Raw genomic sequence first — 72,089 nt, 5'->3', positions numbered from 1 at the left:
ACTCACTTATGGTTTTATGGTGTTTCTTCAGAAGTTCAAACATGACTTTTTGAAAAAAAAAATCTCAGCCTGGATTCTGTGAACTTGACCTTTCTATACATACCAATTCCAACCTTCTGTTGTTTCATGCGTGGTTCAAGAATGAAGTTTTGTATTTCTTTTTACCAGAGTGTTTGAACTCGAACTTTCTATATATACTAATAGATTCCCTCATTCAAGGATGAACTTTTGAACTTATTTTTGCCTAAGAGTATTTAAACTTGAACTTTCTATACACAAATAGAATCCTTCTGTAGTTTCATCAGGAGTTGAAGGATGACTTTATTTTGAAAAATAAAAAATCTGATCCTGGATCCTATGAAATTGAACTTTCTATAAATAGTAATAGATTCATCAGTAGTTCCAGTGTGAAATTTTGATTACATTTTTTTGGCCAAGGAGTGTTTGAACTTTAAATGTATAAACTCACTTATGGCTTTATGGTGTTTCTTCAGAAGTTCAAACATGACTTTTTGAAGAAAAAAATCTGAACTTGAACTTTCTATACATATTAATAGATTCATCAGTAGTTCCAGTGTGAAATTTTAAATACATTTTTTGGCCAAGGAGTCTTTGAACATTAAATGTAATAAACAGACTTATGACTTTTATGGTGTTTCTTCAGAATTTTCAACATGACGTTTAGAAAAAAAAAAAAAAAAAATGACCCTGGATTCTGTGAACTTGACCTTTCAATGCATACCAATAGACTTGTTCTGTTGTTTCATATGTAGTTGAAAGAATCCAAAATAATCAATGATATTTTGATATTTTTCTTTGAACAAAGACATTTGTTTTATTGTGTTTCACCCCCCTCTCTCTTATCAGTGGGGCTGTTTGGGATTCCTAAAGACAAAGAGATGTTGAGGGCCTGTAGGCCAAATGGTGCCACACCTGTAGTACAGTGGGGGAAGTCTGGTCTGACTGGTCAGTTTGAATGTCTCAGGGTTTCAGTCACATGGTCAAGGGATGTATAAAAGAAGATTACAACTGTTGCTCGAGGGTCTTCTTCCTCTGACGGTCTCTCTTTTTCTCTGGGGGTCTTTTTCTCTGGCTGTCTCTTCTAGGGCCTTCTTTGGCTCTTCTCTTTTTCTCTCTCTTTCTATCTCTCTCTATCTCTCCCTATCTCTCCCTATTTCTCAGGTAACATTCTATACACGCTGGGTACGATTAATGGTATAAGTTTTATCATCTCATTCATCTATTTTGTAACTATTTTAAGTGTAACCATAACCGGATTTTGTCATTAAATTCTTTCAATTATAAATGATTTGCTAACTAGTTTTGGTTTGGTATTGACTTTGAAGTGCTCCCTATTGCAATACAATATAGTCACATTAAAGCAACGCTCTCCCACATATTTTGCTATTGTACTTCTTTTGAACTTATTTTTGCCTAAGAGTATTTAAACTTGAACTTTCTTTTTACTAATAGAATCCTTCTGTAGTTTCATCAGAAGTTGAAGGATGACTTTTTTTGAAAAATAAAAATTCTGACCCTGGATCTTATGAACTTGAACTTTCTATAAATAGTAATAGATTCATCAGTATTTCAAGAATGAAGTTTTGAATTTATTTTTACCAGAGGCTTTGAACTTGAACTTTCTATATAATAGATTCCATTGGTTAAGGATGATCATTTGAACTTATTTTTGCCTAAGACTATTTGAACTTGAGCTTTCTATATACAAATAGAATCCTTCTGTAATTTCATCAGGAGTCGAAGGAGGACTTTTTTTTGAAAAATACAAATTCTGACTCTGGATCCTATGAACTTGAACTTTCTATACATAGTAATAGATTCATCAGTAGTTCAAGTGTGAAATTTTGAATACATTGTTTGGCCAAGGAGTGTTTTGCTTTAACTTTAAATGTATACACTCACTTATGGCTTTATGGTGTTTCTTCAGAAGTTCAAACATGACTTTTGTAGAAAAAAAACTGACCCTGGATTTTGTGAACTTGACCTTTCTATGCATACCAATAGACTCCTCTGTTGTTTCATACATAGTTCAAGAATGAAGTTTTGAATTTATTTTTACCAGAGTCTTTGAACTTGAACTTTTTTATGTCTAATAGTTTTATATACTAATGATTCAAGGATGTTCAAGGATGAACTTTTGAACTTATTTTTGCTTAAGAGTATTTGAATTAGAACTTTCTTTATAAGACTAGAATCCTTCTGTAGTTTCATCAGGAGTTGAAGGATGAGTTTCTTTTAAAAATTCTGACCCTGGATGCTATGAACTTTAACTTTCTAAATATAGTAATAGAACACTTTTCATCAGTAGTTCAAGTGTGAAATTTTGAATACATTTTTGGCCAAGGAGTGTTTTGAACTTTAAATGTATAAACTCACTTATGGTTTTATGGTTTTTCTTCAGAAGATCAAACATGACTTTTTGAAAAATAAAATAAAAAATCTGAGCCTTGATTCTGTGAACTTGAACTTCCCATGCATACTAATGACTCCTGTTGTTTCATACGTTGTTCAAGAATGACATTTTGAACTTATTTTTTTACCAGAGTCTTTGAAGTTGAACTTTCTAATACGCTCTCTATACTAATAGCCTCTGTAGTTCAAGGATGAACTTTTGAACTTATTTTTTGCATAAGAGTATTTGAACTTGAACTTTCTGTATACGTATAGATTCCTATAATGATATAAATAGTTACAAAATAGTAGTACAAATAGATAATTCCATCAGTAGTTGAAGGATGACTTTTTTTTGAAGAAATCTGACCCTGGATTTTATGAACTTGAACTTTCTATACATAAACAATAGACTGCTTATATTTCATCAAGGATGAGGTTTGAACTTATTTTTTTCCAAACAGTCTATGAACTTTCTATGCATTAAAATAGACTAATAATGAACCATTTACTTAATGTTGACTTTTCAACGAAAAAATGGCTTTTTATGAAAAATAAAACTTCTGACCTTGGATCCTATTAACTTGATCTTTACATACATGGCAATAGATTCAACAGCAGTTCAAGTGTCTTTGAACTATAAATGTAAAAACAGACTTATAATTTTAAGGTATTTCTTCAGAAGTTGACTTTTTGAAAAACATTCTTTCCCTGGATTCTGTGAACTCAAACTTTTAAGCATAACAATAGACTCCATTTATTTCATCAGTATTTCAAGAATGAGCTTTGACTTGTTTTTTTTCCCCCCAAAGAGTCTATGTTTTGAGCTTTCATACCAGTAGAATGTTAATGTTTCATTCGTAGTTCAAGGATGACTTCTTGTGAAAAATATATATTTTTTGTATGCAATGCAATGCTGACGTACTATTTTAATTGCACAAGTTTTCCCGTATTCAATGCACTGTTATTGCTAATATCTTGTTATTGCTAATAGCTTCATTGCACGAGATCTATGCAATGCAAAGGCACTGTCTCTGTAAAGCGAGTTTTTTTATGCAATAAGCAATAATTCCTCATTGCACAAGTTTTTTTGTATGCAAATGCAATGCAGAATAACTAATCTTATTGCACACGTTTTTCCGTATTCAATACAATGCAAAAACACTTACTCTCAGTGCTCAGCGATTTAAATCTGTAATGCATTAGAAACCGCAATTTCTTGAATGCACAAAAGATTTGTGTATGCAATGCATGCAAAAGTTTTCTATTCACTAGTCTTTTCGTATACAATGCAATGCAAAAGCACTTATCTCTTTACTGCACCGCGAAAACTTATATGTAAAAAAAGCGCTAAAATATTTATTGCACGAGATCTATGCAATGCAAAGGCACCGTCTCTTCGGTGCAAAACGAGTTTTTTATGCAATGCAAATCAAAAGCAATAATCTCCTCATTGCACAAGATATTTTGCATGCAAATGCAATGCAGAATAACTAATCTTTAGTTAATCTCTCAGTGCTCAGCCATTTAAATATGCAATGCATTAGAAACCACTAATTTCTTAAATGCACAAAAGGTTTTTGTATGCAATGCATGCAAAAGTCTTCTATGCACGAGTTTTTTCGTATCCAATGCAAAAGCACTTATCTCTTTATTGCACCGCGAATTCTTATATGCAAAGCAAAAGCGTTAATATCTTCATTGCACGAGATCTATGCAATGCAAAGGCACCGTCTCTTCGGTGCAATACGAGTTTTTTATGCAATGCAATGCAAAAGCAATAATCTCCTCATTGCACAATTTTTTTTTGCATGCAAATGCAATGCAGAATAACTAATCTTATTGCCAAGTTTTTCTGTATTCAATCCAATGAAAAAACACTTACTCTCAGTGCACAGTGACTTTAATGCAATGCATTAGAAACCACAATTTCTTGAATGCACAAAAATTTGTGTATGCAATGCATGCAAAAGTTTTCTATGCACTAGTCTTTTCGTATGCAATGCAATGCAAAAGCAATAATCTCCTCATTGCACAAGATAGCAGAATAACTAATCTTATTACACACGTTTTTCCGTATTCAATGCAATGCAAAAAAATCACTCTCAGTGCACAGCGATTTAAATATGCAATGCATTTGAAACCACTAATTTCTTGAATGCACAAAAGATTTTTGTATGCAATGCATGCAAAAGTCTTCTATGCACGAGTTTTTTTCCTATGCAATGCAATGCCATGCAAAAGGACTTATCACTTTATTGCACCGCGAATTCTTATATGCAAAGCAAAAGTGCTAATATCTTCATTGCACGAGATCTATGCAATGCAAAGGCACTGTCTCTTCGGTGCAAAGCGAGTTTTTTAATGCAATACAATGCAAAAGCAATAATCTCCTCATTGCACAATTTTTTTGCATGTAAATGCAATGCAGAATAACTAATCTTATTGTACAAGTTTTTCCGTATTTAGTGCAATGCAAAAACACTTACTCTAAGTGCTCAGCGATTTAAATATGCAATGCATTAGAAACCACTAATTTCTTGAATGCACAAAAGATTTTTGTATGCAATGCATGCAAAAGTCTTCTATGCACGAGTTTTTTCGTATGCAATGCAATGCAATGCAAAAGCACTTATCTCTTTATTGCACCGCGAATTCTTATATGCAAAGCAAAAGCGCTAATATCTTCATTGCACGAGATCTATGCAAATGCAATGCAGAATAACTAATCTTATTGCCAAGTTTTTCTGTATTCAATGCAAAGAAAAAACACTTACTCTCAGTGCACAGTGACTAATGCAATGCATTAGAAACCACAATTTTCTATGCACTAGTCTTTTCGTATGCAATGCAATGCAAAAGCAATAATCTCCTCATTGCACAAGATAGCAGAATAACTAATCTTATTACACACGTTTTTCCGTATTCAATGCAATGCAAAAAAAAATCACTCTCAGTGCACAGCGATTTATATATGCAATGCATTTGAAACCACTAATTTCTTGAATGCACAAAAGATTTTTGTATGCAATGCATGCAAAAGTCTTCTATGCACGAGTTTTTTTCCTATGCAAGAGTTTTTTCGTATGCAATGCAATGCAATGCAATGCAATGCAAAAGCACTTATCTCTTTATTGCACCACGAATTCTTATATGCAAAAAAGCGCTAATATCTTCATTGCACGAGATCTTATGCAATGAAAAGGCACTGTATCTTCGGTGCAAAGCGAGTTATGCAATGCAATACAAAATCAATAATCTCCTCATTGCACAAGATTTTTTGCATGCAAATGCAATGCAGAATAAGCGCTAATATCTTCACTGCACGAGAGCTTATGCAATGAAAAGGCACTGTCTCTTCGGTGCAAAGCGAGTTTTTTGTGCAATGCGATGCAAAAGCAATAATCCCTCATTGCACAAGATTTTTTGCATGCAAATGCAAATGCAGAATAACTAATCTTATTACACACGTTTTTCCGTATTCAATGCAATGCAAAACCACTCACTCTCAGTGCACAGCGATTTAAATATGCAATGCATTTGAAACCACAAATTTCTTGAATGCACAAAAGATTTTTGTATGCAATGCATGCAAAAGTTTTCTATGCACGAGTTTTTTCGTATGCAAAGCAATGCAATACAAAAGCACATCTCTTTATTGCACCGCGAATTCTTATATGCAAAAAAAAGCGCTAATATCTTCATTACACGAAATCTTATACAATGAAAAGGCACTGTATCTTCGGTGCAAAGCGAGTTTTTTATGCAATGCAATGCAAAAGCAATAATCTCCTCATTGCACACGATTTTTTGCATGCAAATAAAATGCAGAATAATTAATCTTAATGCACAAATTTTCCGTATTCAATGCAATGCAAAACACTTACTCTCAGTGCACAGCGATTTAAATATGCAATGCATTAGAAACCACTAATTTCTTGAATGCACAAAAGATTTTTGTATGCAATGCATGCAAAAGTCTTCTATGCACGAGTTTTTTCGTATGCAATGCAATGCAATGCAATGCAAAAGTACTTATGACTTTATTGCAACGCGAATTCTTATATGCAAAGCAAAAGCGGTAATATCTTCATTGCACGAGATCTATGCAATGCAAAGGCACCATCTCTTCCGTGCAATGCGAGTTTTTTATGCAATGCAATGCAAAAGCAATAATCTCCTCATTGCACAAGATTTTTTGCATGCAAATGCAATGCAGAATAACTAATCTTATTACACACGTTTTTCCGTATTCAATGCAATGCAAAAACACTCACTCTGAGTGCAAGGCGATTTAAATATGCACTGCATTTGAAACCACTAATTTCTTGAATGCAAAAAAGATTTTTGTATGCAATGCATGCAAAAGTTTTCTATGCACGAGTTTTTTCGTATGCAAAGCAATGCAATGCAAGAGGACGTATCTCTTTATTGCACCGCGAATTCTTATATGCAAAGCAAAAGCGCTATAATATCTTCATTGCACGAGATCTATGCAACGCAAAGGCACCGTCTCTTCGGTGCAAAACGAGTTTTTTATGCAATGCAATTCAAAAGCAATAATCTCCTCATTGCACACATTTTTTGCATGCAAATGCAATGCAGAAAACTAACTTTTTGCACACGTTTTTCCGTATTCAATACAATGCAAAAACACTTACTCTCAGTTCTCAGCGATTTAAATACACAATGCATTAGAAACCACTAATTTCTTAAATGCACAAAAGGTTTTTGTATGCAATGCATGCAAAAGTATTCTATGCACGAGTTTTTTCGTATGCAATGCAAAAGCACTTATTTCTTTATTGCACCGCGATGCAAAAGCAACAATCTCCTCATTGCACAAGATTTTTTTTTTGCATGCAAATGCAATGCAGAATAACTAATCTTATTGCCAAGTTTTTCCGTATTCAATTAAATGAAAAAACACACTCTCAGTGCACAGCGACTTTAATTCAATGCAATGCAAAAACACTAATTTCTTCAATGCACAAAAGGTTTTTGTATGCAATAAATGCAAATGTCTTCTATGCACGAGTTTTTTCGTATGCAATGCAATGCAATGCAAAGGCACTAATCTCTTCGTTGCGCAGCGAAATATTATATGCAATGGAAAAGCGCTAATTCTTAAATCCACAACGCTTTCTATGCAATGGAAAGGTACTGTCTCGTCGATGCACAGCGAGTTGTGAACTTGAACTTTCTATACATAGTAATAGATTCATCAATAGTTCAAGTGTGAAATTTTGATTACATTTTTTTGGCCAAGGAGTGTTTGAACTTTAAATGTATAAACTCACTTATGGCTTTATGGTGTTTCTTCAGAAGATCAAACATGACTTTTTGAAAAAAATAATAATAATAATCTGAGCCTGGATTCTGTGAACTTGAACTTTCTATAAATACCAATAGACTCCTTCTGTTGTTTCATACGTAGTTCAAGAATGAAGTTTTGAATTTATTTTTACCAGAGGCTTTGAACTTGAACTTTCTATACATAGTAATAGAACACTATTCATAAGTAGTTTAAGTGTGAAATTTTGAATACATTTTTTGGCCAAGGAGTGTTTGTATTTTAAATGTAATAAACAGACTTATGACTTTTATGGTGTTTCTTCAGAAGTTCAAACATGACTTTTTGAAAAAAAAAATCTGAGCCTGGATTCTGTGAACTTGACCTTTCTATGCATACCAATAGACACCTTCTGTTGTTTCATGCGTAGTTCAAAAAAGAAGTTTTGTATTTCTTTTTACCAGAGTGTTTGAACTTGAACTTTCTATATATACTAATAGATTCCATTGTTCAAGGATGAACTTTTGAAATTATTTTTGCCTAAGAGTATTTGAACTTGAACTTTCTATATACGAATAGAATCCTTCTGTAGTTTCATCAGGAGTTGAAGGATGACTTTAAAAAAAAAAAAAAAAATTATGACCCTGGATCCTATGAACTTGAACTTTCTATACATAGTAATAGATTCACCAGTAGTTCAAGTGTGAAATTTTTATTATATTTTTTGGCCAAGGAGTGTTTGAACTTTAAATGTATAAAATCACTTATGGCTTTATGGTGTTTCTTCAGAAGTTCAAACATGACTTTTTGAAAAAAAAAAATCTCAGCCTGGATTCTGTGAACTTGACCTTTCTATGCATACCAATAGACTCCTTCTGTTGTTTCATGCGTAGTTCAAGAATGAAGTTTTGAATTTATTTTTACCACAGTGTTTGAACTTGAACTTTCTATACATACTAATAGATTCCCTCGTTCAAGGATGAACCTTTGAACTTATTTTTTCCTAAGACTATTTGAACTTGAACTTTCTATATACGAAGAGAATCCTTCTGTAGTTTCATCAGTAGTTGAAGGATGACTTGTTTTGAAAAATTAAAATTCTGACGCTAGATCCTATGAACTTGAACTTTCTATACATAGTAATAGATTCAACAGTAGTTCAAGTGTGAAATTTTGAATACATTTTTTGGCCAAGGATTGTTTGAACTTTAAATGTATAAACTCACTTATGGCTTTATGGTGTTTCTTCAGAAGTTCAAACATGACTTTTTGAAAAAAATAATAATAATCTGAGCCTGGATTTTGTGAACTTGACATTTTTATGCATACCAATAGACTCATTCTGTTGTTTCATACGTAGTTCAAGAATGAAGTTTTGTAATTTATTTTTACCAGAGTGTTTGAACTTGAACTTTCTATATATACTAATAGATTCCATCGTTCAAGGATGGTCATTTGAACTTATTTTTGCCTAAGACTATTTGAACTTGAACTTTCTATATTCAAATAGAAACCTTCTGTAGTTTCATCAGGAGTTGAAGGATGACTTTTTTTTTTTAAAAATAAAAATTATGACCCTGGATCCTATGAACTTGAACTTTCTGTACATAGTAATAGATTCATCAGTAATTCAAGTGTGAAATTTTGAACAAATTTTTTTGGCCAAGGAGTGTTTAAACTTTAAATGTGTAAACTCACTTATGGCTTTATGGTGTTTCTTCAGATGTTCTAACATGACTCTTTGAAGAAAAAAACACTGAGCCTGGATTCTGTGATCTTGACCTTTCTATGCATACCAATAGACGACAAAGGAAGTTTTGTATTTCTTTTTACCAGAGTTTTTGAACTTGAACTTTCTATGTATTGTTCAAAATAATAGCAGTACAATGTGACTAACCAGAATAATCAAGGTTTTTCATATATTTTTTTATTGCTACGTGGCAAACAAGTTACCAGTAGGTTCAGTAGATTCTCAGAAAACAAATGAGACCCAGCATTCATGATATGCACGCTCTTAAGGTTGTGCAATTGGGCAATTAGTTGAATTAGATGAAAGGGGTGTGTTCAAAAAAATAGCAGTGTGGCATTCAATCACTGAGGTCATCAATTTTGTGAAGAAACAGGTGTGAATCAGGTGGCCCCTATTTAAGGATGAAGCCAACACTTGTTGAACATGCATTTGAAAGCTGAGGAAAATGGGTCGTTCAAGACATTGTTCAGAAGAACAGCGTACTTTGATTAAAAAGTTGATTAGAGAGGGGAAAACCTATAAAGAGGTGCAAAAAATGATAGGCTGTTCAGCTAAAATGATCTCAAATGCCTTAAAATGGAGAGCAAAACCAGAGAGACGTAGAAGAAATGGAAGACAACCATCAAAATGGATAGAAGAATAACCAGAATGACAAAGGCTCAGCCAATGATCACCTCCAGGATGATCAAAGACAGTCTGGAGTTACCTGTAAGTACGGTGACAGTTAGAAGACGTCTGTGTGAAGCTAATCTATTTTCAAGAATCCCCCGCAAAGTCCCTCTGTTAAAAAAAAAGGCATGTGCAGAAAAGGTTACAATTTGCCAAAGAACACATCAACTGGCCTAAAGAGAAATGGAGGAACATTTTGTGGACTGATGAGAGTAAAATTGTTCTTTTTGGGTCCAAGGGCCACAGGCAGTTTGTGAGACGACCCCCAAACTCTGAATTCAAGCCACAGTACACAGTGAAGGCAGTGAAGCATGGAGGTGCAAGCATCATGATATGGGCATGTTTCTCCTACTATGGTGTTGGGCCTATTTATCGCATACCAGGGATCATGGATCAGTTTGCATATGTTAAAATACTTGAAGAGGTCATGTTGCCCTATGCTGAAGAGGACATGCCCTTGAAACCGTTGTTTCAACAAGACAATGACCCAAAACACACTAGTAAACGGGCAAAGTCTTGGTTCCAAACCAACAAAATTAATGTTATGGAGTGGCCAGCCCAATCTCCAGACCTTAATCCAATTGAGAACTTGTGGGGTGATATCAAAAATGCTGTTTCTGAAGCAAAACCAAGAAATGTGAATGAATTGTGGAATGTTGTTAAAGAATCATGGAGTGGAATAACAGCTGAGAGGTGCCACAAGTTGGTTGACTCCATGCCACACAGATGTCAAGCAGTTTTGAAAAACTATGGTCATATAACTAATTATTAGTTTAGTGATTCACAGGATTGCTAAATCCCAGAAAAAAAAATGTTTGTACAAAATAGTTTTGAGTTTGTACAATCAAAGGTAGACACTGCTATTTTTTTGAACACACCCCTTTCAACTAATTGCCCAATTGCACTGCCTTAAAGGCGTGCATATCATGAATGCTGGGTCTTGTTTGTTTTCTGACAATCTACTGAACCAACTAGTAACTTGTTTGCCACGTAGCAATAAAAAATATACTAAAAACCTTGATTATTCTGGTTAGTCACATTGTACTGCTATTATTTTGAACAATACTGTACTAATAGATTTGCTCGTTCAAGGATGAACTTTTGAAATTATTTTTGCCTAAGACTATTTGATCTTGAACTTTCTATGTACGAATAGAATCCTTCTGTAGTTTCATCAGTAGTTGAAGGATGACCTTGTTTTGAAAAATAAAAATTCTGACCCTAGATCCTCCGGCCGATGATTTTTTATTTATTTATTTATTTTATTTTTTATTGAAAGTATCAACATTTACAAACAAACATGGCTGCATAGAATCCGTTACTTCAAAATAGGACATAGAGGATACAGCCTGAGGGAGCAGCTCTTAATATAAACAGTGAAAAATAAATGAATAAATAAAACAACAACAACAACAACAGTATAATAACATGACATAAGGGGAGAATTCAAACATTGTTCATTTATTAGCCTCAGTTGGGAAGTGTTTTAGGATGTCAAATATTTTTTGTGCTTTAGGACCTTTCAAGATTTTTAGAGATTTCATATACATTAAAAATTCATTAAAAAAACAACAAATTTGGGAGATGATTTCACAATTCTACATTTGTGAATGAAGAATTTAGCTAGACATACAATTGTATTCATACAGAGCTCATCACCTTTGTTTTGTAATATCAGTCCAAATGTTATGTCGTCCCTAGAGAGAGAAGTTGGGAGTGAAGAGATCTTTGGCTTAACCCATTTATATGTATCACACCAAAAAGTTTGAATTACATTACATGAGAAAAACACATTGTCCGTAGTTTCAACATCATTTTCACAGAATGTGCATATATTATCATCTATACCAAAACGAAGATGTAGTAAATCTTTAGAGGGGTAAATATTATTCATTACTTTGAAGTGCATTTCTTTCACTTTAGGAGGAATAGGGAGTGTTAGATACATTGTTCTTAGCTTAGTGATTGAATCCTTATCAAATTTTTGTAGGATGTTATTTTTATTTTGGTTATTAGGGTAAAGATACTCGATGAAACATTTTCTAATAAAGTGGTTAGTGCATTTTTTATAGAGAACATAGATCCCTTGAATTGATAGTGGGGCCAATTGTGGTTGAATCGTATAATATTCCAAAATGCTTCTTGTTAGAAGGACATAACCTTGGGTTAGTGCTTTATGTAATTTAAAAAAATCTGATTTTGAGGGTTTGAAATTATGTTTGATGCAAAGTTGTTCATAATTTAAAAAATGTCCGTTAGTATCCATTAAGTTGGCCATGGACCATATGTTTTTCCCATACCAATCCTCAAAGAACAGAGATCCGCTGCGGTGCAAGATATACCTGTTGTTCCAAAGTACAGATGTATGGGGTGAAAAGTTATGTATGTATAACATTTTCCAATACAAGAGTGTTTGTGAAACTCTGATAATGATATAGGTAATTTATCAACATTAAAGTCCGTTCTAAGAAGAAATTCTAATCCTCCAATTTTCTTGAATAAGGTCTTTGGAATACAATACCAGAAGGAGTTATTGTGTTTGATCCAAGATTTTAGCCAATTTATTTTTCAGTGCAGTGTCATGTACAGCAAGCAATTCACATTTTTTTAAGTTTAATGTTAGACCTGGGGCTTTCGAGAATTTTTCAATTTTGGCAATAGTTGTTGAAATTTGGTATCTATCTTTTAAGAATATTGTTGTGTCATTCGCTAGTTGGCTGATTATTATGTCTGTGCCAAGTACATTAAGTTTTTTGATATCATTACAGTTTTTAATATAGATTGCTAGCATTTCTGTGGCTAAGATGGTATGGTGATATGGGGCAACCTTGAGGGATACCCACATTAATCTTGAAGCTTGCAGTGGTGCCACTAGGTAATAGGACACAGCTACTAATATCTCGATATAAGCCACCAACTCATTCTCTAAATTTGATTCCAAACCCAAAGTGTTTGAGTACAGAGATAATAAAAGGATGTTCCACGAAGTCGAATGATTCATAGAAGTCTAGAAAGGGAAGGAAACCATCATCCTCTATTTGGCTTCTATACTCAATAATGTGCATTACCAAACGTCTCGGTTACGTTTGTAACCCTCGTTCCCTGAAGGAGGGAACGGAGACGTACGTCAGAACTGAACCGACGAATGGGATCTTACTTTAGAGACCAATCCTACTTCGAGTGTTTAAAAACGAGCCAATGAAATTTGGCATGCGATCCACGCATTCCACTCTCCGCCCCGCAGCGCGGGTATAAAACGGGAAGTGGAATGGTAGATCAGCGCTTTTCCTGCTGAGGAGCCGACTGGTGACCAGACTCCCAGCGAAAGCACAGCATCTGGCGACGGGACGTACGTCTCCGTTCCCTCCTTCAGGGAACGAGGGTTACATACGTAACCGAGACGTTCCCTTTCAGTCGGTCACGTTCGACGTACATCAGAACTGAACCGACAAATGGGATCCCTATGGAAAACGCCAGGATGGTCAGGATGCCAGGATGGCCCTTCCAGCGTCCTGCTTGAGCGCACTGCACCGTCTAGTATGGTACGGAAGTCAGGGCTCCAAGCAGGGAGTACAGTCACTACTGTTTCTGCAAGACCCACTCAGAATGACTATTGGAACGCTGGGAAAGCGTGCCTACCTCAGAGAGAGGGTACGCTGCGGGGCCACATCCTTCAGGGAAGGAGAGGTGGCAGAATACACATAAGGACTAACCTGGCAGGGTAGTGCAACATATGGCAGTCTCTGGGGTGGTTCCAGCCTGATTGAAGGGGGGAAAGAACACGCCCAGAGACGACAGAGCGGGCTCTGTCAAGGGAAAGACACGGGGCTAGCCCGAAGGGTAGCTGGTACCGTGGAAGAATACACATATGGGGTTGCCGTGAGGGAACCACTACATATGGAACCCAGCCTACAGCCACGTTACACAAGCATACGGGTGCAGGCCTGGCGTCAGACTGTCCGCAACGTCTGACACCGGAGGGGTGACGGAGGAGCTCGACAGGGTTAGCCGGTTTCCCGGGGAACACAACTGGAGACAAATAGACGCACGTATCCGGCCCAGAGGGCGGGAGTGGTGTTTCGCAAGCCGACACTTAGAACGGGCACTTAACGCTCCTGGCCACTGGGGGCGAGGATGCGGGAAGATACCGGCTCTACACGTAAGCTATAGAATCTAGCAAACGTGTTAGGTGTCGCCCAGCCCGCAGCTCTACATATGTCTGTCAGCGAGGCGCCTTGAGCCAGGAAGACGCAACACTCCTAGTGGAGTGTGCTCTTACACCGAACGGGCAAGGCACATCTTGGGACTGGTAAGCCAAGACTATAGCATCCACTATCCAGTGGGCTAACCTCTGCTTGGAGACAGCCTTTCCCTTCTGCTGGCCTCCGTAACAGACGAAGAGTTGCTCTGAGGTCCGAAGGCTTTGGGTCCGGTCAACGTAAGCGCGAAGGGTGCGGACCGGACACAACAAAGCCAGGGCTGGGTCTGCCTCCTCCGAAGGCAGCGCTTGCAGGTTCACCCCCTGATCCCGGAAGGGAGTGGTAGGAACCTTGGGCACATATCCGGGCCGGGGTCTCAGGACAACGTGAGAGTTACCTGGCCCGAACTCTAGGCACGATTCGTTGACCGAAAGTGCATGCAGGTCCCCTACCCTCTTGATCGAGGCCAATGCCGTCAGGAGCACTGTCTTCATTGACAAGATCTTAAGCTCACAAGACGCCAAAGGCTCGAAGGGAGGGCTCTGAAGTGCTCTGAGCACTAGAGCTAAGTCCCAAGAGGGTATCGAGGATGGACGAGGAGGATTTAGTCTCCTTGCACCTCTGAGGAATCTGACGATTAGGTCGTGCTTCCCCTAGGACTTACCTTCTACTACATCATGGTACGCTGCTATTGCCGCAGCATATACCTTGAGGGTGGAGGGAGACAGCCTTCTCTCCAACCCATCTTGCAGGAAGGAAAGCACGACACTGATCGAACACCTTCGGGGGTCTTCCCGGGAAGCGCACCACTCAACGAACAGGTTCCATTTCAGAGCATAGAGGCGCCTCGTAGAGGGGGCTCTAGCTGAAGCGATGGTATCTACGACAGCTTGTGGTAGTCCATCTAGAACCTCCGCGTCCCGTCCAGGGACCAGACATGAAGATTCCAGAGGTCTGGACGCGGGTGCCATAGCGTGCCCCGTCTCTGAGAAAGAAGGTCCTTCCTCAGGGGAATCGGCCAAGGAGGGGCTGTCGCGAGGAGTGTGAGTTCCGGGAACCAGGTCCGGGTGGGCCAATACGGCGCAACTAACAAGACCTGCTCCTCGTCCTCCCTGACCTTGCACAGAGTCTGTGCAAGAAGGCTCACTGGGGGAAACGCATACTTGCGTAGGTCCCGGGGCCAGCTGTGCGCCAGTGCATCTGTGCCGAGGGTACCCCCGGTCAGGGAATAGTACCACTGGCAATGGGTCGAGTCCGGAGAGGCAAACAGGTCTACCTGTGCGGCCCCGAACTGGTCCCATATCAGCTGGACCGCCTGGGGGTGGAGTCGCCACTCTCCCGGAGGTGTCGGCTGACGAGAGAGCTCGTCGGCTGTCTGGTTCAGCACACCAGGGACATGAATGGCCCGAAGCGACCTCAGCTGCTTCTGACTCCACAGGAGGAGGTGGCGGGCGAGTTGGAGCAGACGACGGGAGCGTAGACCACCCTGACGGTTGATGTACGCAACGGCTGTGGTGCTGTCCGTACGGACCAGTACATGCTTAGCACGCAGCGGCCCCTTGAGGCGGCGGAGTGCCAAGTGTACTGCTAGTAACTCGAGGCAATTGATATGCCAATGCAATTGCGGCCCCGTCCACAGACCAGCAACTGCATGCCCGTTGTACGTGGCCCCCCAGCTGGTGGCGGAGGCATCCGTGAATAGCACAGCATGCCTGGACACTTGTTCTAGGGGCACCCCGGCCCGGAGAAACGAAGTGTTGGACCACGGGCTGAAGGTTTGGCGGCAGTAAGGAGTCACTGGGACCCGGTACTGACCGCTCTGCCACGCCCACCTCGGGACTCGGCCATTGAGCCAGCGTTGAAGCGGTCTCATATGAAGCAATCAGAGCGGCGTGACCGCGGCTGCAGATGCCATATGCCCCAGGAGCCTCTGAAAGAATTTCAGTGGGACCGCTGTCCTGCTCTTGAACATATTCAAGCAGTTCAACACCGACTGGACTCGCTCCTCGGTGAGGCGCGCAGTCCGGTTGACCGAGTCTAGCTCCATACCGAGATAAGAGATCCTCTGTGTAGGACAGAGTTTGCTCTTCTCTCGGTTGACCCGAAGGCCCAACTGGCTGAGGTGACTGAGCACCAAGTCCCTGTGTTCGCACAACTGGTCCTTCGACTGGGCTAGGATCAGCCAATCGTCGAGGTAGTTGAGAATCCAAACGCCACGTTCTCTGAGCGGAACAATGGCTGCCTCCGCGACCTACATAAAGACGTGGGGCGACAGGGACAGCCCGAAGGGCAGGACCTTGTACTGATATGCTTTCCCCTCGAACGCAAAACGTAGGAACGGTCTGTGTCGAGGGAGAAAGACACACGGAAGTACGCGTCCTTCAGGTCGATCGCTGCAAACCAATCCTGGGGAAGGATGCATTGAAAAATGCGTTTCTGCGTCAACATTCTGAACGGGAGCTTTAGAAGGGCCCGATTCAGAACTCGCAGGTCCAGGATTGGTCGTCACCCGCCCCCTTTCTTGGGCACAATGAAGTAGGGGCTGTAGAACCCCGTCTTCATATCGGCTGGAGGAACCGGCCCGATCGCGTCCTTCGCCAGTAGGACCTCGATCTCTGACCTCAAGACATGAGCATCGCTGCTTCGCACGGAGGTGAAGAGGATGCCCCTGTACTTGGGCAGCCGGCGCGTGAACTGAATCGCGTAGCCGAGTCTGATGGTACGGATGAGCCAGCGAGATGGCATGGGGACACCTAGCCAGGCCCCCAGAGACCGTGCAAGCGGGACCAACCGCACCACAGACGTGCCCGGGGTGGGGCAGCGAAGCGGAGTACTCTGGCCCGACTCGGGAGGCCCGGAGGCAGCCCGAAGTGTTGCCTGAGCACTCCTGGTTTGGACAGAGAGTGGGTGAGAAGGCCCGGAGGCGTCCTCGGAGCCCACTCTGCTGCCCACTGCCTGGAGGCAGGGAAGTGAAGCACTCAGCCCCGACCCGGGAGGGGTCACGAGAGAGGCAGTGTGTGGGTAAGAAGGCCCGGGGGCGTCCTCGAGGCCCACACAACTGCCCCCTGGCAACGGGAGGGTAGGAAAGGAGTGACAAGGCCCGTGGGCGTCGCACACTGCCAACCTGACCCTCTTGGGGCCCAGAGAGAGAGGAAACTGCTCTTAAAATGTGGGTACCGCTGGACTCCGGAGAGCCAGTGGCAGAACCGTAACCAGTCAGGGCCCCCCGGTCCTCCTCCGGGGGGGTGGGAGAGGGATGCGAACATCGTCTCCCCCGAGCAGCTCCTGTTCTCCCTAGCCGGCCCATCTCAGGGCCGCGTCCCCTTGCGCTTGCCTGCCGGTTAGCGGGCCCTGGACGGGTTGGGCGTCCCTCGCGTCCAGCACCCTGCTCCTCCAGTGGAGGCTGCTGCTCGGCTCTAGCAGGGTGGAGGCGGACGCAGGAGGGGATGCCCTCGGCGACGAGCCGGCAGAGGCGCTGCGACCGACGGCCGAGCAGCTGGTCGTCGGCACCCTGGTGCAACGCCTCCGTCTGCTTCTGGGCCACCAAGAACTGCTGGGCAAAGTTCTCGATGGCGTCGCCGAGGAGGCCAGCCTGACAGACAGGCTTTTCTTGCGCATATCTGCCAGGCTAGCCCCCTGTTCCTGGACCACTAGTGTGGACATCGCCTGACCCAGGGAGCGTGCAGTGATTTTCGTCGCCCATAGGGCGAGTTCCAACACCGCACGCAGTTCCTGCACAACCCCTGGGCTGGGACTACCCCCGTGCGTGCAGGACAGAGGGCAGTGAGAGAGGGAAAACAAAAATCAAATTTTTTTTTTGGCCCTTATGGCGCTCCATATTCCCCTCTCTCCAATGCAGCAATTGACATCTGTCCTCTGCCAGAGCCAAAAATGAAACGCTAAGACCTTTTCTCTTGGACCAGCGATTCCATCTTCAACTACCAGCAGGCATGCAAGACAGTGAACGTGGCCGTCAGAACGGCACACAGGGCACTGAACGCTCAAGCCTCTATGAAGAAGGCAAGGCGAACAATGCCCTGACATGGTCGTGTTCTCATGAGAGAATTCGTACCACCCACGAACAGAGTCTCAGCATGCTTTTGATGCGATAGAGGAGTGGGGGCCCGAGGGGATTTACCCGGCGGGGAATCCCCACTGTAATCCTCAGGCCACCAGCGCTTATCAGCCAAAGTAGCCCTTTTCCAGTAACACTAGAAATAAACTAGATCGGGGGATAGGCGAAGGGACTCGACCCCATCTGAGGTTTCATAGTCTCAGCCGCGCATCTAAAAAAGGTCCCCAGAACGTCCCCTAAATGGCCTCCGCGAACGTCCCCCGGACGTCCATGTGTAGGGTCCTCTTGACGTCCCGCGGACGTCCTCAAAGACGTCCTCCGGACATTCACGAGGACGTTCACAGGACGTCAAGCGGCCATTCAGGACGTTTATGGGACTTTCTATTTACCATCGTTTTATTCGATTTAATTTTGCATTTCGGGAAACCAAAGTAAACAGACACGTAGGAATTGTAACGAACAAAATATATTTATTTTATTTGAACAACTGTAAAGGTGATGTGCTCTTTCCATGGGTGTTCGTGTGTGTAAACCATGGTGTAAGCGCAGGCAGCTGTGTGTGCGCGCACACGCGCGTCTCTGGCCGTCAGCTGTGTAACTGCAGTCCGATGGCAATTCTTCTCGTTGGCTTCTAACCTAAAACAACAAAATGAACACATTCAGTAGTGTTATTATCTTATATGGAGTAATACTAGAAGTGTCATCGTTTGTCCATTGAAAAAAAAAACTTGATTTCGTTAGATGGTCCAGGATAACATCAGGCCGTCTAAATTTAGGCTTTTGTCTTTTGCCTCAGTGTGTATTTACTTTGGAAAGTTCGATATTTAAGCCCTATATTTGTCAATATCAGATAAAGTTGTCTCATTTCAGTTTTAAAAAGTGTTAGCATAACTTAACGTTAACGGTTTGCAGCTGTAACGTTAACTTACTACACGAAGGAAACCTTTTAAAATGTGAAATTGTCATATTTTAAACTTTACAAGATTAACAATTGTTATGATAGCTAAAATGTCTACTAATCTAAAATTATACCTTTTTCGACGACGAAAGAGAAAACGTCTCGGGTTATGAATATAACCCATGTTCCCTGAGAGGGAACGAGACACTGCGTCATCGTAGATGACACATCGGGGAACGCCCTCGGCGTGACGCTGCTGAGTTCATATCAAAAAAGTCCAATCTTGATTGGTGTTGCGTAATGACGTAACGAGTGACGGCATACCCGGAGGTATAAAGGGACGCCGGCACAAGCAAACGCAGCTTACTGCTATGAAGCGGGCCGCTCTGTAGATAGGCGGGGCTACGAGACGCAGTGTCTCGTTCCCTCTCAGGGAACATGGGTTATATTCATAACCCGAGACGTTCCCTTTATCGAGGGAACTCGCACTGCGTCATCGTAGATGACACATCGGGGAACGAGTACCCACTAGTCCTCGCCTATCTTGCACCCCATGACATGAACCGGAGTGCATAATCAGGGGGCGAGCACCCTAGCGCCTGGCGTCACCGGGAGGTGCAGACTATAATACCTCACGAAGGTATGCGGTGTGGCCCACCCAGCCGCCTCGCAAATCTCTTGCAGAGAAGCTCCGGAAAGGAGGGCTACCGAGAAGGCCATGCCCCTGGTAGAATGAGCCCTCACGGCTATAGGTGAAGGCAAGTTGCGCACCTGATAGGCCGTTGCTATTGCCTGGACAATCCAGTTACTAATTGTCTGTTTCGCTGCAGGCAGCCCCTTCCTAGGTGGACCAAAGCACACTAACAACTGGTCTGACTTCCTCCACTGGGCAGACCTCTCCAAATAAATCCTCAATGCCCGCACCGGGCAGAGGAGGTGAAGCCTGCCCTCATCTGCCGTCACATGAGGCGGGGGATGAAAAGCCTGGAGAACCACCGACCGTACCGCATTAGACGGTACCTTGGGGACGTATCCCGGGGTCGGCCGCAAGATAGCTTTCACGTTGCCTGGGGCAAACTCCAAGCAATTGGGTGTTACTGCCAATGCCTGAAGGTCCCCCACCCTCCTCAGAGAGGTGATGGCTAAGAGAAAAGCTACCTTAAGCGTGAGGTTCTTGGCCTCAGCCAACTCCAGCGGTTCGAAGGGGGCCTCAACCAACCCTTCGAGAACCACTGCCAGATCCCACGCAGGGATCCTAGAACGAGCCACAGGTCTCATCCTCCGCGCTCCTCGGAGGAACCGTACAACCAGATGGTGCCTCCCCAGAGGTCCTTCACCTAATGGTGCGTGGAAAGCTCCTATCGCTGCCACATACACCTTAAGTGTGGACGGGGTAAGCCCGGCGGAAAACCGATCTTGCAGAAACTCCAGTACTGAAGCCACAGCGCAGTTCACTGGGTCTACTTCACGGTCTCTACACCATATGGAGAACACTCTCCACTTCAAGTTGTACAGCTTCCTGGTGGAAGGAGCCCTGGAGCTGAGTATAGTCTCCACGACACCTGCTGACAGCCCTTCCTCTATGAGCTCTGCCCCCTCAGGGGCCAAGCCCACAGGTTCCATAACTCTGGCTGGGGGTGAAATATCGAGCCCCCCGCCTGAGTCAACAGATCCCTCCTCAGAGGAATCTGCCATGGAAGGTCGTCTAGCAGGTCCATAATGTCGGAGAACCATACCCTGGTCGGCCACCGGGGTGCTATCAGAAGCAGGCGAATGCCTTCCCGGCGAACCCGCTCCAGAACTCCCGGGAGCAGAGCAATCGGGGGAAATGCGTACAGACGCAGCCTCGGCCACGCCTGTGACATGGCATCCAGGCCCAACGGAGCCGGATGCCTGAGGGAGAACCAAAGTGGACAGTGGGTCGTCTCTCGAGACGCAAACAAATCCACTTCCATTCGGCCGAACCTCTCGCATATGGCCTCCACCACCTCTGGATGGAGACGCCACTCCCCGGGCCTCAGCCCCTGCCTCGACAGGATGTCTGCTCCCTGGTTCTGGTCCCCCGGGATATAAACTGCCCTGAGAGAAGACAGTTTCCCGTGGGACCACAGGAGGACTTGATGCCCAGTCTGTACAGAGAGCGCGATCTCAGACCCCCCTGATGATTTAGATACGATACCACGGCAGTGTTGTCGGATCGTATCAGGACATGGTGGCCGCGAAGGTCCTCGAGAAAACTCCTCAGAGCTTTCCAGACAGCCAGCATCTCTAGGCAGTTGATGTGCCATGAAGCATGCTGGGCTGTCCAAGGACCTCTCGCCCCTCGGCCTTCCATGACCGTGCCCCAACCAGTAAGGGATGCATCTGTTGAAACGGTTTTCCGGCAACACGATGCTCCCAATACTAGCCCCAGGGACAGAAACCAAGGTTTCTTCCATATAACCAGGGAACGAATGCATTTGCGCGTTACCCTGATCATACGAAAGGGATTCCCCTTCGGAGAAAACCCCTTGGTTCTCAGCCACCACTGTAGCGGTCTCATGTGGAGCAGGCCGAGTGGAATCACACTGGACGCTGCTGCCATGAGACCCACCAGTCTCTGGAACTGTTTGACAGTGATGCTGTGGCCCAACCTTATACTTGAGACCTCCGCCCGTATGGTCTCGATACGTGCGGGTGACATGTGTGCCCGCATCGTTACCGAGTCCCACACTATTCCCAGGAACGTAATTCTCTGGGAGGGCGTCAACGTGCTCTTTTTCGCGTTGAGTCTCAACCCCAAACACCTCATGTGTGCTAGAACAGCATCTCGATGCTGAACTGCCATATCGTACGACCTGGCCATGATCAACCAGTCGTCGATATAATTCAGTACCCGGATGCCCTGGAGTCTTAGCGGAGCCAGGGCTGAATCCATGCACTTCGTGAAGGTGCGAGGTGACAAGGCTAGGCCAAAGGGAAGGACCCGATATTGGAACGCTTCGCCCCCGAAAGCGAACCTCAGGAACTTCCTGTGACTGGGAAGGATGGAAATATGGAAGTAAGCGTCCTTTAGATCTATCGTGACGAACCAGTCCTCGAACTGGATCTGACTCACGATAACAGGAATGGTTAGCATCCTGAACCTGTATCTCCTCAGAGACCGATTCAGAAGCCTGAGATCTAATATTGGACGCAACCCCCCATCCTTCTTGGGGACTATGAAGTACCGGCTGTAGAACCCGACCTCCCTTTCTGGCGGGGGGACCCTTTCTATCGCCCCTTTTTCCAGCAGAGAGCGTACTTCCTGCCCCATTACCCCCACCTGCTCGGGACCGACCACTGTCCAGACTATCCCCCCAAATTTCGGGGGGGGAACTCTGAACTGCAGTCTGTATCCCCGTTCTACAGTGCGCAGTCCCACACAGAGATATTCGGAAGGCATGACCATGCGCCGAGATACTCTGATAAGGGGACCAGCCTCTCGAGGCTGGTCTGGGGTATCAACCGAACCTCTGCCTCGACCCCCTGAAGCGGATAACCGGCAGGGACTAATCGAGGCAGATTTTCGGTGTGTGAACGCAGTCGCTGCTCTGCCGCAGATTTTATATGTGCTGGCCAGAGCCGCGCGCGAACATGGGGAAACGACGTGGTCCGGAGCCCTTTTGACTGCGAGAGCACAACATCGATTTCCCGAGAGCCTCGGGGGGAGAACGACCTCGGTCGCTCCGCCCCGTGGGGGACAGCTCTCAGCGGTCCTGCCGCAGCTAGGACCGCTTGGAAGCCTTCTTGGCCTGAATAACCTCCCTCAGGTCGGTCTTCGGCTTTGAAGACTTCCCGCGAGAGCGTCGCTTCTTCTGCCAAGCTCCCTCAGGAGGGGCACGAGAAGTGACGCTCTGCTTCTGCACCTCACGGTGCGAGGAGCCCTCTGCTGGCCGAGACTGCCCGCTCGAGGCAGCCTTGCTGGAGGAGCCCCAGCGGCGAGGGATGAACTGGCTGAGAGCGGCCGCCTGCTTTTTCACCTCCTGAAACCTCTCGACGACGGTGCTCACAGCGCCGCCGAAAAGGCCAGAAGGCGAAACCGGGGAATCAAGGAGAAAGTGTCTGTCTCTCTCCCTGATCCCCGACAGGTTCAGCCAGAGATGCCTCTCCGCGCACACCAAACCCGCCATGGAGCGGCCGATATCACGGGCCGCTTGTTTGGTGACACGAAGAGACAAATCCGCTGCCTTCCTCAGCTCAGTCACATCCTCCGGAGAGGGACCCTCGCCCTCATCGAGCTCCTTCAGCAAGTCCGCTTGGTAGGCCTGCAGAACCGCAAGAGTGTGCAGGCACCCACCAGCGCGACCAGCCGCACTATATGCCCTCGCCACCAGCTTCGAAGTCTCTCGGCATGGTTTCGAGGGCAATGCCGGGGTCTTCAATGAAGCTGCTGTCTCGGGAGAGAGGTGGCCCGCGAGCGCCTCTTCTACCCTCGGCAGCGCAACATATCCCTTCTCAGACGCTCCCAGCACGTTAGCGAAGTCAAGTGCAGGGGGCGTAGTCAAACGTGCTGAGAAGGGTTTCTCCCACGCCCTGCACAGCTCACTGTGCAGGTCGGGGAAAAACGGCAGACCCCGGCGTGGAGGCTGGGCTCGACGCTTGAAGAAGCGCTCGTCCAGCTTGCTTGGCGGCTGGACGTGCACTTCCTCTTGTGGCCAATCTAAGCTCAGCTTGGCCACAGCGCGAGTCAAGACCTCCACGAGCTCCTCCATAGCCTGCGAGTGGGGTGGCGACTGCCCCACTGCGCCTGCTTCGGTGCTCATTGTCAACGATCCCTCGGAATCGGACAGCATGAGCACCTGATCCTCCGCCTCGCGGGAAGAAGCCGCAGCGCGGGCTTCCACACGTGGCGGAAGATCCTCTGAATCGTCAGAGGAAGAGAGAGATGCCTCAACATTCCCTAATCCCGCTGACAGATCCAGCTGCGAGCCCCACGACCTGCGGCGCCGCTCTGCCTCGGCAACAGCGGGCCCAGAACCGCGAGGCTCGCGAGGCTGACCGGCCTCGTCAAAGACCGCCAGCCGCGAGCGCAGTACTCTCAGCGGCAGCTTATCACATTCGCCGCAAGCCGCTCCCTCGAGAGCGGCCCGGGCGTGCTGCATGCCGAGACACTGCACACAGAGCTGGTGTGTGTCCGTGCCCGAAATAAAGCGCGGACAGGGAGGCACACACCGTCTAAACTGCTCGCTCGCCATATCTAATGATATAATAAGCCCTACGGGACAAACAACACCAAATAGACAGACAGAACACAGAGCGCGACCGCTGAAAGCAGGAAGCTGCGTTTGCTTGTGCCGGCGTCCCTTTATACCTCCGGGTATGCCGTCACTCGTTACGTCATTACGCAACACCAATCAAGATTGGACTTTTTTGATATGAACTCAGCAGCGTCACGCCGAGGGCGTTCCCCGATGTGTCATCTACGATGACGCAGTGCGAGTTCCCTCGATAAAGGGAACTAAAGCCGCTTCTAAGCTGAGGAAATCCGGCAGGACCGTTAACGGTCTCTCTCTCTCTACGCAGCTAAACGTTGCCATGGATACGTGCTGCGCGTACCTCAAACAATGACGTCACACGGTTAGGCGCATTTGATCGACTCTTGCTTGTATCTCCCAGTGCAGGCTATATTTCACTTTTTTCTTTGTGTGTGTGTGTGTGTGTGTGTGTGTGTGTGTGTGTGTGTGTGTGTGTGTGTGTGTGTGTGTACGTGTTTGTGTGTGTGTGTGTGTGTGTGTGTGTGTGTGTGTGTGTGTGTGTGTGTGTGTGTGTGTGTGTGTGTGTGTGTTGTTATATGAGCTGAATTAAAAGTCTTAAATGCAGTTATTAAAATATTTTTTTTAAAATAGCCTTTCTTTGAATAAAACCAATCGCCTTCATCTGACCAACAATTTGACAAGTAAATGGGTAGGAAAATGTTATTTTTCTTACCTGTGTTATTTCCACCTTCTTTCCAGGAATGTGATTTTTCATTCTTCACGTTCTCATTGAATGCATTCATCAGTTGAAGTCGATTCAGATCCGAAAATTCAACCTTCATTTTTCTCATGCATGTGAAATACATAATAAATTGTAGCCTATGTCCTATTAATATTATTGAAGGGTATCGTATTTTCAAATTATAAAACAAACTCGTGGTTTCATTAGTGATATCGATAAGCACGAAAGTTATTTGCAATAGCTTAGATTATATTTTACTAGGCCTTGTTTATTTGCAATATATTGTCAATCTACAAAACAAACATTTTTTGCAAACACTTTCCATTATCACATTTTAAGGAATACCTAAATCCCCTTTTAAAATACAATATGGGTTTATTTTAGTACAATTTTCCGTTTGTCTGAGTTACAAAGTGTCAGGTTGTTGTTGATAAAAGGCAGATTTGGGGCTGGTGGATTTTGCAAGTGTTGTTATGGAAATGGCATGCCATTGAGGGACGAAATAGGGACGTTCGCGAACTGGCCTGAACAAAATGTCCTCGGAACGTCCGCCAGCGAACGTTCCACCGCGGACCAAATGCGGACGTCCCCCGAAAGTCCGCGAGCGAACGTTCCACCGCGGACCAAATGCGGACGTCCCCGAAAGTCCGCGAGCGAACGTTACAAAGCGGACCAAATGCCAGCGAACGTTACAACTCGGACCTACTGCGGACCTAAACGGACGTTCGCAACGTCCGGGGGACGTCCCCTGTTTGCTGGGAGAGCGCCGACTGACGCGCGCCGGTTGTTGTGACAACCACCGCTGTCAGCCGGCCGCTCGACGGCACACGGCGCGCTGAACACTCAAGCCCTTTATGAGAAGGGGGAGAGATCCATTCACAATAATTTATGTCTGATCCAAGACCTGATTGACTATAGAGACAATATTAAAGACGAAGGGATTATGTTTTTCCTAGATTTTTACAAAGCGTTCGATACGCTCGAACACAACTTTATTTTTACTGCTTTAGAGCTTTATGGTTTTGGGAAACATTTTACAAGTTTAATTAGTAGTTTATATCGGGATACTAATTGTTCTATTTCATTGTCAGAAGGGACCACTAAACGTTTTAATATAAACCGTGGGATTAAACAAGGATGTCCTGTTTCGCCCTTACTGTTTATTTTGGCGGCCGAAATGCTTGCACTTGCAATTAAACACTCGAATATTGAGCAATTAAAGGTTTTTGATGACTCCATAGTAATTAGTCAATTGGCTGATGACACAGTCCTATTTCTAAAAAACTTTGATCAAGTTTCTAAATCTCTCCAAATTATTAATACATTTTCCATGGCTTCAGGTTTGTGTCTTAATTTGAATAAATGTGAAATAATGACCCTAAAAGAATCTCATCTTACAGTAATTTGTGATGTACCGATTAAATCTAGTATCAAATATCTTGGAATTATAATTACCAAAGATAAAGAATTAAGTGAAATATCCAATATATCTAACAGAATAGCTAAATCTAAGACCAAATTGGATAGTTGGATGCAAAGAGATATTTCTATCTTTGGTAGAATCTTGTTGACAAAAACCGAATCTCTATCCAGATGTGTTTACCCTGCAGGCTCCCTTCCTATTTCTGAAAAAAAAAATCAAGTTGATTAACCAGATGAATTTCAATTACATTTGGAAAAGGAAAGCACATTATATTAAAAAAGGGATAGTAATAAAGGACTATAAAGAGGGGGGTTTACAGGCCATAGATTTTGACTGCATGAACGGGATGTTTAAGATTAATTGGCTCAAACATTTCCTAACAAATTGTAATAGTTTTTGGTTCTGTGTCCCTAGAAATATCTTTAAAAGTGTTGGTGGAATTGAATTCTTATTACGATGTGATTTTACAGTACAAAAACTACCTCTCAAATTGTCAGAATTTCATAGACAAGTCCTTTTATACTGGAAGTTGATTTATAAACACAATTTTTCCCCTCACAACTCACCGATTTGGAACAACAGATATATTTTATTTAGAAACAAGTCACTCTTTATAAGAGATTGGTGGGAGAAAGGCATCTGGTCTGTTGTTCATTTTCTTGATGAGGAAAGTAATTTTATGAATCACAGGACTTTTTGTGAAAAGTATAATTTTCAATGTGATCACAAGCAATATGAAAAGGTATTGAAGTGTATTCCAAAGGCTTTTGGTATGTTGGTTAGAAATACAGTGCCTTATGTAAATGAAGCTCTTCATCTACCATCTTTAAAAGTAAATGGGCAGGATTTTATTATGAATACTTTACCAAACAAATTAATCAGAACTCTATTAACCCAAGAAAAATTTCCAAATCAATTTGGTCGAAATAATGTGAATACATTTTTTTCGAAGAATTCAATTTTTACATTAAGAACTATGTATCTCTCCTTTCCTATACCTCCCAAAGCCAAGGAAATACATTTTAAAGTTTTTAATGATATTTACCCATCCTTAGAGCTTCTAAGATATAGATTTAATATTGATCACAATAGCTGTACTTTCTGTGATTCCTAAATTGAAACAACAGCACATTTGTTTTTTGATTGCTTGAATAGTAGAGTCTTTTGGGATGGAATGTACGGGTGGCTTAAAATTACAATTAATTCGATTCCTTTATTTTCCATAAAAGACATCACTTTTGGTATATTAATGGAAGATGTACACATTCAATTTTTACTGAACAATATTCTCATTTTGGGGAAATTTTATATTCACAAGTGCAAATGCCTTAAAACAAAGCCTTTGTTTTGTGTTTTTCAGAAAGAATTTTTGATTTTCTGTAAATCTTTAAGAATGCTAAAACGGAAAAATGGTAGAAAACTACTTGATTTATTGAAGAAATTTAAACTTTTGGAAGACCTAGCTTAATTTTTTTTTGTTTGTTTTTTTTGTTTTTTTGTTTTTTTTTGCTTTATCTATATCTAGTTGTGCTCTGTTATTTAGTATTGATTCTGATTTTGATTTGCCTTATTGTAATTCTGTTTGTTGCAATAAAAAAAAAAAACAAAGAGAAGGGGGAGACGAACAACGCGCCGACTTGACCATGTTCTTTTTCGAGACATGAATCTATGAGGTGCCCCTAGGGACATTATTCAGAATTGCCATGCATATACATGTGCTTTTCCTCTCACATACACATATGAAACGAAATTCATTCTCATTCTATAATGAAATGCTCACACACATACAAGTGAAATGCTTTACAAACACAACTGAAACGCGATTATACATACAACTGAAAATGTTATGCTCTCACACACAACTGAAATGCGCTCACACACACAACTGAAATGCGCTCACACACACAACTGAAACGCGCTCATACATACAACTGAAAATGTTACGCTCACACACACAAGTGAAATGCTTTTACACACACAACTGAAATGCGCTCACACACACACAACTGAAACGCTCTCATACATACAACTGAAAATGTTACGCTCACACACACAACTGAAACGCTCACACACATACAAGTGAAATGCTTTTACACACACAACTGAAATGCGCTCACACACACAACTGAAACGCTCTCATACATAGCCTACAACTGAAAATGTAAAGCTCACACACACATCTGAAATGCTCTCACACACACAACTGAAACGCTCTCATACAATTGAAAATGTTACGCTCACACACACAACTGAAACGCTCTCACACACACAACTGAAACGCTCTCACACACACAACTGAAACGCTCTCACACACACAACTGAAACGCTCTCACACACACAACTGAAACGCTCTCACACACACAACTGAAACGCTCACACACACAACTGAAACGCTCTCACACACACAACTGAAACGCTCACACACAGTGGCGGCTCCAGAGATTTTCTGTTGCAGGTGCTATGGGGATGCTTAACACTTAAGAGAAGGTGCTTTGAATTTTGCGGCATCATTATGGCATTATGGAGTCGCATTGGACCACCCTGGTTTAAATTAATACATACACACCCGCCTTATATATATATATATATATATATATATATATATATATATATATATAATTAGCACTTTGGGATTGTTTTTAACTATGAAAAGGGCTTTACAAATAATATATATATATATATATATATATATATAATATTAAATATAATATAATTCTGGGCTCTCTTGAGGATGGTTGCTAATATCACCTGCAGCTCAAACCGTAACCATAGTTGCCAAGTCCGCGTGTTACGTGACTTTGGGCTTCTTTTTGGGCAAGTCGTGTTAAAAATCTTGAGTCGTGGGTTGCGTTTTTTTGGGTTTATTTTTTAAAATGTGTTTGCTTGTTAGGAAAATATGACAAGCAACTTTGTTTCTTAATAGTTGCTGTTTTGTCCAGTACATTGCTGACACGGTCTTCTCACAGCTAATGGCCATTCAATGCAACGATACTGCAATTCGTCCTCATACATCCCGCCTCGCTCCTCATTGAAGAAAAATCGCGTTCAACGTGCAGCATGTGATGTGACCATAGACTGGGACATTATAAATGCACTGATAGTTCGTAGATGTAAATAGACGAAGACATGTACAGAGACGGAGGAAACGGAGGAGGCACCTAATTTACCGATTTAAAAAAAAAATGATAATAGATTTTTTTTATAATGTACTTTTTAATTCCGAAGAATCTCAATGTATTTATTATTACAGGCTATGATAAAACAATAAAATAAAATGTGTGCATGTTCACCACTGCTAATGTGTGCACTAACTCCGACTATGGGTTACCATAATTAGCCTTCACATCACTTTTTCCATCTCCAAACCTCTTCTGTTCACAGGCTTTATTGCAATTTGAATAATTTTGTAATATCACATCTGTTTTTGCTTTTCAAACTCTGAAAGGTTTCAATTTAATAGCAGGCTCATTTATTGATAAATTGTTGATCATAAATTATATTGATAATAATATAGTAATATTGGGCTTGTGTTTGAAGCTGCAGTTGATTATTTATCTCGTGAGAGTTGGCAACACTGACTGACTGTAACGTTAGCATCCTCAATGAAAACCGCCGCCGCCGATTCTCTGTCTTTAAGTTCATCCCAGGAATTTTCTTGTTCTTGAGGCTCTGTGATGACGAGTGTTGTGTCTGCACCTTCACAGTCTCGTTCCTCGTTTCAGGATATGACTCAGAACGTGGACGTTTAGGGAGCAAAAAACGATCCAATTTGGTGTAACGTTATTTTACTTTGCTAAAACTCGCTATCAAAAACAAGCTCAGAGGTTCGCGGGCGCCGAGCCCATTGGCCAAAGATGATCACCTGTTTGGGCCTCATGTATTTAAGACTAATATATAATTTTAAATTATTATTTAATTCCTATTTTAAAAACATGAGAGAATATTCAAACATGACTTTAAAATATGAATATAAAAAATTACAGACATTTCTTGGGGGTGCTGGGCAGGTGCTATGACTAATATAGGGGGAGCTGCAGCACCACCTAGCCCCCCCCTGGCGCCGCCACTGCTCACACACACAACTGAAACGCTCTCACACACACAACTGAAACGCTCTCACACACACAACTGAAACGCTCACACACATAGGCTACAAGTGAAATGCGTTTACAACCCAGCGGGCAATTATTGTCAAATCGACGTCAAATTGACATCAACATTGACATCAAAAAATGCAAATCAAATTGATGTCAAAAACTAAACGTCAATTTGACACCCACACATTGATGTTTTCTTGACCACCAAAATAATGACACAAAATTAATAATAATAATTTTATTAATCAGTATACATACATACATACTTACATACATTTCATACAATACTGGATTTTGTAAATTCAAATAAAAAAAAAAATTGCTTTATTGACATAAATCATACAATATTGCCAAAGCTACACTCTCAGAAAAAAAAGGTACAGTGCTGTCATTGGCGGTACCCGAAGGTACAAAAGTGAAAAGGTACATCTTTGTACCTTACTCACCCCTATATTAGTAACATAAAAAAGTACATATCGGTAATTTAAGAGCATGTATAAGTAATGTGGTGGCTGTGGTCGGCCAAACCAAATTTTATGTAGATGTGACGTGAGCCTCCTGTCTGATAGCTGTAAGTCTTCTAGTAGTTGTGGAAAGTTATATCTGAATCATGTTGTTTCTCCCGTTGCTTTTGGCTCACTATGGGCTTCTCCTCATTCTTCTCCTTTGACTTTATCAGACTTTATGTCTCCACGTCCCCCCGACTGTCTCATAGACAGTAAAAGATTGTTTTTGAGCGTCTCCTCCTGTCTATACGGTAATTTCTCAACTGTGCGACAGAGTCGCGTTGGTTATGACGCAATCGTTAGCCTATTTTTACAAAAACAGCTTCTACGGGGCGATAGTGTAAGATACAAGGTAATGGAGCCTTTTATGCATTGTCGTGTTTCTTTATAAATAAACAATAGACAAATGGAGTCTTTAAAAGTCTTTAAACGTCTCAGATGTAAAGTTATTCACTGTCAAAGTGACTCAAAAATGAATGGGAGTCAATGGGATGCTAACAGCAGGTGATGGCTTGGTTAGCAATGGCAGCCCCTAGGGGTGGAACGCTTTCCGAGTGCTAGATTACCCGCTTGGTCATGCATGTTTACCGGCACAGCAAAAAACTGCCACAGCCCTATTTAGGGTACCACCCCAGTGACAGCAATGTACCTTTTTTTCTGACAGTGTAGGAATATATAAATAATAGATAGGAACATAAATAATAATATATGAACATTAATGATATGGAAAATATAACAACATAACTCAAATTTAAAGGGATACTTCACCGCTATTTCATATTAAACTATGTTATCCCCTTAACTAAGACGAGTTGACACACACCTCTCTCGTCTCAGTGTGTGCTCTTAATCTCTCTGACGCGCGGTGATGATCTGATAGCATTTAGCTTAGCCCACTAAGCCCAGTTCATTCACTATGGTACCAAACAGAGATCAAGTAGAAGCGACCAAACACCTCCACGTTTTCTCTATTTAAATACAGTTACACCAATAGTTGAACGATCAAGTATGATGACAAAAAATAAAATGTGGTGCTTTTCCTTTTCTTTGTGTCACCATACTTGGTCGTTCAACTATTCGTGTTGAACGAAAGAGATATATATCAACTCGTTTTAATTAAGGGAATAACATAGTTTAATATGAAAAAAGTGAAGTATCCCTTTAAATAAACAGTGTAACAAATTAGAACATTTTAAAATTTTATACCACAGTGTTTTAACACACATACACACACATTTGTGAAATGTGGGGACATTCCATAGGCGTAATGGTTTTTATATCATACAAACCGTACATCCTATCCCCCTACACTGCCCCTGCCCCTAAACCTACCCATCACACACACACACACACACACACACACACACACACACACACACACACACTGCCCCTGCCCCTAAACCTACCCATCACAGGGAACATTCTGAATTTTACTTTCTTATAAAAACTCATTCTGTATGATTTATAACTGTGGTGTACAATAGGGAAATACGCTGAGGTCAGACACAATACACACATTAAATACAATTTCTGAACAATTTCCTAATCTGAATCTGAACACAGATCAATTACTGTCTGACCATTTTGGCGTCCCATTCCCTCATATCTGTTGGGAGCAGCTCGAAGATGGTTCTTCATGAGATGTTTTATATCAGCCTCTGAAGATGCTGGGCCTGACTGCTGTACAGAACCTGAATGAAGATGGAGCAAATTTTGTATTACTTGTTTCACATCATTTAAAGTAGAGCATAAATAAGACTTTCATCAACCATCATTTGTAGTAACATAGCAATTCACAAAGTAATTTAACCTCTTTAAAGCTAGTACTTTTCTTTTATACTTTCTGTGTGCGCAAGGTTATACATGACGTAATGCAAAGCAAAAAACAAAGGCGTAGTTTGATGACGCCAAGTTTAAGAGCAGAATCTTGGGGCATATAGTCTTCATCTCACAGCCGTTGGAAAATAATCGGAATAGGACTCGTTCATGAATGTGATTATTAACATTAATGTAGTAGGAAGCAGAGCAGATCCAAGTGTTGTGGAGCTTAGCAAGGCTGCTGGAGCAAGTGTTAATGAGATGAACAACACACGCCTCGTGAGCACCGGGACTTTTATCATGACGGGATGGAACACTGTTCTCTGCACCATTTCCACTTTTTCGGTCATGAGTATGCTGCTCTGTTTATCATATTAGATACATTTGAGTGTGTTTTAAAATTATGTTATTACGTTACTCTATGCATTCACTTGTTCACACTGCTAAGAGTAAAGCGCTCCTGCCGAGGCGCAGATATGACGCAATTGACAGGCGACTCCCTCAAACGCTATGCTGAGACGCCACGGGTCCTTGGTTAAAATAGCAATTTTCTCACAATTTACAAATAGTTGGAAACATTTGGGATATTGTAAGAACTCAACTGAACAAAATATATAACACATATATAAATACTACATAGTGCACCTTTAATATTGTTCATACAGTGTCACTTACGTTTGGTTGTCAAAGCCTTCTAAAACAAAATAAATAAAACCAATCATTTGAGAAAATAAAAAGAAGATAGATGTATGGTGATATTATAGGTGGAAAATATTGGTGAAACATTATTTTTTACTTCATCAGAGATTATAACTTTATCAGCTCACCTGTTTTTCCTACTTCTCTGTCAGCAGCTTCCTCCAGAAATGTTGGAATCTTGGGAGAGGTAGAGTGGTTACTTTGTCCCTCCTGAAATCACAGAACATTTTTATCTATATTTTAACCAGTTTCACATTCACATTTTTCGCATTCATCGATTGATGTCATCGATTAACAGCGCACACATTTAACTAACATTAAATTAATAAGCCAACTTCTAATGACCAGTTCAATTTCCAGCAAAACCTTTACAAAACTGTCAAGTTCAACACCTCGGCTCTAATCTACCCATAAATATGTTATTAAAAGCACAAACTTTATTAATAAGAGCTTAAGTTACGTTACCTGCTCTGAAAACAGTTGAGATGCTAACGAACTTTCTCGAAGACAATAACGTTGTTACATTTCTATAAAGTAAATATTCAACAGAAGAGTGTCAATTACACGTAAGAAAAGTGTTAGGAAAAGCTGTGTGTATTATTTGTGTAACTTTAGAGAGAATAAACTCACCTGAAAGCAGAGGGGGAAAAACAACAGAGGGAGTTTTGTAGTTTGTCGGTTGCTGCTGCATCGTATCCATGGCAACTCTGCGACGCTTTCAGTTGTATATTAGAGCGTTTCAGTTGTGTGTGTGAGCGCATTTCAAATGTGTGTGTGAGCGTAACATTTTCAGTTGTATGTATGAGAGCGTTTCAGTTGTGTGTGTGAGCGTAACATTTTCAGTTGTATGTATGAGAGCGTTTCAGTTGTGTGTGTGAGAGGGCATTTCAGTTGTGTGTGTAAAAGCATATTTCACTTGTATGTGTGAGAGCATAACATTTTCAGTTGTATGTATAATCGCGTTTCAGTTGTGTTTGTAAAGCATTTCACTTGTATGTGTGTGAGCATTTCATTATAGAATGAGAATGAATTTCGTTTCATATGTGTATGTGAGAGGAAAAGCACATGTATATGCATGGCAATTCTGAATAATGTCCCTAGGGGCACCTCATATGAATCACCCACGATCGCATATGAGGTGCCCCTAGGGACATTATTCAGAATTGCCATGCATATACATGTGCTTTTCCTCTCACATACACATATGAAACGAAATTCATTCTCATTCTATAATGAAATGCTCACACACATACAAGTGAAATGCTTTACAAACACAACTGAAACGCGATTATACATACAACTGAAAATGTTATGCTCTCACACACAACTGAAATGCGCTCACACACACAACTGAAATGCGCTCACACACACAACTGAAACGCGCTCATACATACAACTGAAAATGTTACGCTCACACACACAAGTGAAATGCTTTTACACACACAACTGAAATGCGCTCACACACACACAACTGAAACGCTCTCATACATACAACTGAAAATGTTACGCTCACACACACAACTGAAACGCTCACACACATACAAGTGAAATGCTTTTACACACACAACTGAAATGCGCTCACACACACAACTGAAACGCTCTCATACATAGCCTACAACTGAAAATGTAAAGCTCACACACACATCTGAAATGCTCTCACACACACAACTGAAACGCTCTCATACAATTGAAAATGTTACGCTCACACACACAACTGAAACGCTCTCACACACACAACTGAAACGCTCTCACACACACAACTGAAACGCTCTCACACACACAACTGAAACGCTCTCACACACACAACTGAAACGCTCTCACACACACAACTGAAACGCTCACACACACAACTGAAACGCTCTCACACACACAACTGAAACGCTCACACACAGTGGCGGCTCCAGAGATTTTCTGTTGCAGGTGCTATGGGGATGCTTAACACTTAAGAGAAGGTGCTTTGAATTTTGCGGCATCATTATGGCATTATGGAGTCGCATTGGACCACCCTGGTTTAAATTAATACATACACACCCGCCTTATATATATATATATATATATATATATATATATATATATATATATAATTAGCACTTTGGGATTGTTTTTAACTATGAAAAGGGCTTTACAAATAATATATATATATATATATATATATATATAATATTAAATATAATATAATTCTGGGCTCTCTTGAGGATGGTTGCTAATATCACCTGCAGCTCAAACCGTAACCATAGTTGCCAAGTCCGCGTGTTACGTGACTTTGGGCTTCTTTTTGGGCAAGTCGTGTTAAAAATCTTGAGTCGTGGGTTGCGTTTTTTTGGGTTTATTTTTTAAAATGTGTTTGCTTGTTAGGAAAATATGACAAGCAACTTTGTTTCTTAATAGTTGCTGTTTTGTCCAGTACATTGCTGACACGGTCTTCTCACAGCTAATGGCCATTCAATGCAACGATACTGCAATTCGTCCTCATACATCCCGCCTCGCTCCTCATTGAAGAAAAATCGCGTTCAACGTGCAGCATGTGATGTGACCATAGACTGGGACATTATAAATGCACTGATAGTTCGTAGATGTAAATAGACGAAGACATGTACAGAGACGGAGGAAACGGAGGAGGCACCTAATTTACCGATTTAAAAAAAAAATGATAATAGATTTTTTTTATAATGTACTTTTTAATTCCGAAGAATCTCAATGTATTTATTATTACAGGCTATGATAAAACAATAAAATAAAATGTGTGCATGTTCACCACTGCTAATGTGTGCACTAACTCCGACTATGGGTTACCATAATTAGCCTTCACATCACTTTTTCCATCTCCAAACCTCTTCTGTTCACAGGCTTTATTGCAATTTGAATAATTTTGTAATATCACATCTGTTTTTGCTTTTCAAACTCTGAAAGGTTTCAATTTAATAGCAGGCTCATTTATTGATAAATTGTTGATCATAAATTATATTGATAATAATATAGTAATATTGGGCTTGTGTTTGAAGCTGCAGTTGATTATTTATCTCGTGAGAGTTGGCAACACTGACTGACTGTAACGTTAGCATCCTCAATGAAAACCGCCGCCGCCGATTCTCTGTCTTTAAGTTCATCCCAGGAATTTTCTTGTTCTTGAGGCTCTGTGATGACGAGTGTTGTGTCTGCACCTTCACAGTCTCGTTCCTCGTTTCAGGATATGACTCAGAACGTGGACGTTTAGGGAGCAAAAAACGATCCAATTTGGTGTAACGTTATTTTACTTTGCTAAAACTCGCTATCAAAAACAAGCTCAGAGGTTCGCGGGCGCCGAGCCCATTGGCCAAAGATGATCACCTGTTTGGGCCTCATGTATTTAAGACTAATATATAATTTTAAATTATTATTTAATTCCTATTTTAAAAACATGAGAGAATATTCAAACATGACTTTAAAATATGAATATAAAAAATTACAGACATTTCTTGGGGGTGCTGGGCAGGTGCTATGACTAATATAGGGGGAGCTGCAGCACCACCTAGCCCCCCCCTGGCGCCGCCACTGCTCACACACACAACTGAAACGCTCTCACACACACAACTGAAACGCTCTCACACACACAACTGAAACGCTCACACACATAGGCTACAAGTGAAATGCGTTTACAACCCAGCGGGCAATTATTGTCAAATCGACGTCAAATTGACATCAACATTGACATCAAAAAATGCAAATCAAATTGATGTCAAAAACTAAACGTCAATTTGACACCCACACATTGATGTTTTCTTGACCACCAAAATAATGACACAAAATTAATAATAATAATTTTATTAATCAGTATACATACATACATACTTACATACATTTCATACAATACTGGATTTTGTAAATTCAAATAAAAAAAAAAATTGCTTTATTGACATAAATCATACAATATTGCCAAAGCTACACTCTCAGAAAAAAAAGGTACAGTGCTGTCATTGGCGGTACCCGAAGGTACAAAAGTGAAAAGGTACATCTTTGTACCTTACTCACCCCTATATTAGTAACATAAAAAAGTACATATCGGTAATTTAAGAGCATGTATAAGTAATGTGGTGGCTGTGGTCGGCCAAACCAAATTTTATGTAGATGTGACGTGAGCCTCCTGTCTGATAGCTGTAAGTCTTCTAGTAGTTGTGGAAAGTTATATCTGAATCATGTTGTTTCTCCCGTTGCTTTTGGCTCACTATGGGCTTCTCCTCATTCTTCTCCTTTGACTTTATCAGACTTTATGTCTCCACGTCCCCCCGACTGTCTCATAGACAGTAAAAGATTGTTTTTGAGCGTCTCCTCCTGTCTATACGGTAATTTCTCAACTGTGCGACAGAGTCGCGTTGGTTATGACGCAATCGTTAGCCTATTTTTACAAAAACAGCTTCTACGGGGCGATAGTGTAAGATACAAGGTAATGGAGCCTTTTATGCATTGTCGTGTTTCTTTATAAATAAACAATAGACAAATGGAGTCTTTAAAAGTCTTTAAACGTCTCAGATGTAAAGTTATTCACTGTCAAAGTGACTCAAAAATGAATGGGAGTCAATGGGATGCTAACAGCAGGTGATGGCTTGGTTAGCAATGGCAGCCCCTAGGGGTGGAACGCTTTCCGAGTGCTAGATTACCCGCTTGGTCATGCATGTTTACCGGCACAGCAAAAAACTGCCACAGCCCTATTTAGGGTACCACCCCAGTGACAGCAATGTACCTTTTTTTCTGACAGTGTAGGAATATATAAATAATAGATAGGAACATAAATAATAATATATGAACATTAATGATATGGAAAATATAACAACATAACTCAAATTTAAAGGGATACTTCACCGCTATTTCATATTAAACTATGTTATCCCCTTAACTAAGACGAGTTGACACACACCTCTCTCGTCTCAGTGTGTGCTCTTAATCTCTCTGACGCGCGGTGATGATCTGATAGCATTTAGCTTAGCCCACTAAGCCCAGTTCATTCACTATGGTACCAAACAGAGATCAAGTAGAAGCGACCAAACACCTCCACGTTTTCTCTATTTAAATACAGTTACACCAATAGTTGAACGATCAAGTATGATGACAAAAAATAAAATGTGGTGCTTTTCCTTTTCTTTGTGTCACCATACTTGGTCGTTCAACTATTCGTGTTGAACGAAAGAGATATATATCAACTCGTTTTAATTAAGGGAATAACATAGTTTAATATGAAAAAAGTGAAGTATCCCTTTAAATAAACAGTGTAACAAATTAGAACATTTTAAAATTTTATACCACAGTGTTTTAACACACATACACACACATTTGTGAAATGTGGGGACATTCCATAGGCGTAATGGTTTTTATATCATACAAACCGTACATCCTATCCCCCTACACTGCCCCTGCCCCTAAACCTACCCATCACACACACACACACACACACACACACACACACACACACACACACACACTGCCCCTGCCCCTAAACCTACCCATCACAGGGAACATTCTGAATTTTACTTTCTTATAAAAACTCATTCTGTATGATTTATAACTGTGGTGTACAATAGGGAAATACGCTGAGGTCAGACACAATACACACATTAAATACAATTTCTGAACAATTTCCTAATCTGAATCTGAACACAGATCAATTACTGTCTGACCATTTTGGCGTCCCATTCCCTCATATCTGTTGGGAGCAGCTCGAAGATGGTTCTTCATGAGATGTTTTATATCAGCCTCTGAAGATGCTGGGCCTGACTGCTGTACAGAACCTGAATGAAGATGGAGCAAATTTTGTATTACTTGTTTCACATCATTTAAAGTAGAGCATAAATAAGACTTTCATCAACCATCATTTGTAGTAACATAGCAATTCACAAAGTAATTTAACCTCTTTAAAGCTAGTACTTTTCTTTTATACTTTCTGTGTGCGCAAGGTTATACATGACGTAATGCAAAGCAAAAAACAAAGGCGTAGTTTGATGACGCCAAGTTTAAGAGCAGAATCTTGGGGCATATAGTCTTCATCTCACAGCCGTTGGAAAATAATCGGAATAGGACTCGTTCATGAATGTGATTATTAACATTAATGTAGTAGGAAGCAGAGCAGATCCAAGTGTTGTGGAGCTTAGCAAGGCTGCTGGAGCAAGTGTTAATGAGATGAACAACACACGCCTCGTGAGCACCGGGACTTTTATCATGACGGGATGGAACACTGTTCTCTGCACCATTTCCACTTTTTCGGTCATGAGTATGCTGCTCTGTTTATCATATTAGATACATTTGAGTGTGTTTTAAAATTATGTTATTACGTTACTCTATGCATTCACTTGTTCACACTGCTAAGAGTAAAGCGCTCCTGCCGAGGCGCAGATATGACGCAATTGACAGGCGACTCCCTCAAACGCTATGCTGAGACGCCACGGGTCCTTGGTTAAAATAGCAATTTTCTCACAATTTACAAATAGTTGGAAACATTTGGGATATTGTAAGAACTCAACTGAACAAAATATATAACACATATATAAATACTACATAGTGCACCTTTAATATTGTTCATACAGTGTCACTTACGTTTGGTTGTCAAAGCCTTCTAAAACAAAATAAATAAAACCAATCATTTGAGAAAATAAAAAGAAGATAGATGTATGGTGATATTATAGGTGGAAAATATTGGTGAAACATTATTTTTTACTTCATCAGAGATTATAACTTTATCAGCTCACCTGTTTTTCCTACTTCTCTGTCAGCAGCTTCCTCCAGAAATGTTGGAATCTTGGGAGAGGTAGAGTGGTTACTTTGTCCCTCCTGAAATCACAGAACATTTTTATCTATATTTTAACCAGTTTCACATTCACATTTTTCGCATTCATCGATTGATGTCATCGATTAACAGCGCACACATTTAACTAACATTAAATTAATAAGCCAACTTCTAATGACCAGTTCAATTTCCAGCAAAACCTTTACAAAACTGTCAAGTTCAACACCTCGGCTCTAATCTACCCATAAATATGTTATTAAAAGCACAAACTTTATTAATAAGAGCTTAAGTTACGTTACCTGCTCTGAAAACAGTTGAGATGCTAACGAACTTTCTCGAAGACAATAACGTTGTTACATTTCTATAAAGTAAATATTCAACAGAAGAGTGTCAATTACACGTAAGAAAAGTGTTAGGAAAAGCTGTGTGTATTATTTGTGTAACTTTAGAGAGAATAAACTCACCTGAAAGCAGAGGGGGAAAAACAACAGAGGGAGTTTTGTAGTTTGTCGGTTGCTGCTGCATCGTATCCATGGCAACTCTGCGACGCTTTCAGTTGTATATTAGAGCGTTTCAGTTGTGTGTGTGAGCGCATTTCAAATGTGTGTGTGAGCGTAACATTTTCAGTTGTATGTATGAGAGCGTTTCAGTTGTGTGTGTGAGCGTAACATTTTCAGTTGTATGTATGAGAGCGTTTCAGTTGTGTGTGTGAGAGGGCATTTCAGTTGTGTGTGTAAAAGCATATTTCACTTGTATGTGTGAGAGCATAACATTTTCAGTTGTATGTATAATCGCGTTTCAGTTGTGTTTGTAAAGCATTTCACTTGTATGTGTGTGAGCATTTCATTATAGAATGAGAATGAATTTCGTTTCATATGTGTATGTGAGAGGAAAAGCACATGTATATGCATGGCAATTCTGAATAATGTCCCTAGGGGCACCTCATAATCGCAATCTCACATGCGCTCGTGGCCGTCAAAGAGGACAGGAAACCGTTGCATACCAGGAATACACGGTTTGAATGACATCTTGAAAAAGACGCAGGGTCGTGTTGCTCTTTTGTGAATGGAAACTGCTCTTTTAACGTGCTGAAGCACGCAGGGAGATGACCGCGGCTCCACACAGTACGATCTGCAAGCCTGCGTGAGCTCTCAGTGTGTGTGTGTGTGTGTGTGTGTGTAAACGCCCAGCGAACCAACAGGTTTGTGAATGGGAAACCGCCCACCGAACCAACAAGCTCTTTTAGTTAGTGATGGGACATCTGAAGCGAGGCTCCGGAGCTTGTGTCGAGCAAAAAGGGGCGTTCCATATGAAGCCCCGATTCGAGGCTTGTATCGTTTCCGTGAAAATCACGTGACGATGACAAACGAGGCCTCGTTTTCTGTTGATTACGTCATTGCTTCATTCTGAGGATCGCTTTCGGATAAAAGTGGTTCGAAACCTCGCGCCTCTTGTGGGGTTTGCAGTAAGCATTTGCATTGGTGTTGAGGTGTTGGTTGTATGTAGTAGCGATATCATTATATATCATAGCTGTATTATATATATTATATTACATTATACTTAGTTTAGTAGATTATTAGAGTAAATTATACATAGTTCAGTAGATTATTAGAGTAAATTAGCCTAGTTGTAATACCTATACTACGTAATTATTATTATATATATATATATATATATATATATATATATATATATATATATATATATGTATGTATGTATATATATATATATATATATGTATGTATGTATATATATATATATATATATATATATATATATATATATATATATATATATATATGTATATATATATATATATATATATATATATATATATATATATATATATATATATATATATATATATATGTGAAATGAGAATGTATGTGTGTGAGAGTACCAGAATGAATTATGGCTTGTACAGCGTCTCATATTTTAGTAGTAGGCCTAGTGTTATTATTTTATATTATTGCTATTATTATTATTATTAATATTATTATAAGACTAGACTGTATTAGGGGAAGCTTTTCCCATCCCTGTTGCAGTTTGCTGTTCCATAATTCCAGTCCCATAAGCACTGCACTCACAATAATTTATTTACAATCATTCTGGGCATTCACTGTCATGACTAACCCAAAGAACTACTGAATAGTTGAACACAAAGTTGTGTGTTTGTGTGAGTTGTGTGTGCATAGGTTAATACAGGCAGAGTAAAATACTTTATTAATACACAGGCAATAGAAAAAGGGTGTGCCCACACTATGACAATTTGGTTGCTCAGGATGAATAGATTTGTGTGCGATGCATTGCTTTGCACAGCAGGTGTCACTAGGGAGCACACTGTTTCATGAGGCTTCAGGTAAATGAACCTTTTGGTGAAGCAATGGGCTGGAAAGCCTCAGTGGCTCAGGAAGCCTCATTTGGCCATCACTACTTTTAGTTTCACTTTTGCTCGGTCTCTCGCTGAAGCGCCGTATCACCCGCACTGGCAGTTCTCAGATCACTATTTAGAAGACTCGTAGTCAACACTCTTCGTAGAAACAGCAATAACTGTTCGGTTCCGAAGTAGAAAGCGCTGATCTACCGTTCCACTTCCCGTTTTATACGCGCGCTGCGGGGCGGAGAGTGGAATGCGTGGATCGCATGCCAAATTTCATTGGCTCGTTTTTAAACACTCGAAGTAGGATTGGTCTCTAAAGTAAGATCCCATTCGTCGGTTCAGTTCTGACGTACGTCGAACGTGACCGACTGAAAGGGAACTAATAGGCTTGTTCGACTTCACCCATAGGCTGCGTTCGGAACCGCATACTCATTGAGTAGGTACTCAATTTCAATAAGTACTTACTTAACGAGCGCTAAAAGAGTAGGTACTATATATCCAGATCTCGTTAAGTATGAATGCGATCCGCACTTTATGCGCCATGTTGACGTTATCATGTGACCCATGACGATATCACAAGCGCAACAACTCGTGTGACAGGTTTAATTCATCTGTATATTGTTTTAAACGTGCTCATTTTTTGTGGTCTTTTTTAAGAAACAGCTGCCCATTTATTTTGTCATTGTACTATTAGAAATACATTTTAACCCTACTAATCTGACAATTTCATCATTTTTTATCCTTGCAAAAACCCCAAATCGTGATCTCTTGAATATGTTGTTAATTTCTTTATTTTATATGCAAAAAAATGTCATCCACAAGCAAAAGTGGGCTAAATCTCCTTTATATTTCCCTCTTTTTCTTGTTAAATTTAACTCCTGTTTGATCACAGGCTTATGAAATAACAACTAAAACAAACAAATAAATAAAAATTATTGCATTATGATGATTTATTCAAGATATCTAACCTTGTTATTGTTTTTTCTCTGTATATAATGTACATAAACCCATTAGTTTTATCATTATGATTGTTCGTTGTTAAATATACCACCATGCAATTATAAAACAATAAAAAAAAAGATATGAGTGACAGGTGCAGTAAGAGCTCAGCATCAGTAACTCCACAGCCCGACCGGTGCGGTTTCCCTCAGTGTTTGTAATGTCTGCTCAGAAAAAATCTTTCAGCTGCTCGGAGATCTCGCCTTCGGAGCAAAATGTTGATTGTATACTCGAAAAACGTAAGTAATACTATAAAAAAAATTAAGATTTCCCCCAGAATGAACTGCACTGCTAGCACACCCACAAACACTTACAATAATGACAAATGCTGACCAATACTTAATTATATTACCTTTATATATATATATATATATATATATATATATATATATATATATATATATATATATATATATATATATATATATATATATATATATATATATATTGTTTTAGTAAAACATGCAAAAGGCAACTTGTCATATGACATAGCGATGCATGCCATGAATACACATTAGACAAATGCAGCCAATGTGAATATGATGTGAATAATTTTATTTACTGACAACTAAGGAAACATGAATGAATGAGTAAAAGAATTAATAAAAGTAAACATCACAAGAAATGAATAAAAGTCAACACATGAAACGAAGCTTTATTCAAACGTATTGTTCTACCAACACAGTCTCACCCCTACTCGTCAAATGTTGCCGAACGGTCAAGGGACCCTGACGTCAGCTGTTGACGCACAGGGTACCCCTAAATCGGCATTTTTCGACGTACTGGGTAATCCACTGATTTCAATGAGAAACCTAGGACGTCATAAACAGACGTGTTGGGCATGTGCATGTTATCGTCATGATGGAATTTATTGGGTTATAATTTTTCCATTATGACATGTTGGAGTGTGATTCTCAATTTAATCAGCCAGCACAATTGTATTTACATTTATTTACGCTATGATACACGTTTGAAACAGTAGTCAAACCCCACCCCGCCCTAAACCTACCCATTTGCGTATTATATTATATAAAACACAGGCTGTAACAGACAACAGGCACACTTTATTGAAAAAGTCCAACTATTCCGAGGCCAAACGATTGAATTGTGCGAAGAAAAGACCCAAAAGCAATCACCGTCTCTATCCGCGGCGCGCGGCGCGCGGCCCGCGCCCGTGCGTCACACTGAAGACGCCACAGGTAGACCCCTCGGCGTCACGCGATGGACGAACTGGGAACCCAATTGCTTTCAGTGGGAAACCTTTGGCGTCAACATTAGACGGCAATTCTATCGGTATGAAATCGCGCTGAAGAAGTCTCATTCAGAACACATCGCGATGTTTGGCATCAGATAACGTGTGCCACATGTTGGTGAGTAGTCATACATATTATGTCCTAATATTTGATATAAAGTATTTTCTGCTTGTCGTTATCGATCATGTTCAGTCACTGCATTGTATCTGTCATCATCTCCACTGAGGCTTTGCATTTCTTTGCTTTCTAAATAAACACACCTTGCTAATAGGGTAATTTAACACTGTCACGTGACGTGCTATATAGACCTTTAAACAGTTGTTAATATTTAATAATAATTACTAGTGTAGTTCCAACGTGGCATTTGTAGTAGAAGCACAATAAAATAAAAAAAAACAACACTTGCCATGCGTTTACCACAGTATTGGTAGTTTTAATGTGATATTTGTTGTAAATAAACAGTAGCCACAACAATTACCATGCTTTAAATGCATTTTAATGTAAAATCCAAATATTGTTATTTAAATAGTATACTTTATAATGCTATATATTATATATTATGACTTTTTTCTCTCTCTCTTTCTTTTTTTTTTTTTTTTTTACCTGAAAAGACCAAAAGGGCCTCTCGGACTCAGTCAACCCATTCTTGTTTGTGGAGAAGTAACGGAGAAAACCGAAAGCTGCAACAGCAAATATTTGTAATGGTATGTATGAGTTGGTTTGAACCCTTTATCAAACATTTTATTTAGCATTTGTTGTTACTTATTCTTACAAATCCTATAGCTCAATCAGTAAGAACATATTCCCAAAGTCTTAATAATTCACAAGATTTAACAAGTTGTCAAATTCGTATGATTCTCGTACATATAGCTCTGAAAAAAATTAAGAGACCACTTAACATGGATTTCTAAATGTTAAGTGGTCTCTTAATTTTTTTTTTCAGAGCTGTATTTGTATATGAAGAGTTCAGATGCAAAAGCCTCAAAAAGCCACTTCGGTCACATGACATCAGATATTCAATTATTTTTTCTTAATCAGATCAGTTGCAATGTTTATAACGTCCCGTTTGCATGTAAATAATTTATGTGATCACAAAATCAAGTGAGTTATCTACATTTTCAAACAAATTCATATGATATAGCTTGCTATTATATACTTTTAATAATGGGAATACACACATATCTGTGAACTTACTAAATAAATGTATTTAACATTTAATTATGCAACGTTTTTTACAGAAATAAATCCTACAGTTATGTATAAACTGACAACATCATCATCATGTCCTGTCCTGGGCACATTGGGCAACATGTGTCCTCCAACATATTCGATCTGTGGCCACGTTTTCACATCTTCTCATGGAACACCGGCATTGAGGTCTTCGTGAAACATCTGTCTCATATCTTCCTTGGTTTTCCCTGTCTCGTGCGTCCTCCTGGTGGTGTCCACTTCATAAATGTTTTGGGTGTTGTTGTTTGGGCATACATGAGACATGTCCAGTGAAGTGCACCCTTTGCTCTGTCACAGTGTCTCAAAGTCTTCACGTGGAGTCTGTGGAGTCTTATGATCTCTTTGATATATGCAGAACCAATATTCATAAACTGTTCTTGATGTCTGCCTATGCCTTTATCATCAGGAGTTTTAGTGAAGGACATATCTATTGCCATCCACTAGTTCTAGTCATGCATTGACTTCATGATGCCATAGTCCAATGTATATTTCTGCATTTGTTGTTTGTTTGAACAAATGATGATAGTGAGAGTTAATACCTTTTGAAATCAATAATTATTCATTAAAACTTTTATTACAATGGTCACTAAAGTACATGTTCACCATAACTACCTCTATCATTATTTCACTATCATTATATCACTACCTTGTTAATGTAACTGTAACATGAATGTACTTTATAGAAGTATTTTCTTACTGAAAATGGTTAACATTAACAATAATCATCAACTATTTTAATTGGCATTTAATTTAGTTACAATAAAAGTGAACAATAATCGCAAATATATAGTATTAAAGTTTAGAATGTAAAATGTTCTTTTTTTGCATATATATATATATATATATATATATATATATATATATATATATATATATATATATATATATATATATTTATATGTGTGTGTGTATATATGGGCACTACATTTGTATTTAAACTGTTTGACATTAAATCTTGGAATATGCTTACAAAATTGTGTGCATTCATTGTGCTTTTGTTATATTTGTTTTAATTCCAAGAGTTCAGATTGTAAAGGATGGCTTAAAGAAGTTTATGCTTGTAGACCATTGCATAGAAAAAGGTTTCTCTTTCAAATATATTTATTATGCATCAGTTTAACCACACAAAGAAGACTTTCGTTTTAAAATGTGAGTTTTATTATTTAATTAGAATAAATAAATATTTAGCAGCCTAAATATTAAATATTTAAGGAATCTACCCCTTCAGTTGAACCGGATGAGATGTGATATAATTTACCATAAATGGACAAGGAAGTGTGACGCCTCTGTTCAGCTGGGTTGTCATTGGCTGTGACTTTATCGCAGAACGCGCTGTGATTGGACTATCTGTTTTAACCATATAAAACGGCGTTTCATGTTACAAAGTATGTTTTGGTGTTATTATTACGTCAGTTATACGTTAAGCTAACTATAAAGTGTCGCTATGTTGTGAGAAATGACTCCTTTACTGAGAACCCAACCCTAACCCTAAGCATTTCTGCACACTTCTATGAACTACAGCGCCATGTTTCCCATTGCATTGATACAATGACAGATATATGGGTAATGTAGTTTAAACGGTTTCATAATGAAACAATAAATGTTAAGTAAATTACATATTTAATGGACAACTGGATATTAAAATATGTTCATTGTGTAAACCTTTATGACATATATGAGGGCCAAGCTGAAATTGTATATTTTACTGTGAGCACTTTTAAATAAACCTTTATGGCAGCTTTCCATATATGTCTGAAAACTGTGGCCAACATTATTTAGTAAACATTGCATATGCAGTTGTCCTGCCAATTTTCTCTGTTATACGCTAACCAGACTTTGAGTTAAAGCCATTTGAAATATGCTTTTTTTTTTGCTCTTCAAGGGGCCACTACTGGGTCCCTGGAGGTGTAAGGGCAGTACAACATACACAGATCTATTCTCCTCATCACGGACAACAAACTTTGAGTCACATTTAAATATCAGAGTATTTTGTCTTTTCTATTCTAACGTCATGCTTGTGTATAGGTTTTGATATTGTAAGACCATCTGATGAAATACAGAAATATTTGAAAGAAATGTTTTAAAATAATAATTATTAAGTTTTCTTTTCTTTTATGGATAAACACTAATAAATATAATGGATGAACCTGCAACAACTTGCCATTATCCACTTTCCAGAGTAAACAAAAACAATTTATATTATTTACACTTCATTATTACTATTAAATATAGGACAATGCACCATTAAGTAAAATAACAAGAGACATTGTCACAATTTCATCTACACCCTCTTCACGAACCTGGCATCGAAAATGTGCATGCTTTAATTTGTATTGCAGTAGTAGATGTACCAGAATGATCAACATGGATCATCTTCAGTTAAGCTTGAAGTGTTTGTAATCCTTTCCTTTATTTCACTGAAAACTGACATACTTGTCACAGCATGCAAGTATATACAACTTTTTGGAGCATTTTACCAAATATAATATAACCAGATAAAAAATGTTTACTTCTCAAGTAAAATATTCTTGGTAATTAATAAGATAACCTAAATAAACTGGTTGAATGTGTATTTACTGTACCAAACACCATACACAATACTCACCATACTTTATCACTCAACACTTTATTGGAGGATACAGTATACAGTTGATAAAGTAGAATAAAGTCAAATAAGATTCAAGATAAATAAAAATGGGTTTTAAAAAACACATTAACATCATATTAATCCATTCACAGATGCTGAAGCCACACAAATGAGTGCCACATAATCCCATCCAGTCAACTATGATACAGAAAACAGATTTGATATAGTGTTGGAAAATAATGATTCATTATTACAACTAGACTGGTTTCTGTCTCTTCCCTCTATCATGTTCATGTTCTTCTTCTTCTAAACAGTTCGCCCACTTGTACCCTACAGTATAATCAATGTACAGATGATGTGATCACTGATGTTGTGTAACCTTTTCTCAACCAGAGGAAGAAGTCGTATAATCCGGCGTTCTCCAGTCCTGGTCTAAAAGTAAAACAACAAACACAATTCAGATTAAGTTTAATGTACAGTCAGGTTAACCTATGTTCTTCAGTAAACTCTCCACCTCAAAATGGGCAGAAATGCCAATTCCTGATTTAAATTTACAAAGCAGCAGTCAGTACATAAAATAATATACACATTGAAGCATTATGTATAATATTGCAGCCCATAATATTAGCCAAGTACTGAACAAAAACTAATTTACCCATATCAACAGCAACCTTTTAAACAGTAGATCTTTTAGAAAGGCATGGTCTCTTCTGAGCCTTTGTCAGTGATGCCAGATTTCTTTAGTTACTTGTTTCAAGAGCATCACTTGTGATAGCCTTTACAATATAAAATTGTTCAAATACTGCAATACAACTTTCATGGACAGAATTAAGAAATAGGTACCCAGGCACCAGACTTACCATGCTTATGAAGCACCCATGGCCATGTATAGTTCTCAGAGAGCAGAGTTTTTGCCTCTTGTATTCCTCCTTGGCAGCACATCTTTTTCCTGTAGAATTTGTGCCTTCTCTTGCTATCCATCTTAATACACAAATGCAATGTGTTTAGTCTGTGGAGTATAAGGCCTTGTTTCAAGCCAAAGAACTAACCAGATATTACACATAATTCAAAGAACATTTACTATTTGATTCCTAATATGTCCCAACTCATTATCTTCTAAAGCTACCCAGAACCATCCATGGTCTACAAAACAATGGAGAAATACATGGAGTTTATAACAACTAAATGCTTTTTCCCACACTTGTCTGCTTTTATCTAAGACAAACAGACGGTGCAGTTTTTAAGAACTGAAGGCCAAAAGTGTAATAATAATTGTATCAAAAAGGGAAAACAAATATTTACCATTTTAAATAAATCCAAGATACAGAACCTCATTTGCTTATTTTAGGAGTTATTAAAAGATTTAGACATGAATAATGGTACATATTTTATCAGAGTAGAAAGAATGATCACTGTTGAAATGAATAGTCCTTTGAGAGATCAACATCAAATTTTGTACTACATATTACAGCATTGCTTCAATACAAGACATACCAATGGACTTGCGCACTTTTCTGTCTTCTTCGGGCACAAGATGTCCATCTTCCTTCCTCACCCTAAACAAATGACTTATTTTCTTAGCTTGCTTCGATATAAGGTCTGGTCTTTCTTCTCTTCTGTAAAACAAGAAAGTCTCACTTACTCTGTGAAGCAAATACTATTGTTTTTAAAACATATAAATTAAGACAGTTACAATAAAGTTAATTTATCATAAGATTAAGGTGAGCATTCGATGAGTATATATATTAAAACTGTATATACTTTAGTATATATACTGATACTGATAATATTCAACTTTACCTGTGAAGGGCTGATTACGGCAAGATTCGCTGAGAATCACTTGAAGCTCTTGTGAGGGTTGACTCTTAAAAGAGCTGTTGAGTTTGATATTGTAGAGATCTTTTAAACAAAAATAAATAAATAAAAGTAATCTGCAAGTAATCCTGCAAGACAGAAAGAAAGAGGAAATTGTATTACATTGCATGCAAGTTGTGAGTTCATACATAACTGTTTCTTGCTGTAAAAAAACGTTGCATAATTAAATGTTAAATACATTTATTTAGTAAGTTCACAGATATGTGTGCATTCCCATTATTAAAAGTATATAATAGCAAGCTATATCATATGAATTTGTTTGAAAATGTAGATAACTCACTTGATTTTGTGATCACATAAATTATTTACATGCAAACGGGACGTTATAAACATTGCAACTGATCTGATTAAGAAAAAATAATCGAATATCTGATGTCATGTGACCGAAGTGGCTTTTTGAGGCTTTTGCATCTGAACTCTTCATATACAAATACAGCTCTGAAAAAAAAAAATTAAGAGACCACTTAACATTTAGAAATCCATGTTAAGTGGTCTCTTAATTTTTTTCAGAGCTATATGTACGAGAATTATACGAATTTGACAACTTGTTAAATCTTGTGAATTATTAAGACTTTGGGAATATGTTCTTACTGATTGAGCTATAGGATTTGTAAGAATAAGTAACAACAAATGCTAAATAAAATGTTTGATAAAGGGTTCAAACCAACTCATACATACCATTACAAATATTTGCTGTTGCAGCTTTCGGTTTTCTCCGTTACTTCTCCACAAACAAGAATGGGTTGACTGAGTCCGAGAGGCCCTTTTGGTCTTTTCAGGTAAAAAAAAAAAAAAAAGAAAGAGAGAAAAAAGTCATAATATATAATATATAGCATTATAAAGTATACTATTTAAATAACAATATTTGGATTTTACATTAAAATGCATTTAAAGCATGGTAATTGTTGTGGCTACTGTTTATTTACAACAAACATCACATTAAAACTACCAATACTGTGGTAAACGCATGGCAAGTGTTGGTTTTTTTTTTATTGTGCTTCTACTACAAATGCCACGTTGGAACTACACTAGTAATTATTTTAAATATTAACAACTGTTTAAAGGTCTATATAGCACGTCACGTGACAGTGTTAAATTACCCTATTAGCAAGGTGTGTTTATTTAGAAAGCAAAGAAATGCAAAGCCTCAGTGGAGATGATGACAGATACAATGCAGTGACTGAACATGATCGATAACGACAAGCAGAAAATACTTTATATCAAATATTAGGACATAATATGTATGACTACTCACCAACATGTGGCACACGTGATCTGATGCCAAACATCGCGATGTGTTCTGAATGAGACTTCTTCAGCGCGATTTCATACCGATAGAATTGCCGTCTAATGTTGACGCCAAAGGTTTCCCACTGAAAGCAATTGGGTTCCCAGTTCGTCCATCGCGTGACGCCGAGGGGTCTACCTGTGGCGTCTTCAGTGTGACGCACGGGCGCGGGCCGCGCGCCGCGCGCCGCGGATAGAGACGGTGATTGCTTTTGGGTCTTTTCTTCGCACAATTCAATCGTTTGGCCTCGGAATAGTTGGACTTTTTCAATAAAGTGTGCCTGTTGTCTGTTACAGCCTGTGTATTATATAATATAATACGCAAATGGGTAGGTTTAGGGCGGGGTGGGGTTTGACTACTGTTTCAAACGTGTATCATAGCGTAAATAAATGTAAATACAATTGTGCTGACTGATTAAATTGAGAATCACACTCCAACATGTCATAATGGAAAAATTATAACCCAATAAATTCCATCATGACGATAACATGCACATGCCCAACACGTCTGTTTATGACGTCCTAGGTTTCTCATTGAAATCAGTGGATTACCCAGTACGTCGAAAAATGCCGATTTAGGGGTACCCTGTGCGTCAACAGCTGACGTCAGGGTCCCTTGACCGTTCGGCAACATTTGACGAGTAGGGGTGAGACTGTGTTGGTTCTACCGATCACACATACAGAAGGTGAACGCCACATCTGCTGCCCGTCTCAACACAGGTGTGCCAGTTCCGCAGCTTTATATTCATGAAGCAGTTGACCAGCGTGAACACCTTCATCTGTCCTAGCCATCCATCATGTCCCTCATAGCGTTTGGACTTTTGTGTGTAGTGGGCTTTCTGGTTTGATCTCCGTAACCGTCACCACCAGTGTGTGCTTGAGCAAGGCTCTTAGCTCCAGGGGGATCGTCCCTGTAATAAGTGCACTGCTTTTGGTCTTTTTCTAGAAGTCTCACTGGCTCTGGGTTTACTGAGGATGAAGAGACCACAGCAACATCTGGCCCAGATGATGCACTAAGGTGAAGTGATGAAGGGTCCAGGATCCTCAGTGCTCACACCCGTCTGCTGACATCTCAGATCCTACAAAAATGCACAAACATAATACAAAAGCACTCATTTAAACAGCACAATGTCATTTGATTTCTGTATTAGAAGTAACTAAATGATATTACTTTATATTTTTGTTTCAGGTTTTCCCCACACATGACACCCGTGTCTTGCAGGCCCTGCTCCACAAAAGCTCTGCAGCAAATACAGAGCCATCAAGAATCAGGAAAGTGCTAAAATAACTGTTTGAAACAAACTTAAGATTTAAATAGATGTTTTATTCATTTCTGTAGTATACTGAATCAAAGCCTTTGATGACAGCATTCCTTTATCAGCCGCTCTCCACCAGATAAACACACACACACACACACACACACACACACACACACACACACACACACACACACACACACACACACACACACACACACACACACACACACACACACACACACACACACACACACACACACACACACACACACACACACACACACGAGCTCTTCTGTCCCTGTAACATCAGACAAGATTACCTTTACCTATGTGATTTATGTTCAATACTACATTTAAATGTAGTTGCTGATGTGTTAATGTTCCTCAGTTTATCAACAGTACTAATGGACAAATTAAATTGATAACTTCTGTTTAGTTAGTTTATGTAGATTTGTTTATTTACATTGCTGAGGTTCATGTAAAGTAAGCAGAGTTGACAACAGTGAACTCTACATTATAGCACACACACACACACACCATTCTGATCTATTCAGACGTATCAGATGTCTATTTTATGGTGTGATGTGCTCATCTGCAATACTTCCAATAATCAAAAATTCCTGTCAGATGTTAAATAAACATTTAGTAAGTATCTTTATCTTTAACATGCATATGTAATCCACTTTGGAGACGTATGTGTGTTACTGGAGCTCCCCTGTTAGCTATAGCCTACACAATAAAACGTGTTTTTACAGTACAATCACAACTATTTAGACAACTTTACACCTTCAACAATTCAAAAGTTTACTCTACAGAAGCTCAACAAATGTGATTTGAACACAAGAGAATCGTGATTTTCGTTTGTAATACTCACGTTTGAAAACACCCGCATCACTTTCCTCCACCTGACGTATCCTTTCCTGTGGCCTTATGGGAAGGCAGGGATAGAAAAGTATCCGACGATGAGCGCTTCACAATCTGGGCGGAGCGCAGTAGGCCATCCGGGGATTTCTCGCCTACTCTTTTATGATTACTGAGGTTTCGAACATACTACTCCTTTCACATACTGTTTTCGCCTACTATATAGTAGGTTAGTAGGCATATTCGAACGCAACTTGAGTACACGTACGTCCGAATCTCGCGAGAAATAGTCCAAACGCCTGGTAGTTCTCGCCTACTCTTTTATGAATACTAAGGATTCGGACATACTTTTCGCTCGCCTACTGCTTTTTCCATACTATATAGTAGGGAAGTATGCGGTTCCGAACGCAGCCATAGACAGTAAAAGAAATGGACACAGCGACCCCATTGACGTCAACGGCTAAATAATGAAGTCAATATAGGGGCACTCATTTCCTGATGGCTGAGCGAACTGCGCAGGCTCAGACTGAGCTTAACGACGTAGATGTGACGTAAGCCTCCTGTCTGACAGCTGTAGGTCTTCTAGTAGATGTGGAAAGCGAAAGCTGAATCACGTTGTTTAAATATTTTCTCCCGTTGCTTTTGGCTCACTATGGGCTTCTCCCTATTCTTCCCCCTTGACTTTATCAGACTAGTCTCCAGGACATGTCTCCACGTCCCCCCGACTGTCTCATAGACAGTAAAAGATTGCCTGCGAGCGTCTCCTCAGGTCTATACGGTAATTTCTCAACTTTGCGACAGGGTCGCGTTGGTTATGACGCAATCGTTAGCCTAATTTTACAAAAACAGCTTCTGCGGGGCGATAGTGTAAGATACAAGGTAATGGAGCCTTTTATACATTGTCGTGTTTCTTTAGAAATAAACAATGGACAAATGGAGTCTTTAAACGTCTCAGATGTAAAGTTATTCACTGTCAAAGTGACTCAAAAATGAATGGGAGTCAATGGGATGCTAACAGCAGGTGATGGCTTGGTTAGCAATGGCAGCCCCTAGGGGTGGAACGCTTTCCGAGCGCTAGATTACCCCCTTGACTTCACCTAGCGATGCGCAGACCGATCGGCGGCTGACTTGAAGCAGTGCATGCCGGTTAGAAATTTTGTCCGACTTGAGACAGCGCCGACGGCACGTGACTGTGACGTCTGTCAACAAAGTACCGCGAGAGCGATTCGAGAGCAGCCGGCTGATGCAGCCGGTGCAGATCTATTTTTTTACGGTCTATGGTGCAGATTCTCAAGGGGGACTTTTTTTTAATTTTTATTTTTATTTTTTTAAATTTTTTATTGCAAATACATCTCTTAGAAAAGTAACATTTCCAACAATGTACATATTAGTCAAGTAAACTCATTTCGCAAAGACATAGGACAGAAATGAAATGGAGGAACGTAAAGAGAGGAAAAAAACAAAAACCAAAAAAACAACAACAAAAAACAAACAACAACAACAACAACAAAAAAAAGAACATTAATCATGTTACATGAAAGATCTCATCATATTTCTTCAAAAAAGACGTACATTTTCTATTATCGATCAATCTTAGAGTTTTGATTAAATATTGTACTTCACATAAGAAATCAATAATAGACGGAATTTTCTTAAGAAATCTTTGTTTGTGAAAATAAAATTTAGCTGCAAGGATAAGGAAGTTTACAGTAGATTCTAAAGATTTGTTTGTGTTTTCAAAAAGACAAATGACATCCTTCAAGCATAGATTATAGTTCATATTAATTTTAGAAAAACAATAAGAGCTCAAATCATTCCAGAAAATTGAAGATATGTTACAAAAGAAAAATAAATGACAGATGTTTTCACTTTCAATTTTACAGAAGGTGGATGTATCGGTTACATCACAGTATTTGGACAAAAGGGCATTACAAGGGTATATATTATGCAAAATTTTAAAGTGCACTTCTCTCATTTTATTTGGTATGCAATATTTATATGGCAGTAACCATTTTTTTCTCCAATGAATATTATCTATTATAGAATTCCAGAAAAATTTCCCTTTTGGAGTAATTACGTTTCTTGACTGAGAGAGTTGACGAATAAATTTATTATTACACTCTTTACTCAAAAGGGAAATGCCTTCCAAACATAACAAACAATGTTGTCTGGAAAATTACTCATGGGATAGGGAAGCTTTCATCAGACATTTTAAACCACTTGGAATAGCTTTTATAATAGAGTTAAATTCTTTAAACGGCACAGGATATTGGTATATATTCATAAAGCTCTCATACGATAACAGATCACCATTAGAGTTGAAAAGATCAGCAATAAAAATTATGTTTTTATTAAACCATTTATCAAAAAAAATTGACCTGTTTCTAATTCTAATATCTGAATTATTCCATAAGATGGTTTTGTGGGGTGAAAAGTTGTGGTTGTAGATCATTTTCCAGGCTAACAGAGCTTGTTGATGAAATCTAGCCAATTTAATGGGAAGTTTACCAGTGGAGTAATTACACTTCATCAAAAAAGAGAGGCCACCTACTCTTTTAAATATATTATTTGGGATAAAATACCACATAGAATCTGACCCAAGCAAGCATCTCTTCAGCCAATTAATTTTGAATGTGTTGTTAGTATCATCAAAATTCAGGACTTCAAGACCCCCCTCACTCCTTTTATTTGCCAAAATAAATTTGTTTAATTTGTGAGTTTTATTATACCAGATAAAATCAAGAAAAATCTTATCAATATTTTTTGAAGTGTGATTATCTACTGCTAAAGATAGGGAAGGGTACACAAATCTAGATAGTCCATCAGTTTTGGATAAAAAGACTCTGCCTAAAATGGATAAATCTCTTTGGAGCCAACTATTGAAAATATATTTTGTTTTGGATAGTCGAGGAGAGAAATTCAAAGATTGTCTACTAATTAAATTTTTTGTAATATGAATGCCTAAATATTTCACTTCATTTTTAACTGGTATATTTTCAATTTTAGTTTCTACATTGTCAAATAAGCAAATTATTTCACACTTGAGTAAATTAAGTTTGAGTCCAGAGGCATTAGAGAAAGCATTAATTGTAGTTAAGACTGGAGAAACTTGCTCTTTATCTTTTAAGAATAAAGTGGTATCGTCTGCTAATTGTGAGATTCGAATCTCCCTGTTAAAGATATTAAGCCCAACAAAGTTATTATTGCGCAAAATATCAATAGATAAAGTTTCTACAACAAATAAAAATAAAAATGGGCTTAGAGGGCAACCCTGTCTTATTCCGCGAAGAATAGGAAACCTTGGTGACGTACGAGAATTTAAAATTATACAACTGTCAATATCTTTATACAACATTTGGACAATATTAATAAAATTGGAGGGGAATCCAAAAGCCTTTAAAGAGTTTATGAGATACTGGTGCTCTACAGTGTCGAAGGCCTTATAAAAATCGAGGAATAATATAATTGCATCAGACTTAATTTCTTCTTTATAGTCAATAAGATCCAGAACAAGACGAGTATTACAACTGATATGACGTCCTTTCATAAAGCCGGTCTGGGTTTCATTAATGACATGATGTAAATGTTGTTTTAATCTCTTAACAAATACAGAAGCAATTAATTTATAATCAAACTCAAGGGGGACTGCAGGAGGCTGCTCGAGCTCTGATGACGACACAGCTGATCCACGATTGGCCGATTCACCGCATGACAGCGACCACGTGTGTTTCATGTTTATTCTAAAACCTTGTTACACTAATGCTCACAAATAATTTATTTATAACAGTAAAACCTCTTTTCATGTAGTCGCGATGTTATATTGTAATGTTTATCAAACTAAAACTGATAAAAACCGTTGACAACACTTCATTGATAGTGTAGGTTTATATGTTGAACTTTAATCTTGTCCAAATAGACGCTTTATTAAACAGTACATAAAGTATTGGATGAAAATATCATTTGAAACCTGTGTATTTGAGAAATACTGCATTTATTTAACTTCAGCTGTGATAAAGTTTGCAAACACAGCTCAAGAAGCGTCACCACGGGAAGCAGAAAATAGGCTTGTTTGAGATGAGCAAAATCTGCGCAGAATCGATCACCGGTGATCAGCGCGAGATGCACGCCGGTTAGAAATGTGTCCGAGGGCGGTCCGCCTTGCTCTGATGTCATGCCGACGTATGTCAAAAATCTCTCGCGATGGCGAGGCGGATGTGTCGGATTCTGCAGTCGAGCGCAGTTGCTCTCCACCGACTGCGCGGAGCAAAAGCATGATGGGAAACGACTTGCTGACGACACAGCTTAATGCTCATTGGTTTAAATAACCGTGATGCAAGGTTGTTTTTTTAATATATTTGAATTTAAAACTCTGGTATCATGTTTTTATGTGTATAAATTATGTGTGCATATTCTCAAACTCTCGGTCTTTCTGTGGGTTATGTGATTGTTGTCATAAATATATAAAAACATGTGTGTAATTAAAGTAAAAATGCTTGATAAGCAGGCCTTTCGAAAGGAAATAAATAACAAAAACTTTGGGTGCCTTGTTCATAATATTTATTTTCATATAAAAGCAACAGAACTTAAATTACATCCAGTTTATCAGCAACAGAGCGCACAAGTGTGAATCCCGCGATATCTGCAACTGATCTCGCAGGTGTCTGATCCACTACGAGAAGAGAGAACTCTAATCTCACACACACACACCTGCTCTCGCTGGTGTCTGATCCACTACGAGAAGAGAGAATTGTCCGGCTTGCCTGCACTTTTTTCACTCCTCCCCTCACTGCAGCCGCCTAGTCTCGCCTTTATTTCAGGCGAGGCAAGGCGCATCTCAAACAAGCCTAGTGTCCGACTTCACGTCTCCGTTTGCAGCTCCTTCCCGCCTGCACTCGGCTACTCTCGCCGATCGCATCCATCCAGCCGCAGCCGATGTCGAACACACCATATATTATTATGAATTGATCTTCCTTTTAAGAATCCTGACTGTGTATCTGCAATAATATCTGAAATTCCTGTTTGAAGACGAGAAGTAAATATATAGATTAGAAGTATGTAGTCTGAATTTCTAAGTGTAAAGTGTAACTTCTGTTATCTATAATTCTGGGATCTTTTCCAGGTTTTGGGATAGATATTATAACTCCATGCCTGATTGTTGGTGGAAGCACACATGTTTCAAATATTTAATTAAAGACTTAGCAGCAAGTCTCTTAAATCTACCCAAAAAAATGTCTGTAAAAGTCACCTGTGAGACCATCAGATCCAGGGGCTTTGTTAATTGAGAGACGACCAATTACTGCGTCTAGTTCTGTAATTGTTATTTGATTATCACATGTTTGTTTGAGGTCATCCTCTATTTTTGGAATATGTTTTGCTATATCCTGAAAAAAAATCTGACAGTCCATGCTAGAAAACTTAGAGCTATAGAGCTGGCTATAGAATTTCCAGATTTCTGAAGAGATTACTTTTTCATCTGAAAAAGTAATCCCCCCCCCCCCCTCCTCTATCCATTTAGCTCTGGATCTAATAAACACCCTTGGGCCTTATGACTGTAAATTTCATCTAGTTTAGGTTGGAGGTATAATATCTTCTGTCTATTGTCTTCTGATGGGTTTGGTTTGTTGCAGTACAAATTTAACTGATTAATAATGTCTACTTCTTGTTTTTCACATTTTTTAAAAGCATTTTACTGAATGAGATGGTAAATTGACGTATTTTATATTTTAGGAATTCACACTTTTTGGTAGCAGTTGTTAGCTCCTCAGAGCTGGCAAATTCATTAATTAATACTTTGATTTTTTGGCAGTAGTCATTATTTTTGAGCAGACTGGAATTGAACTTCCAATATGTGTGTGAGTGAGCATTGTTGTTATTGGGTTTGATTTGTAGTAGAATAACACTATGATCTGTTAGTGGTGCAGCTGAGATATCAGAACTAATATTATAAACCAGCAAATTATTTGCAATTAACCAGTGATCAATTCTAGATTTATAATTGTGGCTTGAACTAAACCAGGAGTATTTAAGTATTTCTGGATTAAGTGTCTCCAAGTATCAACCAAATTTAGTTTTTCGCAGAAGTTTGTGAATATAGTGTTCGGATGACTTACAGAGTACCTGCAAGGATATTTATCAAGAAATTCATCACAAACTAGGTTTAGGTCACCACCAATTATGATGTTATCAGTTGAGTGTGTTAATTTAATATTGTTTAACTTTAATCCAATTTGCTCAAGTAGGTTTCGGTTATAATAAGTAGGTTATAATCATAATAAAAATAAGAAATAATCTATAACAACTGATTACTGAACTTACTCAGAACAACGGTAGAAGTTTCCTATCAGGAAAATAAAATATTGTAGTAGCAAAACCCTGAGAACACGTTTTCATTTAAACTCACTTATATTCGGGATTCAAAAAACCCTGGACAGTTGTATCTATGGTGAGACTCTTTGACCATTAATGAAAGCATGGGGGCCCCGGAACACTCTCTTTAGATCAGCCTTCCTTGCTTGTTCAACTTTCGGCCACACAGCCCTCCATGCCTCTCTTTCTTCCTTGGTGAGGTCTTCTGCGAAGCGGATGTTGAGATCCTTGCAGACGCGGTGAAGTTTGGTGATTCGCCAGAGTTCGTCCCTGAAGTGGCGTCCTGTGAACTGCATGATTATCTGACGAGGGCGGTTGGTGTTACTCGGCCCCAGTCGATGCACAGAATCCAGGATGAATTCCATTTTCTCCCTCCAATGTGGTGCTATCTTTCCGATGATATCAGAGATGATTTGTTGTGTGTTTTCATCTTTTCCCTCCTTTAATCCATTTAAGCGCAGGTTCCATTTTCTTTTATAACGCTCCAACTCTATAGCTCTTTTCCCCACTTCTGCTACTTTGTTCTCCAGATCTGTGTTCTCCTCTTTCAGTTGTTTCACCTCGGCGTGCAGTTTTTGGCATTGTTCTTTGCAATCTTTGATCTCGGCAGAGTTAAACTGCCGCTTTTGCGGCTATGGTCAGCGTGTTCTGCTTTAACTCCGCTTTGAAGTCCTGCATCATGTTTTGAAGAGTGCCGATAGCAGCCAATATTGCAGCGTTAGAGAAGTCTTCAGCATGGACATCAACAGAGACGTCGTCTGAATTTGACTTTTACTGTTGTGCTGGTGGTTTGGAAGGGGATGCTAAGGTGTTCTTAGTTCCTCTGGTGTTAGTTTCCATCCTTTCAGGACCACCATAGTCGTGATCTTGGAGAGGCTTTAATTTAGCATTAGCTTTTGTGCTAACGTTAGACATGTTAGGTCTGCGATATCGTAGCCTACTCCAGCAGGTGCTCAGGGTCATTTGCAGGATTCTGAATTATTATGATAAGTTCGCTACAGTTTTACATCTGATAATTCAGGGTTTTATCAAGTTAAAAGTTAGTTCCATTTATTCTCAAGGCATTGCTACTCTGAGCTGTTCACAGTAGCCTACGTCTGCTTTCTCCGCCATCTTGAGCCCCCACCGGCCGATGATTAATGATTAACACATTTCAAATTTGCCGCTGGAAGAAACGTCCCTGCTGAAAAAAACAATAGAAACCATCACAGAATTTGTAATGGTTTTAATGGTTATATTGGAAACTGTATTGGTTTTAATGGAAACTGTAATGGTCCTAGTGGGTCTCTATTGGTAATTTGCTTTCTTCTATTGGTGCCATGTGTATGCCTTTTTGTCTTTATTAGTTTTAATGGAAACTGTAATGGTCCTAGTGGGTCTCTATTGGTAATTTGATTTCTTCTATTGGTGGCATGCATTGTCTATTGGATACCCTTAAGGACCAATAGAACACTTTTGGCAAGTTTTAGTTTACATGTTGATATCTACTGGACACCAGTATAAACCATTAGGACTCCAATAAATGTAGTGGTTTCTTTAGTTTGATAATAATGACTTAATTGTGTACACATAATGAAGGCTAGATGCAGATCTTTTTTTATTTTATTTTTCATTTTATTTTTTTATTTTTTACAAATATTACAGCACAAACTAGACACGCAAATAAATTAACTTTTTGCTCATTGTTTCAGTTATAATTTTTTTTATGTTATTATAATGCAATGGTTTTAGACTTATTCTTATGTAATATGTATTGTTAAATATATGCATTGCCTAGAATTCACAGAAATTGTTCATTCATATGGGTAGTGGGCCAGCCAACATTCTGTTTTTGTCATTTCCCCTTGTACCGCATGGGAGACATTGATGTAACTTTATTTTTGTGTTTTTAAAGTGGGTCGGACAGGCGCGTGTTCGTGCGCGCGCATGCGTTCGTGCGTGCACAAAAATAACATTACCATGCCAGAAATCAATAGTAGCCTATACTGAATTTAATTTTTATTCCAACGGAACAGAGTCTCTGCAACGGTTAGATTGACGCAATCGTCTGCGCAGGAGCTACCGCCCCTGATAAAAGCGGGAAAGAGCATTCAACGTGATTTCAAAAAAAATAAAACAGCACATTCCCGTGTTAGATCGCCTCTTATTTTACTCTGCTAGTCAACTAAAGATGTTTCATTCATTTTTTATTTATACATCTGCAAATTAGTGGCGACAGTAGCCTATCAACCCTGGCAAAAAATTGTGGGAACAACTGCAAATTATGCCGATGAGGTAAGTTTTTTTTTTTTTTTTTTTTTGACAGTCTGATTATCTTATTTAATTTAACCGTGATTGTAACTATCGTTTTAACACATTTTCACCTAAATTCATGTGTATAATGTTATTTTATATACCTGTGTGATTAATGTTTGTCATTTCCCGCTTTCTTGAGTTATATTTTAGTCTAAATGTGAAATTGTCTCAGCGTATGCATATTTATTTTATAGAGAAAATCAAGAACAGTTCACTCCAAGCGGCAGATGGTTTTTCTGCTGTATTAGGTAAGTTTTCTATTTTATGCTATTTTTTTTTTGTGTAAAGTTATTTTTCTTTACTCAGTTTATGTTAGTCTCCTCTGCCCATTGGTAACTGCAAGGGAGAAAGAATAAGGGCAATTCACTTATAAAAAAGGCTGCTTGCTTTTGTGTTCTATCAGGAGGAAATGAATGCCTGCTGCCCTGTGTCTTATTGTCCAACTCAACAACACAACGCAGAGGTTTTTAGTGTTTTCTAACTGGTTTCACTAACCCCAGCTATATCTACATGACTGCACATCAGTTCTGATATATACAACCGGAAAGGCAGAAGCAGGTCAATTTGAATAATACACGTACTGCATGATATTACTGTGGACATTACTTTATTAAGTGCATGTTTTGTCTCTATAGGTGATATAGTACCACTACAATTATTCAAAACACTTTCAAAAGGTTGCTATTAGATCAAGTAAAGATAAAAAGGAGTGAGTCAAATCTAATATTTTATGAAAAGCAAAATAGAACTGAAAAAAAAAAACTTAAAAACATTAACCTGCCATTACTATCCATACATTTTAGCCTACTACAATTATACACTGAAATTGGCAAAACATTTAACATACCTTGACTTAATATCAGTCAACACACGCACACACAACTTGTTCTAAGGACAAGGATTTGTTCTAATCCCTTTCATGCACATTTGGAAAACTGCAAATGTATAATTTGCCTTGCACTTTGATGCCCATGCATTTACTCTGAAGGCAACTAACAGGAACTAACTCTGTTTTAGGTGACCTCAAGCATTGCACAATGGAAATGTGTGGAACAAAACCACAAGGTTGTGGTAGTGGAAAGGCTGAAGCTACCTCAAATTTTGTTATTAATAATGCTACGTGATCATCCTCGCCAGAGAAAGAAATAATTTTATCGATCACCCCACATGTTCCATCAGTTAGTTTCACATAGCATTCATCTCGTCTGTGAGATTGTGTGTAGTCTCTGCTAGTATACACCAGACCTCCTTTGATCATGCGTTTGTGCACTACAACCTCATCAGGTATGCACACGTGAGAGGCACAGAAGGCAGCCTGTTCTTCCTGTGTAACAGTGTGCACGCTTCCATTGTCAAGAAGCGTGGTATTGTCACATTTGACAGCATTTTGAACCCTTGGGTACTTGTTTAAATCAGAACAGAACCGTAACACCTCTTCTTTCACTTTGTATTTGGATGAGAAGTAAGGCATGGATCTAAACAGAAGAAACTTGGTAACAATCTGATTAGCCACACCTTTTGTTCCTTTCACGAAAGTCAGGAGTTTGCCATTGGCGTTTTCGAAAGGAAATGCAGAATGGGACCACAATGGGCCCCACAACTTGACTGACTTGGCAAGATGACTGAGAAGGTGAATGTTAAATGTCATCTGTGACTCGCCATAGAACATCTGAAACCTGAATATGAAATCAAGCAACAAGATCTCAGCTCTGTTGATTTCACATGGATCGAGTTCATGCTTCAAAAGCAGCCAAATGGCAGATACAAGAAGGCCAAGATGTTGCATGTACTTTTTGGGAAGAATTCCTTCAAGACATGGTAGGCTGTAGAACAGGAGCCAGGATCGCCACTCAGAGGCTTTCCAGTGCACCCTATCTGACAACCCTCTAGGCAGTCGCGTAATAAGGTGTGGAGGCTGGATACCGACAATTCTAGCATCTATCGCTCTCAAAGAGGCAGGGCTGCCTACATAATATGGCTGGGTTGATGAAGATGTATCGAAAAGGAGTCTTGTCAGCTGTCTTGAAACCCCCAGTAGAACAGCATGCATGTAGTCTGGGACAAATCCCCAGACAACATCAAAGTATGGCAAGTTGATAAGTGGAGAAGGACCTTTTACACCTCTAACACTTTTGCCACCTTCTAGAGCCAACTCCATATCCCTAACCATTTCCTCATTTGCTCTGTCACAGTATTCTTCTGCTGAGACTGGATACTTCACCACCTTATCAACCAGCTTCCCAGGATGCAGACAGAATCCACACCCATAATAGCCATTAAATTGGGTAGTGTTTTGCATCAGTGGTCTCGCTCTGGAATCTACACTACAACAGAGGCCAACTATTTTGCTGTTAATAACAGACCCTTCTTTATGCCATGTGACACCAGTGTTGACTAAGTTCTTGGCCTGGTCCACAAATGACTTGAGGAAGATTTCCATCACAGGCTCTTTTGGGCCAAACCAAAGGCCAGCAAGCAACACCTGCTTAAACCTAATTTCAGGGGGAAGCTCGTTGATCATTATGTGAATGGGCCATATAGAGAATTTTGATGATTTGAAGACAGGGGCTCCATCTGAGTTAAATATGTATGAGAAGTTGTGAGAAACTGAGAGGATCTGATTTGAGCCAGACAACTGTTTGTACTTCTCCCCATCATAGATGTCGGACAGTGTCTCATTATGGCTCTTCTGCCTGTCAGACCTGTAGTTTAGATGGGCAGCCACTTCTGTGCTTTCAAGCAGAGTCTGAATTTGTGGGGCAAGAGGAACATTGATAAAGAAGTTACCACCATTCATAGAACCAAAATCAAAAGTTTTGCCACATGAACCGCATTCATTCATTTGTCTTTCATTGATTTCCTGGGCTGTTCCAATGCTTGAATTACAAGTTTCACAGTAGAACTGGAACTCTACTTCTTCACAACTGTTTTTAAACACTCTGTTAAAAAGATACTTGGATCGAGGTACAACCTCTTGTCCAAACAAATTATTTATCAACTGCAGTAGATCATGTAACTGGCACCCAGTTATTTTATGCTTTGCTGCATGGCTCATAATCATAAGCATTGCCTCAGCTTTTGTGGTAGTTCCTGTGGCAGTCAAAACAGTGTCCATGTCAGGCTGTAGGTCGATCATTGACAGGGGATCTGGAAGGTTCTGTCTCATGCTGCCTGTCCTACAGTCTACCTCAGACTCTGTTCCACTACATGCCTTTAAAAAGCAACATCTCTATTAAAGGTATGGTTGGGTTTAGGTCTACTCATTCATATATTCAACATTTGATTTTTAAAATACTTTGAATTATATCACATACTGTGAATCCACCAAAAAAAGGAGAAACTTTCAAATACTTTGATCAATCTGTAATCAAAGCTTGTACCTAAGAAAATCTAAGTACTCACATGTATTTCTGAGGGCCTACTTGAGACTGATGCAAATTCTACGTCACTTGTGTACACATCTGTAGTATCACAAAAAATATTCTCTGTGCTGTCTCTCTCACTGTTTTCTGTGCTGTTTGTCTCACTTCCTGCTTCTGAAAACGCATCTATTAAAAACACCAGTAACAATTATTATTTAATATTATAAAATTATTTAAAAAATATATAAAATAAAACAAGCTTAACATTTTAATGGATTAATCTCAATAGTATTATTTGATATTATTAAACTAATAATAATACAAGCTTAACATTACAATGAATTAATGGACTTTATTGGAAAATAAACATCATTACAATGAATGGACTTAAACTGTGTTGCCATAGCCTAATTCAAACAACAATGTATGTTTTTTTTTTTTCGTTCTTTTTTTACATGCATTGCAAGTGTTATACATTTGTATAATTTTAAACATCTGTAGTATCACAAATAATGGTCTGTATGCTGTCTCTCTCACTGTTTTCTGTGCTGTCTCTCTCACTGTTTTCTGTGCTGTCTCTCTCACTGTTTTCTGTGCTGTCTCTCTCCCTGTTTTCTGTGCTGTTTGTCTCGCTTTCTGCCTCTGAAAACATATCTATTAAAAACACCAGTAACAATTATCATTTAATATTATTAAATTATTTAAAAATATATAAACTACAACAAGCTTAACATTTTAGTGGATAAATGTCACTATTATTATTTGATACATGAAACATGAAACTAAACCTCCAGCAGGTGGCAGCAGGTGACAGTCTTATTGAGTGAGTCACTGAGTCGTTCATTCAAACGGTGAATTGTTCACGCTTGTTGCTGTGAGTGAGTCGTGTTACGATTCTGCTGTGAACTATTTTCACTGCTGAAATTAGGGCTGCACGATTTGGGGAAAATATATTATTGCGATTGCGATTTAAAATGCGATTATTGTTATTATTATTTAAAAAAAATGAAAAGCGTGTATATAACATTGTGTTTTTATATTAATGTGACTAATAATAATAATTATGATTATTATTACTGCTAAAAATACTTGTAAAAATAAGAAATATTACCATTACAATAACATTGTCATAATTACAAATAAAAAAAAGAGTATGTCAGAATAAATATAACAATATAATACTAAGAATTATTATTATTTTTGTAATATTTTAAAGAACAAAAAAAAACAAAAAAAAAACAACAACTGCTGGGTTACCTATTAATATGCAGACAGCCTATGACTAAAAAACATTAGAAAGGTCTAAGCCGAAGGAGTTATTGTAATATTATATATATATATAAAAGTATTATTTTTTATTATTATTGATTAGCCAAACGTTTTTAATTCATACTGAAAGCCAGAGGGCGCCCTCGAGCGGAAAACGCCACATTTGCCTCAGAGAAGTAATTGACTTTAGATTTCAGGAAATCCCTGATGTGAAGCTAACGCGGTGTAAACAGAAGATAGAGACGCTTTGATTAAACATGACGACAAACACGACTGCAGCAAAATATGGTGTATTTGAGTTAGGGATGCACCGTTCATGATTTTACATGGCCGATTCCGATACCGTTTTTTTCAAACAAAGTGGCCGATTCCGATACCGATTTTATTTTATTTTAAGCAACAAACAATAAAGAAAGAAAGTATACATGAACAAGATGTTTATTTGGTATTTAATAGGCCAATTTGGCTTTTGGCCAATGAAAACAAGTTTGCAATCTGAAATTAATAGGAAATTAAATTAGGTTAAACCTATTTAAAAATTAACATTACCTATTAACTTTAACATATGCATATTCTGCAATCCAAACAACACAACACACATTGAACAATCCAATCAAAGAATTAACTTAAATCAGCATTTGTTTTTAAATTCAGTTTAAAGAAAAAAGTCTTTACCAGTTAAATTAAAATAAATAAGTTAATTAAATCATTTTAAAAAGTTTATAAATACATTGTTCCAAAAATGTTAAATCAAATAATGTTTAGTGCAACGAAAAAACAGAAAACAGTGTGATTTTTCCGCACTTCCGGAAAAATCGGCGAAAAAAACAACAACAAAAAAACAAAAAAAATGGCTGGTTGCCGGTCGCACGCTAGAAGCAAAAACCGGCCGGTTCCGATTTTGGGCCGGTCAACCGGTGCATCCCTAATTTTAGTTCTTCAAGCCGTCAAGGGTATTTTCATAATAATAAAATGTATTATAATGCAGTGCTGATTGGCATAGAATACTATAAAATAACGCATCGTCTGCCTCACACTAATGAGAAGCCACATCAGCTCTCACACAATCGACTGACGATATGAAGGGAGGTAAACATGTTTTGAAATGTTGTAAACGTTGTCTTTTGTTGAACAGGTTTATGAGCGCTTCACTAGTTTAAGATGTATATGATATGAAAGCATGTCGCCAACACGGCCGGTGTTGATTCTGTGGCGCAATAACACTGAACAACTGAGCAGCTGATCCAAAATGAGCCCAAACGTCGGCTTTTAACGTTAATCTTGGAACATACTTTGCATGAACAAAGAAATTTGTTTGTTTTCTCGAGGTGGCAAGAACAAGAACAAAGTTCGTTCTGGCAGAAGTACATTCATACTTCACGAGAAAAGCAGGTGCAGATCATCTGCGTTTCTCCGCATTAACCACGCCCACTTTAAATGTCTGACCAATCACACAATAGTTCTTGGACAACCGCAAGAAAAAAGTTCTGCTCGGGCAATGTGTCGAGAACAAGCTGCGAGAACTCCCAAACCAGGGCTGCGAGAACAACATGACGCCATTTTGTTCTCGCAGCCCTGGGAGCGAGAACTTCTTTCTCTGTTCTTGCGGAGTATGTTGCAGCCTTTAGTGGTGCAGACTTGAACGGAGTGCAGCTGCTGTTTTTGTAAAGCGCGTCTTGTGTACAGCGCTGAACGCTCTCACTAGAGTGTTGCCCACAGCGCCGCCACTGGCCGGTGGGCTGAATCGATTCATAGGATTTGATTGGAGGAGAAAGCCAATGAAGAAAATGAGAATAAAATTAAATGTTTAAAAGAAGAGAAAAGGGACATGAAGGCGGAGCTGCAGCAACTAAGGAAGTTAAACGTCTATCTCCAAGAGGAGCTCTTCCTAAACAAAAACAGTGAGCATTTTTAAACTGTTTAGCCATTCATTTAACATAGATGGTTCTTAGAAACAATTGGACACTTAATTGCAACTTGTAGTGTGCATGTTGTTTGTTTTTTGACAACAAAGCTAATAAAAGTGTTGCTTAATATCATATTACAGGAACACAAAAAGAGACCTCTTCTACAGTCCAAACTCCCCTCTCACAGCAGCCATTTCATGGTCTAGAAAACCCCTCAGATGAGCAAACAGCCATAATACCCAAAAGTGAGCATTTTCAAACTGTTTTGGCTATTAATTTTAAATGCATGACTTTAATGCTGTGATTTTTGTCCCCCCTTTTTTGGCAACAAAAATAAAAGTATTACTTTATCTGATATTACAGTAACACAAAAGGAACCACAGACCTCTTCTGCAGACCACATACCACTCCAGCAGCAAGCTCATGGTCCAGAAGAACCAGCAGAGGAGCTAACTGCTTTTAGTCACAGGGATGTCAAGGTATTTTCTAGATTGCAAAACAACAAACTCTAAATATTGAGCTAGAATTGTTGGTAACACTTTATAATAACGTGATAAATTGAGTATTCACTAATGCTTAACTAATGATTCATAGCTATTTATAAAGTGGTATTTATAAAGTTATTATAAAGGGTTACCGAATTGTCTTATTCTGCATAGTAATTTGTTTTTGTTTTCAGGATTTAGGACATGGAGTCATGATACCAACAGAAAAATGGGACATTGTGAGAAGAGTTGAGGGTGACTCAAAATTCTGTAAGAGCCTGGCTGTCGTTATATGGGGTACCACAGTCCTCAAACAGAGGAGCGTGACCGGCATGAAATGCAACGCTAAAAAAACTGCTGAGGCAAAACCACCTCTGACTCCTGAAAAGGTGTCAGCTATCAAAGGTAAAACTGTCAAATCTAGCAACAATATTTTTTATTGTACAAGGCATTCAGTCCCATTACCCCTTTAATCTTAATTGTTTAGCGATCGCAAAGTAAAAGACAGTTTTTCTGCCGATTGTTTCTCAAGTAATTCCGTTTCTTTAAACTCAATGCTGAGTTTCAGTGAAACTACACACAGCAGTGATGTGTTCACGTGAACAGGGCTTGTTAATCAGTCATCAATGGCTAGCGGAGAAGCAGATGAAGCGGTGCTTATACAGCAGTGCGGCGATCATCTATTTTTTGCTGTGCTGGACGCGCTGAATTAAAGTGACAGTGCATTAGCCACATTAAAACAAACATGTATCAATGCGAAAAATCTATCTAGTAATTCCACCACAGGTGCATATAATGTAAAGTCTACTCTGTTTCAGTCAATAATGATGGATGATATATTTGAGAGCACTCATACTTTTTTGGGGGTGGAAAAACAAAGTTCTTTATAACCTGCAGGATTTCTTTGTGAAAATATTTTAAAAACGAAAGAAAAGACGAGAGTCGGCTGTTTTTGTCTATTGTAAGTTTTAATTTATAATGTTGTTATTTTAACATAGTCTAGCCTATGTTTCTAAAGTAGGTACTAGGCTATATAAATATAAAGTAATGAATTTAATAAAACATTGTCTAAATGTAGTGCATTTAAACATATCTATTTGGATTTTAAATAAAAAACAATGAATACATGTTGTGTGAAACAGGCATGAGAGGTCCACTCTCTCTGCTGAGTAAAATTTGATTTATTCAGCTGGTTATTTATTTATTTATTTTTATAAAGCATAACAATATAGTTTTATTATTTTGTTAACACCAAAAGTTCCTTGTTAGCCTATAAAATAAAAAATAAATTAAAAGAAGCATGTGTACCCCTGAGGGAGGGGTTCTGACAGACCAATCACAGCGCTTGCGGTCCACATTGAATTGACACGTTACATTTTTGGAGAGGTGCACGTCAGGGTATGTCGTACAAGCTACTGCGTACACTCGACGCAGAAGTATAAATTGGGCTTTAGGCTGTCACTGTGTGATTTCAGGTTTGAGCTATCAAGCATTTTATGCTACTTGATTTTTATTTGAGAGTGGTCAGATTTAAAGTCCTTCAGTTCTTTAATTTCACTGTGTGTGTGTGTGTGTGTGTGTGTGTGTGTGTGTGTGTGTGTGTGTGTGTGTGTGTTTCAAACAGAGTGTCTGTCTCAGAGGTTGAATGAAAGAGGCCACACCTCAGAAGAAATAAAAAAGCGCCTGCCATGTGTACGTAAATACCTGGCGGAGAAAATAAGTGACATAAACCGTACAAAAACTGTCAATGGTAAGTACATACCATTTCTGAATGCAATACCAATGTTCTCTAATAATATCTTTTTTTTTTCATTTATATGTTTATCATCACATTGGGTATGTTTTGAGCAGCTTTTTTTTATCAGTTCCTATACTTCTTGAGTGCTCATATAGTGTTATAAAATGGATAGTTCCAGTCCTTGATTATGATTGCTGTTTTTTTTTCTTAAATTGGACTTTTTTTTTCTCTCTGTCTTCAAACTAAGCACTGTCTCTCTCCCTCGCACATATTAATCTAAATCAACTCGCATAAGATAGATGCTAAAAGTTCAAAAGACAGAATCCATCAAATGTTTCAAGTGGCGCATCAGAGAGAACTCAATTCACTGAATGCTTGGAAGATGACA

General features: G+C 39.3%; 3 long non-coding RNA genes across 3 annotated transcripts; all 3 read right to left on the bottom strand.

The window, feature by feature from the left end:
* Nucleotides 1–32,764: 32,764 nt before the first annotated feature.
* LOC137089618 (uncharacterized) lies at nt 32,765–34,906 on the bottom strand. The gene is made up of 4 exons (XR_010907732.1): nt 34,428–34,906; nt 34,263–34,324; nt 33,926–34,007; nt 32,765–32,971 (listed from the first exon to the last, which is right to left on the bottom strand). It is a non-coding gene; the product is annotated as an uncharacterized lncRNA (long non-coding RNA).
* Nucleotides 34,907–39,349: 4,443 nt separating this feature from the next.
* On the bottom strand, nt 39,350–41,488 carry LOC137089617 (uncharacterized). Its single transcript, XR_010907731.1, has 4 exons — nt 41,013–41,488; nt 40,848–40,909; nt 40,511–40,592; nt 39,350–39,556 (listed from the first exon to the last, which is right to left on the bottom strand). It is a non-coding gene; the product is annotated as an uncharacterized lncRNA (long non-coding RNA).
* A 7,681-nt stretch (nt 41,489–49,169) lies between these two features.
* Nucleotides 49,170–52,433, bottom strand: LOC137089615 (uncharacterized). The gene is made up of 6 exons (XR_010907730.1): nt 52,128–52,433; nt 51,551–51,643; nt 50,798–50,940; nt 50,492–50,613; nt 49,858–49,978; nt 49,170–49,429 (listed from the first exon to the last, which is right to left on the bottom strand). It is a non-coding gene; the product is annotated as an uncharacterized lncRNA (long non-coding RNA).
* Between the last annotated feature and the right edge of the window lie 19,656 nt (nt 52,434–72,089).

The sequence above is a fragment of the Pseudorasbora parva genome, chromosome 9 (assembly GCF_024679245.1).
Source record: "Pseudorasbora parva isolate DD20220531a chromosome 9, ASM2467924v1, whole genome shotgun sequence".
Classification (NCBI taxonomy): Eukaryota; Metazoa; Chordata; class Actinopteri; order Cypriniformes; family Gobionidae; genus Pseudorasbora; species Pseudorasbora parva.
The sequence above is the reverse complement of the archived record's forward strand: the minus strand, read 5'-3'. Positions and strand labels throughout refer to the sequence as shown.